The sequence below is a fragment of the Lottia gigantea genome, assembly GCF_000327385.1.
Source record: "Lottia gigantea unplaced genomic scaffold LOTGIsca_77, whole genome shotgun sequence".
NCBI lineage: Eukaryota > Metazoa > Mollusca > Gastropoda > Lottiidae > Lottia > Lottia gigantea.
The window spans coordinates 868,215-924,006 of NW_008710566.1; the positions used below are offsets into that span (position 1 = coordinate 868,215).

Here is a 55,792-nt window from a genome sequence, read left to right on the forward strand (position 1 = left end):
ATGGAGCTTTACATCCTACTGTTCTGCACATAAAAAGCTTTATTTCCCATTTGTCACACTTGTCAATGAATGATATTCAACAGACTCTGTTAAGGTCCTAGTAAAGAGACAATATACAGAGAACATCTTTAGCCCTTCCTTTTCCTCATGCCTGTCAATGAAATGAGTTTTATTTAAACAAACTGTGACAGTTTATAAGAATAGGGGCTTATTTGTCTGGGTCAATTGAAATAGAAGATAGGTATAATTTAATAAGGTATGCAGAAAGGATATCATCTTAAGCCCTACCTATTTTCCGTATTTGTCAATGTAATGAGTTTAACTTTCCTAACAATATCTGACAGTTTACAAGATTAAGGGCATATTTGCCTTAGGTTATTACATCCTCTCAAAGTCTCAGTATTAGAATTATCATGATTGTCATCATTAGGCACTTTACATGTATCTTGGAAGATTTTGATTGCTAGCAAATACAGTCAAAGGGAGCCTCATCAGCAAGACTATAATATATACGGCCTAGGATGTAATTGACGTTTCTGATTCACTGTATTAATCTACTGGTGTAAATCCTATTGAGATTGAGAACATTGGTGAAAGCTCATTAAGGTAAGCTACATCTTAAGCCCTACCTATTTCTCATTTGTCAATGAACTTGAAGAATTAAAATCTTAAATCTGTATCAATAAACTAAATTGAACCTTAACCTTAGAACATATTACAAGTAAAAGCAATAAGGTAAACACCAAGGAGAACATTTGAAGCCCTACCTATTTCTCACACATGCCAATGAACTTGAAGAAATAAAACCCTTTCTCTCTATGACAGTTTACAAGAATAAGGGATAAGGTATAGAGCAAGGCTACTATATTAAGCCTTACCTATTTCCCACACATGTCAATGAAATGAGTGATAACCTACACTAACTCACTATGACAGGTTATATCAGCAAGGGGGCTATTGTTTACATACATCTTTCAGGTAAAAAATTGTCATCTTACGTTTAAAAATCGAGGTAAACATTCTTTACATGTGTTTCAGTGTCCTTTGTAGATTATGTTGGACACAGCAATGTACTGACTGTCTTAACCAGAAATAGTAGATAAACAATATAAGCATTGTGAACTCTCTGAAAGGGGTGTCGAGTTGAAGACCGAAAAACAAAAAGGTGTTTTAAAGGTATCCATTCAATCATGAAGTTGCAGTGTTTCAGAAGAGTGAACATTTCCTGCCCCACTTGCCAAAAACCCCATTGTAGTTGTTGCTGTGAAGCTCGGATGGTATGAATATTCAAAAGGACCTGTACCTTGAGGAGGTCAAAAACATCAGAACATACTTTGCGCGCGAAGCAGAATAGGCTCACTCTTTTCGAAACACCTGATTGTACTTCTCTTTGGAGAAGTCCAATACCACACAACTTTTACTCTCGATTTAGCCATACTTTGGATGAGATTTTGATTAACGGAATTGTCTTTCTTGTTCGGATTTTTTAACCCTAGCTTTAAGAATTCTAGAAAGGATGGATGAATGACATAGAGTCATTAGGTACTGTTGGAAGGCAAAAGGGGTCCACCTTGATGTGGACTCAAACCACATCATTGATTTCTCTAAAAGTGACAATTCAACAAAACATAGTCAAACTGTAGGAAAAAGGCATGATGAAAGGAGTTCACCTTGACGACTCAAAACCACAGCATCTATTTCCCTAACAGTAACAATGACATCAAGGATGGGAGACTATTACAAAGTCTTTGGTTACTGTTGGAAAGGAAAGGTAATAGCAGTTCACCTTTAAAGATGGGTTCCCTTATTTCACATGTCCATAATTAATCCATAATTACCTCAACTGGAAGAGAATTACCACCAGAATTCCAATGAGTGACCGATCAAGAAAGGTCAAAAGTCTTTTTTTGTTTATCCAGACTGTACATTCACAGACATTTATGATTGGTTAAAACTCTTAATCATATGCAATAATAACATTAAGAATACATGCTAATTCATTAGAAATAGTTTGCTTAATTTGACACTAAAAATAAGGAAAACCATCTTTAAGAGGACTAAAACCCACAAGGATGGAAGATGACATATAATATAAACATTAGTTACTGTGGGAAATAGGCAAGGTGATAATAGTTCACCCTGTTTCATCCCAACTTAATAATAAAAAATAAATCAGTTGTAGGTAATGGACCACAAAACCTTTTCAAAGTAGAAATTAATGGGGTTCAATCAATTTATGTGACGCAGTAGTATTTTGTTAAAAAAAATATTTGTTAAAAATGGAGTAGATTTAGAAAAAAATATAGGTTTACAGTAATAATGAAACAGATATCAATAAAATCTTTGCTTTTATCCATTACGGGTTCTTGTTATTTTGGATAAAATACTTTTTATCAGTGAATCAAGGACATAAAGACAGTAAACTTTTTATGTGATATTTACAAAGTGGAGCAATTAACTTACTTAAAATACTCAACACAAATTTTCTATGCTTTTTCCATTACTTTGTATTCTAAGTACATTACTGCGCAAATTCAAGTACAATTGACAGCCTTTTTCAAAATTAGGCAATATTTTATTTCATTGATAATGTATTGGTTTCATGTTCAACAATAATGCGTTTTAAATTATATTTTTGTACTAAGATAATAAAGCACATTGCAAACACAAACACAAGCAGTTCATTTAGGCAATTATTCAATTCAGAATATACCATAGGTTCAGTCCTCTTCAAGACCAGAAAAATTCTGATGCCACAGCCAGCACTTCCATGAGTCAATCTTTGAATTCCTTTCAACTCAACTCTTAAATGTAACAAATTCTAATAATCAAATGGACGCACAATAATAATCATGACGGGAGTTACTTTGTGCAATGAGGGAAACTTGCCAGATTATGATATTAAATGAATCAAGTTAGGTGGGATTGGCTGCACTAATCAACAAAAACACAAAAATAAAAACTGGTAGTAGAAAGTTATGATAGAAAAAAATCTTAGTATGTTTGAATCATCAATGAGAAAACAAGAAATCAAAAGATTTGCCAAAATGATAGCTTTAAAGATGGGTTTCCTTATTTTTTAGTGTTAAATTAAGCAAACTATTTGATTAATTGGTGTTTCTAATGAATTATCATGTATTCTTAATCATATCATTATTTTCTTTTATTGCATATAATTACGAGTTTTAACCAATCATAAATGTCCATGTATGTACAGTCTGGATAATCAAAAAAAGACTTTTTGACCTTTCTTGATCAGTCACTCATTGGAATTCTGCTGGTATTTCTCTTCTAATTTAGCTAATTATGAATTAATTATGGACATGTGAGACAAACTGTTTTCCAAGTCATTAGAACACCTCTACTTTCTATTCATAGAAGTATTAGCATTTTCATTTTCATAAATTAAAATAAGGGAACCCATCTTTAAGAATAGTTGGTTTTTGATTAATATGCACACCTGAATCAGTTATTATGTAGGTGTATTGAAGATAATTATGAAATTGGTGATAAAACAACATCAATAACTTCAGAACCCCCGATGCCACTCTGCAGTTAGTTTATTAATCCCAAATCCTTTCAGAGAATCAACATAGCTCATGGTGTTAAATGGTATTTGGGGATGCCAAATCAACATTCTTTTAGAGAGTTCACAAAGCTAATAATTTGAATTGGTATTAAGGTTTTCAACTAATACTTTCCTTTCAGAGAGTCCACAAAGCTAATAATGTATATTTGGTATTCCAGTTCGTCAATTGGGCATTCAGAGAGTTCACTAATTTGTTAATTGGGTATTTAGGTTTCTAAAGCTCCCTTTAAGAATTCACAAAGCCAAATCTTGGCCTTATCGTTCAAGTTGAATTCCACTGAAGCAGGGTATGCTTACCCCTCTGATGCCATTTTGTTACTGGGTCTACAACTCTGCATTCCTTTCATAGAGTTCACAAAGCCAAATTTTGGCCTTATCGTTCAAGTTGAATTCCACTGAAGCAGGGTATGCTTACCCCTCTGATGCCATTTTGTTACTGGGTCTACAACTCTTTATTCCTTTCATAGAGTTCACATAGTCGTTTTTTGTTACCAAAATCAAATTCTAGGTTGTTACCAAAATCAAGATATAAACAACATTGGCATAATCACAAAGACAGGGCACATAAGAATTTTAGAACACCTGAACCCTACAACTGGGTTTACATGGTGCAGAAAAGTAGGATGTAAAACTCCATTCATTTCATTTCATTTACAACTGGGTTTATCATGCTCATTCTTCAGTAGGATATAGGTTTATTTAGATTGATTAAAGAAACCAGTACAACCAGGTTGAACTAGTTCAATATGATTTATAATTATACTCCTGTTATTAATATAGTTATTGTCAATTTGATCTCCACTCAATAACTCTCAATAGAGATATACAATATATATATACCTATTGATGACTTATTTCTTTGAGATATGAAAAAGAGGTTGGGTTTCAACTATGAATCACACTTTCACTGATTAAACTGATATGGTCATGCAATTTTGATAACAACCTAAAATTTGATTTTGATAAAAACCTAGTATTTGCTTTTGATAACAACCTAGGATTTGTGAGACAAACTGGTATTTTTCCAAGTCATTAGAACACCTCTACTTTCTATTCATATAAGTATTAATAGCATTTTCATTTTCATAAATAAAAATAAGGGAACCCATCTTTAATGAAGTTGCCATTACAGTATGCAAAACACAAATCAAATGACAATTCAAATCTTTCTCACCTTGCAGAGTTACCAAACTTTTGGCACCCAATTGTCTAGCAGACAACAATTAGACTAAAAAACATTGACCGAGTAATTCCTTAAATTTCTGATTTCAATGTAATGCTCAAAATGTGAAGCAGACAACAATCTAACAATCAATCTTAAAAATTCTGAAATTTATGTTTAAGTGACACTACATCTTAGAATGAACATAAAATTTGAGGTTTGAGTATATATTCATCAGTGAACTTACCTGGTGTCATAAAGTTACAACAGAATCCCTGTAAAATCTAGAAAATTGGAAAATTCATAAAACTAAATCATTATTGAAAATCGCTTAATCATGATATTAAGCGTTTTTCAATAGTTTATTGCATTTTTATTAAGTTTTTTGGATTTATCGGATTATATAAGGATCCTGTTATGTTATTTATGATACCAGGTATATCTACTGATGAATATATGCTCTTATTGGCCAAGTTTAAAATTTTATGTTTATTCTAAGACGTAGTATCATTTTAAAACATGACTAACATTATATTGCTTCTTAATAAGCATAATAAATTTTCATATATACTCACAAAAATAATGACACAATATAGAAATTCTTCATCAAAACCTGTAGCCATTTTCAATTTACTTAATTTGTCACATTCCGAAAGAAAATTCCAATAAAAAATCCCTTGAGTCTATTGAAAAATCAATAAAGCAACACCATGGCGAGCTGACCTCTCACAAGTCTTTGTGTGCATGTGAAGGAATCCTGAAGCATGTGCATTGACTGTGGTCACACGTGGGTGAATGTTAAGCCTGTGCGTGTGTGTGCGCTAGCCTATCCATCCACAGCAGATCATTAATTAACAGAATGGGTCTTGTCCTGTCGCGTCCTGCCAGTAATATATGAATCATGCCTCTGTGACAGGCTGCACCATTATTCATTATTCAATACAGATCAATATTTCTAGAGTTTATGTCACTGCTGCATGTTTCTAGCAAGCAATGACAGTTTGTCGTATCGTTTGTCGAGTGGGAAGTTGTTGCATTCATTCATTCCAGTTGATCATTTTATTCCTCTCTTATTCATTCTGTCTATTAGTTCATTCATTCATCCTGCTGTTATCATTCATTTATATTTTCACTCTATCGATTTTATTCATGTTTATCTATTCATTCATTCATCCTTTTACTCATCAATTCATCTATTCATTCATTCATCCTTTTACTCATCAATTCATCTATTCATTCATTCATCCTTTAATTCATCTATTCATTCATCCTTTTACTCATAAGTTTATCTATTCATTCATTCATCCTTTTACTCATAAGTTTATCTATTCATTCATTCATCCTTTTACTCATCAATTCATCTATTCATTCATTCATCCTTTTACTCATAAGTTTATCTATTCATTCATTCATTCACCCTTTTACTCATAAGTTTATCTATTCATTCATCCTTTTACTCAACAGTTATCTATTCATTCATTCATCCTTTTACTCAACAGTTATCTATTCATTCATTCATCCTTTTACTCAACAGTTTATCTATTCATTCATTCATTCATACATTTATTAATCTTCTTTCTCTCATTTTCATTCATTCATGTACTCTTTCATTCATCCAATCTATTTACATGGACTGATGAAAGATAAAGGTTAGGCTGAGAGATATTTATATAGGAAAAGGTAGAGCCATTAAATTTGACACATGTTAAGGTCAGTTTCAGGTCAAAGTTCAGCCTTGTTATTTATAAATTAGGCTAATTAAGATATTTCTCTATCTGTTTCTGTTTATTTATCTGGCCTAGAAAACAGGATGAACTCTTCAATTGGAAGGTACAAAAATCAAAGCGAAATCCCATATATGTGATGGGGTGTAAAGCTCCTGATTCATTTTATGTTATCAATTTGCTGTAGCCAGGAGCAGGGGCACAGATCCGGGGGGGACTAGTGGCGTACACAGGATTTATTCAAAAGGGGTCGGACCGTAGGTGTGCTCCTTCGTACTGACGCTTCTGTGAGTGGAGATGGGTCCAAAAACGAACGAATGGTCTTCATGTCACTCGACCATAAATTGTTCGAATAGTGAGTCACAGGCGCAAAATTTCTGCACTTTGATGTTCTCGGATGCCAAAAAGTGCCTATTTTACGTCCATTACAGACAAACTACTAAACCAAGCTTGACCATTTGTGGGGGGGGGCACAGGATATCATGTCACCCCCAGGTTTTCTGACGTGATCTGTGCCCATGGCCAGGAGACGTATGTTATGTGAATAAGTAATTAATGTTATATCATATCATAATAGAAGAATAACAACATGTAATATTTAGTGAGTCAATAACTGAGAGATACTGATCAACATTGTTACCACATATATAATCACAGCTATAGTCAACTCTGGTTCAGTTTCCAGTAACCCTGGTTTCAGGGACATTCTCAAAAAACCTCTTGAATTATTCCTATGCCAATACCCTAAGACAAGAACCCATTGAATTCAGTGGGTTTTCTACATGGGGCTAGAGAGGGAGGAGTAGGAGCGTGGCTCTCAAGAAAAGAAACTGGCCCGGGTTTGCTGCCCCTCCCCCCCACCACTTTCAAATTGTTTATCATTTTACATAGCGAAAGAATGGCCTATGGCCTCCCTGGACCATTTTCAGGCCCCAGCTTGCACCCTTCACCGATTGTTTCCCCGAGCCTTGGTCTAATGTACCATAATCTGGGAGTGCACCAAATAATTACGATTTTCCAAAATTACTTTTAACTTTCTTACCTAAAAACTTTAACAAAAGGAAAAAATTAAATCCAATATTGCCACTTTAGGAAAGATTAACAAAGCACAACCACCTCTAGCCAGTGTGTATATTAAACTGAGATTGTATAGTCACTAAATCCTGGATATAGCTCAGCCTGTTATCTTATCTTCCACAAGGTCACTGGGGTCAAACACTATACACTAGTGTACCCTCTTTACTATATATATTTATATACTTTCTTGTGATATATATATAGACATCATATTAATAGGTGAAAGAGATTGAAAGTCAATATTGGGATTCATTGGGATGTCTGTCAAAGCAGTGGCATTGGACCCACAGTACCACACCTAATCTCTTAGCAGACGACAATCCATCATTCTAGATGGTTTATGGTTTATTGGAAAAGGGACAATATTCTTTTTAGAAATTACGTTTACACAAGTTGTGTTGAAACAGTTAGTGAATTTTACGAAACGGGTAATCGTAGGCAATAACCGTTTCTTACCCGGTTAATAACTAAAGATTATAAAAGGAGTCAAAAACCACATTTGCGGTGGTAACTCACTGTTAACTAAACTAGAGTAAATGTAAATAAATACCCAGGAAGATTTTGGATAGTTCCCCGCGAATTGTGGGTACAAATCGACAGATACCAAACAACCCATTTATGCTCTGCTTCCATGTAAGATTACGAGCGGGCCTGACAGAGTTCAGATGGACTGGCGCCATTGTCACTCATTGCTACAGTCTCTACCAGATCTAGCTGTAATTTCTCATCGAAGTACATTTTAATATCATTTCAATATAATCTTTATTACTCAAATTGCTAATTGATGTACAATGTTCTTGGCCAGTGCTTCTATAGAAAAGTACCTTCGATAACACCTAATACAAGAAATAATGCAGTACAACAAACATGCAAAATGTAAACCACATTGTAACCTAATTCATTCAAGACTGGTTAGGACAAGAGATCAACAATCCTGTTTACCCTACCAATAAAATAATTCCAATCAATTATTGATCTAGTTTGATCTTTAACCCTGTAGAATTATGTGTATTTAATGATTATTATGGATTAACAGAATATAAAACAAAGGGGTTAACTATAAACTGGACACAAAGCTAATCTACTTAACCTTATTTCTATAGGTGAACTGACCATCAAAATATTATTGTTTTCTGAGGTGAAACACAAGCCTGGCATCTTAAATGCAATCTGGTCTCAGAGTGAACAATGAAAATAAGTGTGAATAAGCCCCCAAACCTATCTGCTTTCAGGACAGAGTCCAAAAACTTTCTTTAATGTGAACGCAACTAAAAAAAAGACTGTGACAAGTGTTGCTAAAAAAGCAGGGTATGCTCAACTTCCAGAACACCTAATGCCACTGTGCACCTGGGTTTGTCAACTAAAAATCGCTTGTGCAGAGTCCATAATATGGCTAATAAAAGTTTATTTGGTATATCTATGAATCAAAATATCATGATATTGCACAATTTGCTTAGATATCTAATAAACGGATATCAGTAAGCAAATGAAAAACGGAAGCAAAGGCCCTGGAATAACCATATTGAAACATAGCTGGAACTCACTAGTGAAAGAGAATTTAAATCCTTATTAGTTACCACCTTAACTAACTTTACGCTTAATAAAATATCATATTGGGATCTTAATCTTCACAGAAAGCATTGACCCTGGCATAAAAAATGTAATTTGCAATAGAGATGAAATAAACTTAATTGACAAATCTTAAATGTTATTAGCCCTGTAATATGCACATCACAAGCAGTCAATTCAAAAAGCTTGTCAAGTTAAGTCGATTATGCGCATAAATTATCATATATTTACATTGATGACTGCCTCTAAACACTTAAAAGTCTTTCAGTTTTATGGCCAGACTGTATTATCTAAAGATACAACTAAGATCACACCTTAGACCTTCAGGCTCAGTTCTCTCATAATGTGAAAAAAAAAAGACTAATGGTCAGGGAGTCAGATGGCTAACATATCCTACAAACTATTAAAGATGGGTTCCCTTATTTTTTTGTGTCAAATTATGCAAACTATTTGATTAATTGGTGTTTCTAATGAATTATAATGTATTCTTAATCATATCATTTTGTTCTTATTGCATATAATTAAGAGTTTTAACAAATCATAAATGTCCATGTATTTACAGTCTGCATAATTAAAAAAGACTTTCTTGATCAGTCACTCATTGGAATTCTGCTGGTAATTCTCTTCTAATTTAGCTAATTATGAATTAATTATGGATATGTGAGACAAACTGGTATTTTTCCAAGTCATTGGAACATCTCTACTTTCTATTCATAGAAGTATTAGCATGTTCATTTTCATCAATGAAAATAAGGGAACCCATCTTTAACTATATCAAAATATAGTAGGTACCTCAACCAGATGCCAGGCCTGCCTGTTAATCTAATATCAGTGCCAGACCCTGGTCAGAAAGCTAACTAGAATAAACACTATCAGGAACTAAAACCAATTATTTTTCAATCAAGAAAAGATCTTAGATTTCTCTCAAGGTGGCAGAGTGCAAAAAACTATTTCGCGATTCTTGTGTTTATTTTTGTTCTATTCATTTCAATTTGAATGTCTACTGATTCTAAATTGTGCCTGACTGGTTTTTTTTGCACTTTCAATCATTGAATATTGTGGGTGACTGCTTGAAACCTGGATGGTCATTTTGACTTTTTGGTACCGTTCGAAAGCTTGTAAAAGCGTGGATCTTGTGATCAAAACCTCGTATTCTTAGCTTGATTGTAAATAACCCAAAAAGCACTAATTAAAAAACACGTATATAAACAGTCAGATTTAAAACCTTGTAAAATATATTATTATACGAGGTTCAATGTTCCTTTTCTGCAGATGCAAATGAAAAATCTCGCATTCTGTATTATTATACAAAGTTATTGGTTGAATAGGTCGGAATACTAAAATTGAAATACGAGGTTTAAATTTTCAAAGAATGACACGATATGCATATTTGTAAAATATTTGAAATTCTTTTTGTTGGAAGATACAGGATCATTTTTCAAAAATTTCCCTCATCACACACAGCATAGTATTTAAATTTTAATACTCCAAGAAAAAGCAGAACATTTTAAATTTGCAATTCTTCTGTTCTGGCTATAGTATTTCTCTATGATTTTCAAAACAGCTTCAACACCCTCCACCAGTTGGGGGTCTGTGGGGGTCTGGCCCCAGCAAGTGAAAGTTAAGCCCCAGCAAAATCTTCTTCAGTTTAACAGAGATTGATTCATTTACCGTGTCACAAAAAGACAAATTTTGATACGTTTTTTTGGCACCTCAAAGTAGATGGAAATAAGTTCTGAGTCTTAAAATTCCTCAAATTTACTGAGTACAAAATCTGAGCCCAAGCACCAATTCATTTTGAGCCTTAAAATTCCTCAAATCTACTGAGTACAAAATCTGAGCCCAAGCACCAATTCATTCTGAGCCTTAAAATTCCTCAAATTTACTGAGTACAAAATCTGAACCCAAGCACCAATTCATTCTGAGCCTTAAAATTCCTCAAATTTACTGAGTACAAAATCTGAGCCCAAGCACCAATTCATTTTGAGCCTTAAAATTCCTCAAATTTACTGAGTACAAAATCTGAGCCCAAGCACCAATTCATTCTGAGCCTTAAAATTCCTCAAATTTACTGAGTACAAAATCTGAGACCATGCAATTCATTCCTGACAACGGGGCTGTATATGTCTGGGGCATTTGTCATGTCAAACCAAGTTATACAGATACCAAGTTTTAACTTGTTTGAAGTTTCTAATGAAAACAAATTTCAAGCTCTGCAAAAAATTTCAATCTTCTTTTTTAACCTTTAGACGTTTAGTTAATTACGTTTACTCATTTCAAAATTTTTCTTTCGTCAAAGTTTTGCCAACAGACAATTATACAATCCCTGTAATTTATCTATTACCAGTCATATTCTACAAATAGTTTGCGATATCAGCATTAACGTTAACTTGTCATCCTACCTACCTACCTACCAACCATTTTCTACAGGTTTATAGATGTAAGAGGGGTATTAATAAAGATTTGTAGGAAGAATGGGGTGATAGAAGATTTATATGAAATGAAATGAATAGAGTTTTACGTCCTACTTTTCTGCACCATGTGGGCTAATAAAGACGGACAACGCCATGCAGGGTGCAATGAGGGAAGTTTTGCCAGGACACGGCATTAGCCTGCTCTTTTTCGATTTCCAACTGTCGGGGGATCTTTAAAGTGCACAGCCTGTAGCACACAGGGCCTTGGTTTATTGTCCCATCCGAACGACTAGACACTTTTTCCATGTCAGCCCCTCTTACCTGCATCACTGACAGGGGGAAACCGAATTGAAAAATCCGAAGGTATTATCTCAACCTATGCCAGGATTGAACCCTGGACCTTCAGGTAAGCGAGCAAGCCTCTAACTCACTGAGCCACTGCGGCTCCCAAAGATCTATAGGAGGAAAGGGGGTGATATAGTAAGGGATGTTTAGGGGAGAACTGAAATTGACCAATGATCTTGAAAAGGGGTAATGGAAAGAAAAAGGTTGAAACCTTGATCTAACTGGCCCAGAACTGAATCCATAACCAATTAAATTAATTGCCGACAATGAACCCCTGTTATCAAGGGTTACAGGAAGATAAAACTCCTCACATTTGATAACTCAAGATGTCCTCACTCATACAAAAAATCAGAATAACAGAAATTTTCACACAAAAAATTTCGCAGACAACTTTGAGAAATTTTGACCAAGTGAAAGTCAATTTGAATAGAGATTACCAGTTTAACTGCACACAATTTTAAACCAGTAAGATCGTCTAGCCTTGTTACAAAAATTTACGAACAACTCAATGTTAATGCATAAACAAATTTTAGTTTAAAGATGGGTTCCCTTATTTTCATTGATGAAAATGAAAATGCTAATACTTATATGAATAGAAAGTAGAGGTGTTCTTATTATGTTCTTAAATATCAGTTTGTCTCACATGTCCATAATTAATTCATAATTAGCTAAATTAGAAGAGAATTACCAGCAGAATTCCAATGAGTGACCGATCAAGAAAGGTCAAAAAGTCTTTTTTTGTTTATCCAGACTGTACATACATGAACATTTATGATTAGTTAAAACTCTTAATTATATGCAATAAGAACATAATGATATGATTAAGAATACATGATAATTCATTAGAAACACCAATTCATCAAAGAGTTTGACAATTAAAAATGAGGAAACCCATCTTTAAATGTAGATCAAGATTTTCAAGTAAAATAAACGAACAATGGCCTCCTTCTTCTTCAAATAATTTTTTCTATGAACAGGAAATTACATAATTTCAACCAAATGTTTATCAAACCAGGTCGCTAGCATAAAATTTGAAAACCAGAAATATGAAAAGTGTTAAACTGTTTTAACAGATAGAGTGTGAAAAAATTTGAAAACGAATTTTTGCCATCTGTGAATGTTTAAACTAAGAAGAACTCACTGAACAGGAAAGGCATAAGAGTTTCCTTAAAGCTGCAGATTCTCGACACAATTATTTCGGAAATGCAGACAACTTAGCATTATTAAAGGGACAGATGTGCCATTGTGCCATTTTTTTAATGGTACCTTAGTTTCAGAAATTTTTTAACCAAGTCAATTAGTAATAGTGTTCACAGCTCACCATCAGAATTTGAGCCTCCAGAATTATCCGCGTTTAAAAGTTAAAGTGATACTACGTCTTAGAATGAACATAAAATTTAATTCTCAAGAATGGTCAATATGAGTATATATTCATCAGTGAACTTACCTGGTGTCATAAAGTTACAACAGAATCCCTGTAAAATCTAGAAAATTGGAAAATTCATAAAACTAAGTAATTATTGAAAAATGCTTAATCATAATATTAAGCGTTTTTCAATAGTTAATTGCATTTTTATTAAGTTTTTAAGATTTATCGGATTATATAAGGATCCTGTTATGTTATTTATGACACCAGGTATATCTACTGATGAAAATATACTCTTATTGGCCAAGTCTAAATTTTAAAAATTTTATGTTTATTCTAAGACGTAGTATCCCTTTAAAAAGACGAGTCATCTTTTCTGGAGACATTGCCATATAGAAAATACATCTAAAGAAACAGGAAAAAAAAATTCCTAGTTTGAGATATTTTTGAAGGTTTATGCATTTTTCGTATATTTCTAGTACTTCTGAAGACTATTTACATATATTCAAGACTCATATCAACCCCTGAAAATAAGTCAATATAAGTGAAATATAAGAACTGGTTTATATCTGTTATATAGATTTATAACTTAGAAAAGACACTCACAGAAACCATATTGATCTGAACTGTAAATTATTCCAAAGATTCTTTTTTATTCCAATTTGGAAACTACCTTGGTATATCAGTCTGAAAAATTAAAATTTTCAAAGAAAAAAAAAATATTTAAGCTTACCTGTTGTAAAGCCATATTTCATTTTTCTGTCTCCCTATATTACTGTCATCTTTTATTTCTGGTTAGTTTCAACAGAGTTATTCCCCTTGTTTAAAATCTGAAATATCCAAAAAATTAACTGCTATCAGATAGTTAACTGTTGAAGTATATAGGTCCTCTGTTTTCCCTAATGTAAGCTGTGCTGCCACCTACGTCACTGGGTAGAAAAATTTGTATTAAGCCAGGGTTAACTTTAAGCATCGCCTTTGTAATTTTTCATTCAAAATGATTCCCTCTGCATCCAATATATCGTTTGATTAGCCAAAATTTAAAATTCATCGTGGCAATCTGCAAATAGTATTGAAGGTTTACTACCCAGACCGGAACATAATAAATGGCTATTGAATTTGATGAGCCAAAACTAAAAGTTGGTGTGACAAATTGCTAATCCCTGATATCAAAGTTTAAATGATACACCTGATTCTGATCTCAAATCTCAAAAAAATTGGGTCCTTTCCCAGTATACTGAGCTGGCATTTCCCCTTTTCAAATATATGTTTATTTTGTGCAAGGGTTTTACTTTTCTTCCTTAACATATTAGACAAGGGATTAGAATTTGTTCTATTTGATTTTCTACAGAAAAGATTGTAAAGTAAACTGTTCATGGTTCAGTGCAGATGTCATTGAAAATGATTATGTTATAAATGGCCTCTAGTTTATTCAATCAGTGTCTGACGCAATTTAAGGGCCAAATAATATTACAATTGATTATATACTACAGGGCAGGTCCTGTGTCATAGCTTTAAAGATGGGTTCCCTTATTTTTATTCATGAAAATGAAAATGCTAATACTTATATAGAATAGAATAGAAAGTAGAGGTGTTCTAATGACTTGGAAAAATACCAGTTTGTCTCACATGTCCATAATTAATTCATAATTAGCTAAATTAGAAGAGAATTACTACCAGAATTCCAATGAGTGACCGATCAAGAAAGGTCAAAAAGTCTTTTTTTGTTTATCCAGACTGCACATACATGGACATTTATGATAGGTTAAAACTCTTAACTATATGTAATAAAAACATAATGATATGATTAAGAATACATGATAATTCATTAGAAACAGCAATAAAGCAAATAGTTTACTTAATTTGACACTAAAAAATAAGGAAACCCATCTTTAACTAATTATTCAAATCATATGAATGATATTTTAAGTGGAAACGTTTAGGCTAATGAAGACATACTATGTGATGCAATGTACAAAGTTTTGAAAAGACAGCAGATTGGTCATGTTTTTAGATTTTCAACTGTTTTTGGAACAAGCACGTGAAGCAGTGATATTTTGTAAAATCTGAACGATTTGCTCCTTTTCTATTCAGCATCATTGGCAAGGGGAAAACTGGACTGAAAACCAGAAGGTGGTTTGCTATAATTAATAACCAGCTGCTCTGAAGAAAATTTTACATCAAATGTGTCATGCTATGCAAGAAATTCAGACCCATTTCAAAACCAGCTATCCTGATGATAGGAGACGTATCCAAAACGTGTCAACAACATGAGATTAGGCTCTGTCATTTTCAAATAAAAAGCAAGTAGCAGAAAAATAGAATGCTTAAAGGGATACTACGTCTTAGAATAAACATAAAATTTAAGAATTTTAAACTTGACCAATAAGAGCCAGTAGATATACCTGGTGTCATAAATAATATAACAGGATCCTTATATAATCCAATAAATCCAAAAAACTTAGTAATTATCCATAAATATGCAATTAACTATTGAAAAACGTTTAATATTATGATTAAGCGTTTTTCAATGATTACTTAGTTTTATGAATTTTCCAATTTTCCAGGGATTCTGTTGTAACTTTATGACACCAGGTAAGTTCACTGATGAATATATACTCATATTGACCATTCTTAAGAATTAAATTTTATGTTCATTCTTAGATGTAATATCACTTTAATACTTAAATGTGCAAAATACTAAAAAAACATTTTTAGCAAATTTCAAACACAGCTAATTTGAAAAATTAAGATAAACTTTCAGTTGAGTACATACCACTAATCTTTCAACACTTCTTCCTGTACACCCTTATCAAACTAACATTAAGTAGGTCCTATTCAGGCTTTATAGGACAAGGGCTGAGGATTACAAGGAAATATTTTTTGGCTATCCACATAACATAAATACTGTACTTTTCTTTTACCACCTGACCTCTTTATATCCCCATTAAAATAGCACGCTGGAATATTTTTAGAGCAATTCACTCTATCTTTGTGTCCTTTTATATTACAGGCCCTATTCAAGCTTTATAGGACAAGGGCTGAGGATTACAAGGAAATAGTTTTTGGCTATCCACATGACATAAATACTGTACTTTTCTTTTACCACCTGACCTCTTTATATCCCCATTAAAATAGCACGCTGGAATATTTTTAGAGCAATTCACTCTATCTTTGTGTCCTTTTATATTACAAATTCTATTAATTTCCCTTTAAAGACGGGTTTCCTTATTTTTTAGACTAGAATTAAATAAATGAAGTGAATGGAGCTTTATGTCCTACTTTTCTGCACCATGTGGGCTAATTAGGACGGGCAACGCCATGCAGGGTGCGATGAGGGACATTTTGCCAGGACAGCGGCATTAGCCTGCTCTTTTCGATTTTCAACTGTCAATGGATCTTTAACGTGCACAGTCTGTCGCACACAGGGCCTCGGTTTATTGTCCCATTCCATGTCAGCCATATCACTGACAGGGGGGAACCCAGTTGAAAATCTGAAGGTATTATCTCAACCTATGCCAGGATTGAGGTTAGCAAGCAAGCGAAAATGAGGGAACCCATCTTTAAAGGACTACGGTAATGATTCATGTAACAGGATTTTCAAGCCACACTATCAAACATTCTTGCACGAAGCCGTTTTACATTTTATTTGCATAAAAACTTACATTGGAGCAAAACTTGTGAATATGAAAAAATTATCAAACACGTTTGATTTCAATTTTACATAAATTTACCCGCACACAGAAGCTATCGACTTAAAGAGAAGTGCACGAATGAATTCTGTCTGAGCTGATAGCTCGTGTGTGTGCTTGACATAAGGTAAAGAGACAGGTTTGCCATCTAATTGACCGATCGTACCTCGGTCTCAGAACAGGAATTTTTTGGCTAAACCAGTCTGTAACAGTGTTCAAAGCTCACCGTAAAAAATTTACAGCTTCAAATGCATGTGTGTCCAGAATTCTTATTCGCGTTTGAAAATTATAAGATATTCTATATACTACTAGTTCAGAATATGAAATTCCTAGTTTGAGGTGTTTTTGAAGGAATAAGACGATTTTTGTACAATGCCAGTATTTTTGAACCACACCCCAATTGGTCATACTTCCTCATGGCCATGGTAACACAAGTGAAAAAAATTACGTGTTCCTAGCTAAATAATTATTGTCCAATCAAAATTGGCCCTACTGTATTGGTAGCGAATTTCTGTCAATCAAAACAAATCACCCGTTACGACGTTTTGTTTATGTCAGTGAAGCAACGTGCCATGAAATATTTTGATGGATATGTAGCCTACGGTACAGAATTGAGTAAGATTTTCGTTAAAGAATTGAAACCTTACTTTGGAATATTTATTCTTATCTTTTCAAATGGACGGCAGCAACATGTTTACATAATTGGTTCATTTCTGTTCTACCAATCTGATTAGTCAGATTTCCACGCCCCCAAAAATGAAGTGTAGTGGGCTTAGTTTAATAAGGGTTAATAAGATCATTACAAAACCCGATTTTGTGATATGATGTTCTGAAGGCTCATATAATCAAGACCCAAACCCTCGAAAATAACAAATCTGTCCTTTTCATACAACCCAGGTCAAATAATAACAGTCTAATAATAACAGTCTTGTAAAAACTTATTTGGATAATGAGAACCATAGACACCTTTCTTGATGGATGAGGGTTTAAACAACGATGCCCCCTACCTAACAAGTTGAAATTGTGAAAACTATATTGAATCTTTATGTAGATGCAAAACTATGCTCTCTTTGTTAAAAAAAAAAAGGTAAAAAATTCATTGACCTGGTCTCTGATTGTGTACTTTTATAACAGAATACAGAAAAAAAAGGGGAAATTTATTCAATCTATTCACAAATTTGAAAACCTGCATAAATTACAAAATATATGACCAAGATGAGAGAGGTTGTAAAAGATACAACTGAAATTCAAAAAAAGCATGGACCGAGGAGGAATTCTTTGACTATCATTATATGCAAGAGAAATACATAAATTAATAATAAGGAGGATGTGTTATATGAAATTTACAACTTTGCACCCAGGAAGTTTTTTGATTTTTTGTACGGACAGATAAAATTTGTTAGGTATGAGGAAATATTTTTCAACTTGTCCTTGAAAAGAAACACAGACATGTGATAGGTAAGGTCACATGAGAATGATTGCTTTCTGAAAATCTGCACCCCATTCTATTGGTTATTCATGACTGTCAAGAGGTGGTCTAGCTAAAATTGTATCTCTTACCACAGTCAAAAAACAATCTACTCTCTATCTATAAAGCACAGAATTGAATTTTGACAATCATTTGAAACGGTACCAGAATAAAATATCAACTTCAAATTACTGAGAGTCTTTGGGCTTGATTCAAGTGATACTACGTCTTAGAATGAACATTAAATTTAAGTTCTCGAAATGGTCAATATCGTATGGTATATATTCATCAGTGAACTTACCTGGTGTCATAAAGTTACAACAGAATCCCTGTAAAATCTAGAAAAATTGGAAAATTCATAAAACTAAGTAATTATTGAAAAACGCTGAATCATAATATTAAGCGTTTTTCAATAGTTAATTGCATTTTTATTAAGTTTTTTAGATTTTTCAGATTATATAAGGATCCTGTTATGTTATTTATGACACCAGGTATATCTACTGGCTCTTAATGGCCGGTTTAAAATGTTTAAATTTTGTGTTAATTCTAAGACGTATTATCACTTTAAACTGTCAACCACAGGAAAGATTACAAAAAGGGACAAATGTCGCAGTGAACTTTCTTGGAAGGAAGTGTGTTTAATCAAAAATGCAAAATCACTGAATCTTATGTTTTATGGGCCAAAAGAAACTCATGACAAATGTATATTTGGAAAAATAATTTCTTGTATCTTACAGACATTGAGGTAGAGATAATATGATATGCATAAGCAGGGGGTGAAACCAGGGAGTGGCAGGAGATTTGGGAGATTGAACTTAACATATACCTGTAGATTATAATTTAGAAACTAATTGCCTACAATTATTATATATTGCAGTAAACATAAGGAAGCTAGGATGAAAATTTGTTAAAGAATACATCATTCCACTCTCTGGAAATCTAAACTATAAAGAAAGACATAGATCCGCCCATAATTCAAAATTTGAAGACTGAATCATTCCGTAGCGTAGGCCTAGCATGCGTTGAAATTGGATAAAATGTTTACAAAATCCATGGCGAAAAAATCGGGACAAATGTTGACAGCAAATTTCATATCACGTAAATAAATGTTTATCGAAGAACTCACCTAAAAACAAAGATTACTTCATCAATTAATTTAAGACATTTTCCGATTTCTACTTAAGGTAGCATTTCCGGTTTGTACGACTATGCGCACAACTTGTTTGTTACTGAACAGGTGCTCGTTGTGTGACGAGATTGTCGTGTCGGTAGTCAATTTTTAAAAAATTCCCAAAAATGCATAAATTTACATTAGCCTATATTGCAATTTAGGGGCATATTTAGAAAATGCCGGTGAGGGGTGGGGAGGGGTAATAGGTGTCTATCAGAAGCGAATACTGAAGGGCCGAATCCCCTTGAGACCGGTATCTAGGGGCTGTTACCCCACCACACCTCTTTGAAACCAAAGGATTTCAGATAGCCTGAGATTAATTTTGAGCATTATGAGAGGCTTAATATTCACTTGAAAAATTGGCCTGAGGGGTATTGGATTTAATGTCTCTCCCCTTAATTGCTTTTGCCCCATTTGAACCCAGTTTTAGACCATAGCAAGAGGGATACAACCATTCAAGCCCCTGTAACCAATTTGTTTCGAGAAGACGCACAACGAGCTAGGCCTATCCCTGGATGATCTGAAAAAAAAGCTAACCGTCATATTTAACCCAACCACTAACAATAACCTAACAAACAATCGACGGGTCTAAAAAAAATCAATCAAAGTTTCGTCAATTTCGAATGTTGACAAGGCTAATAACTCGAATTCCGAAACATCCTGAAGCATAGTGTCTTTCTTTATTCTTTATGTTGAGGACACAAGAGCAGTCTTGGTTGACAATTTTTGTCACCGACTAGAATCTTGAGTAAATCTCACGTGTGCCCTAGCTTCCATGACAAGAGTAACTCGTTGCCGACAGGATTTTTAATATCAAACCAGTTTGGTATTTGCCTTCGATAAGTATAACTTACAATATATTTGTTATTCCTTGTAAGACATTTAGAAGTATCACAGCACATTAAGAAACACCAGTTTTTATGGATATAGACTTCTATTTATTATTGAAACACAATGTTTCATTACACATACAGGTTATCACTTGATAACGTTACCTGTGTGTGTCATGAAACGTTGTGTTCAATAATAAATAGAAGTCTATATCCATAAAAACTGTTGTTTCTTACATATATTTGTTGTTACTGTATTAAACAAATGAGATAAACATTAATACGTATTATCGGAGGCCGTATGGACAGGTCATCGTCGCTTACTAGTCAAAGGGAGGTAATCCGTTTTAATAATAAAAGAAAATGCTCAGGCTTAAGGACACAAATATTGTATAACAATATTAAGTTCTTTTACTCGTCAAGAGCTAGCTTGTACCCAGTGGTTCAACCACCATAGGGACTCTTAAGTGGCCCACTTCTCCCTTCTTCCCGAGGGAGGGGCACCAACACCGCAGGTCTTTTTACTCATCTAGTTGAGATATCAATACCTTTATGATGAAAACCATGACATATCAGGTGGGCGGTTATTGTCGTGTATTGCCTTGTACTAGATAACTTTATCAAGGTTATGTTAGTCCGAAGCTTTCTGACCCTAAATACATGTGACAATGCTGTCGATGATGTGCTTTTAAATGAAATACAATCCATAGTCAAACTTGGAAGCACAACATCAACCCAAAGCGCAATCCATAAGTACAATTAACATATAGACATCCATCACACAGTTCATGTCAAAGTTTCATTTACAAGGAGCAAGCGAGTCTATCAATATTGCTATGCCCTAAGTCAAAGTCTAAACCACAAAGGAGAAAACTTACATATAAACCTATCCAAAACGGAAGTCGTAAGTTTAAGGCCATACCAACAACAAGGATTATATCTAACTAAATTGATGTAAACCCTTAGTATCTCATCCGGCCTCATCACAAAAAACAAACGGCCACATTATACCTATCCAAACTGGAATCCGTATGTCTAAGTACAAACCGTACAGGAGAAAACCTATCCAAAACGGAAGTCGTAAGTTTAAGGCCATACCAACAACAAGGATTATATCTAACTAAATTGATGTATATCCTAAGTATCTCATCCGGCCTCATCACAAAAAACAAACGGCCACATTATACCTATCCAAACTGGAATCCTTATGTCTAAGTACAAACCGTACAGGAGAAAACCTATCCAAAACGGAAGTCGTAAGTTTAAGGCCATACCAACAACAAGGATTATATCTAACTAAATTGATGTATATCCTAAGTATCTCATCCGGCCTCATCACAAAAAACAAACGGCCACATTATACCTATCCAAACTGGAATCCTTATGTCTAAGTACAAACCGTACAGGAGAAAACCTATCCAAAACGGAAGTCGTAAGTTTAAGGCCATACCAACAACAAGGATTATATCTAACTAAATTGATGTATATCCTTAGTATCTCATCCGGCCTCATCACAAAAAACAAACGGCCACATTATACCTATCCAAACTGGAATCCGTATGTCTAAGTACAAACCGTACAGGAGAAAACCTATCCAAAACGGAAGTCGTAAGTTTAAGGCCAAACCAACTACCAGGAGTATACCTATATAAATTCATGTATACCCTTAGTATTTCATCCGTCCTCATCACAAAAAACAAACGATCACATTATACATATCCAAACTGCAATCCTTATGTCCATGTACAAACTACAAAGGAGAAAACTTACATATACCTATCCAAAATGGAAGTCGTAAGTCCAAGACCGTACCAACAACAAGGAGTATATCTAACTAAATCGTAATATCAATTCATCATACAGCCCTACTCCTAATCAGGATGTGCATACGGCCACATACCTCTCCAAATTGCAATCTTTAATTCAAAGTACAAACCCAAAATACAAATCCCGAATATTATATCTATCCAAAACGGAAGTACCTAAGTCCAAGGTCATGGCAACAACATGGATTATACCTATCTGCATCGTAGTCCATAAGTCCATTTGGCATAAAACCGTCGACCACAAGGTCCCAATCACATACCATGCCTGTGCATTCGTAGCATTATTGTCAATGCAATATTACATCCTTTATTCCCAATCACAAGGAGCAAAGGGCATTATTACGGAAGCGTATTAGGGCCATTCTTTTTTATTTAATTTTCAAGTTAGTATGTTGAATTTAACTTGAAAATTCAAGACACTAACACATACTAACTTGAAAATTCAAGTTACTAAATTCAACACACTAACTTGAAAATTCAACATACTAACTCAAGATACCAACAACATACTAACTTGAAAATTCAACATACTAACTTGAAAATTCAACATACTAGCTTGAAAATTCAACATACTAGCTTGAAAATTAAACATACTAACTTGAAAATTCAAGTTACTAAATTCAACATACCAACTTGAAAATTCAACATACTAACTCAAGATACTAACACATACTAATTTGAAAATTCATGTTACTAACTTGAAAATTCAAGTTACTAAATTCAACATACTAACTTGAAAATTCAACATACTAACTTGAAAATTCAACATACTAGCTTGAAAATTAAACATACTAGTTTGAAAATTAAACATACCAACTTGAAAATTCAACATACTAACTCAAGATACTAACACATACTAACTTGAAAATTCATGTTACTAACTTGAAAATTCAAGTTACTAAATTCAACATACTAACTTGAAAATTCATGTTACTAACTCAAGATACCAACAACATACTAACTTGAAAATTCAACATACTAACTTGAAAATTCAACATACTAGCTTGAAAATTCAACATACTAGCTTGAAAATTAAACATACTAACTTGAAAATTCAAGTTACTAAATTCAACATACCAACTTGAAAATTCAACATACTAACTCAAGATACTAACACATACTAATTTGAAAATTCATGTTACTAACTTGAAAATTCAAGTTACTAAATTCAACATACTAACTTGAAAATTCAACCTACTAACTTGAAAATTCAACATACTAGCTTGAAAATTAAACATACTAGCTTGAAAATTAAACATACCAACTTGAAAATTCAACATACTAACTCAAGATACTAACACATACTAACTTGAAAATTCATGTTACTAACTTGAAAATTCAAGTTACTAAATTCAACATACTAACTTGAAAATTCAACATACTAACTCAAGATACTAACACATACTTACTTGAAAATTAGACATACTAGCTTGAAAATTCAACATACTTACTTGAAAATTAAACATACTAGCTTGAAAATTCAACATACTTACTTGAAAATTAAACATACTAACTTGAAAATTCAACATACTAACTCAAGATACTAACACATACTTACTTGAAAATTAAACATACTAGCTTGAAAATTCAACATACTTACTTGAAAATTAAACATACTAGCTTGAAAATTCAACATACTTACTTGAAAATTAAACATACTAACTTGAAAATTCAACATACTAACTCAAGATACTAACACATACTTACTTGAAAATTAAACATACTAGCTTGAAAATTCAACATACTTACTTGAAAATTAAACATACTAGCTTGAAAATTCAACATACTTACTTGAAAATTAAACATACTAACTTGAAAATTCAACATACTAACTCAAGATACTAACACATACTTACTTGAAAATTAAACATACTAGCTTGAAAATTCAACATACTTACTTGAAAATTAAACATACTAACTTGAAAATTCAACATACTAACTCAAGATACTAACACATACTAGCTTGAAAATTAAACATACTAGCTTGAAAATTAAACATACTAACTTGAAAATTCAAGTTACTAAATTCAACATACCAACTTGAAAATTCAACATACTAACTCAAGATACTAACACATGCTTACTTGAAAATTCATGTTACTAACTTGAAAATTCAAGTTACTAAATTCAACATACTAACTTGAAAATTCAACATACTAACTTGAAAATTCAACATACTAACTCAAGATACTAACACATACTTACTTGAAAATTCATGTTACTAACTTGAAAATTCAAGTTACTAAATTCAACATACTAGCTTGAAAATTCAACATACCAACTTGAAAATTCAACATACTAACTCAAGATACTAACACATACTTACTTGAAAATTCATGTTACTAACTTGAAAATTCAAGTTACTAAATTCAACATACTAACTTGAAAATTCAACATACTAACTTGAAAATTAAACATACAAACTTAAAACAAAATTAAATTAAAAAAATAAAATTAATGGCCAAATGGAAATCCTTAAGTCAAAGTCATGAAGAAAAAGTCTGTAATAATTATTATAATGATACAAACAATGATAAAAAGACTCCCAAAAAACCCTCAAAGCCAAAAAAACCTGGCTAACAAATTGTTTACTTGGTAAAGTACCAATCATTCATTAATAACCTGAAGTTTAAAAAAACATTCATGAATATTAAGTGGAATCTTTCTGAAATCTCATTTCAAATCAGAAGCATGACCATGTACTTCATTATGTAGCCTAGCAGTTTAATTACTTAATTAACTTTGCAATCACAACTTTTTCTATATAAACCCAGCGAAAAAACAGAGAGTCATACAAGCTCTCTGTACTTGGGTAAGTTATGCTTCTTATAATACTAGTTATTTTTTTTTATATTATTCTAATGTAAAAACAACTATTGATAGTTTTTTCGTTAATGATTTTATTTATTTTGATAATGGCATTGAAACAGTCAAAAGTTCTAAATTTCATATCGGCTATGTTCTATGTTCTTGATACAAATACCAGTGCTAAAAATCTAAAAGAATAGACATTTAAAGTGATACTACGTCTTAGAATGAACATAAAATTTAAGTTCTCGAAATGGTCAATATGAGTATATATTCATCAGTGAACTTACCTGGTGTCATAAAGTTACAACAGAATCCCTGTAAAATCTAGAAAATTGGAAAATTCATAAAACTAAGTAATTATTGAAAAACGCCTAATCATAATATTAAGCGTTTTTCAATAGTTAATTGCATTTTTATTAAGTTTTTTTGGATTTATCGTATTATATAAGGATCCTGTTATGTTATTTATGACACCAGGTATATCTACTGATGAATATATGGTCTTATTGGCCAAGTTTAAAATTCTATGTTTATTCTAAGACGTAGTATCCCTTTAAGAACGACAGTCAAAAAATTTCAATATGTAGACAACTTATATCTAGATTGTTACCTAATCGTACGTTGAGTTAACTATAGTCTAATTAAAATTGTTTTTATTAGCTTTTAACTGTAATATAGCCACTTCAGTTAGGGTCTAACGACAACCCTCTTAAACGTTCGCCACATTAACTTTTGACCTGCTTCAACCAATCAAATTTCTACCCTCTCCAGCGCTAGCATTTTGTGACGCAGTGTTAATCAGGTTAGGTAAAGAGGTTGATTTGACGAACGTTCAAGAGGGCTGTCGTTAGATCCCAACTGAAGTGACCATATAAAAAATTAAAAAAACAAAAATAAAATGGAAAGAAAGTTCGGTCTATTTTAAGTTAGACTGAGATAACAACTCATATTTCGAACAATCGTGGTTACTAAAAAGCCAAAACTTATTTGTTTCCAGATTCTTTGAACTCTCTTCATTTACTTGTAACTTTTCGAAAAAGCAGTCAGATTTTCGAAGTATTTTCACGATAATATTCAGTCCTTGTTTTAGATATTGAAAAAGACCACACAAACTCCCTCTTTAAAGGGATTGTTAAGAGGTTTTCGTCAGACTGAAAATTGGAATGGTGTAAAATGATGCTACCAATTCATAATACTAATTTGATCATATTTGATTTCAGATGAGTTTAATGTACACTATGGCTTATCCAAACCGCTTCTACATCGGCTTGTTGCTGATATGGGCAGTCGCGTCATCAACGTATGCAGAATTCAAGACGTGTTTGATATCGTCTGGTTCATCCGTTTCAGACAATGAACTCATGAACGCTTTGTACCTGGCAGACCCTAATGCTGAAACCGGTTACCTGGACCTGACAGTCTATGGTGACAATGTCAGTGCTATGTTGGTGAAGAACACATTGAGCTACGACTCCTGGTTAGCAAGAGAACACGATGCTCGAGTTGACCTGGTCAACCTATGGTCCTACCTCAACTATATCACTGTGTCGGATATGTTCGAGCTCTACTCCCATTACAAAGTTGTCAATCAAGGGGGCAGCAAACCAAGAGGAATAATCGACTTGGACTCCATTGCTAATTCATTCGCAGATGCGTGTTGGAGTTGGGACAATGTAAAAGACACATGGCCTTACAGCTGCATGGATTCCGCCTTCTTCTGTAACATGCAGTATGGTCTTGATGCAATGAAGCAGTTGATCGTAGAAACCAATTGGCAATACGATAATGGTCGATGGGTACAAGAAGTGTCCATCAAATCCTTATCAACCATTAACGCAAAGTCAAAGCTAGGTGTAGATTCAGCCTCACGATCCGTCGTAATTGAAACCCTTTTCCACCAAGATATATTGGAGTTTATTCCCGAATCTGTACAGGACAACGTCTTTTATCATTCACGACTCATGTGGGAATCTCTTGAAGAGCTTATGAAAGGAAAGTCTTCGTTCGACAAGTGGATACGTAATTGGCAATATGTTGGATTTGAGGCAGTTGAAGATCAAGTCCAAAGAAAGTGTTCAGACAGGTCAGGGCAACCAGTCGCCCAAAAATACTATTGCAAAGCTAAAGACTTCGCCGCAAAAATCCGAACCTGCGCTGGTCTATCGGACGTCACTCCATGCGTGTACGACAACGCCGTTCAAGAATATTTTGTCAGAGGTCGATTTGCAGACAACGACGAACTGAGCCTTATCAATTCTGTTATTTCTACAACTCAAACTGTCTTGACGGAGTTCAAGGATAAAGTCGTAGCTAACGATCGCAATGGTCTCAACTCGCTATACAACACATACAATCCTTATATTACCGTAGACGACTCCATGTGCCACATAGATTGGCCCAGCGCATTCGACTGTACTAACAACATCGGATGTAATTCCGTCGTCAGTTCGCACGGATTTGACTGTAATGGTGGATACACCTGTAGAATCAACATGATGTACAGATTTGACTGTTTGCTGAAGTTCGTTCTTAAACAGACAAAACAGCTCGTGGACGTTGCAGCCAGTGGAAACTGGGGGAGATCTGAAGTTATCAAAGCTAAGAATGACTTAATGATATGGCTATCATATATACCAATGGCTCGCTACACAAGTTTAGCTGGCAACGAAATCAACGATGTCATCATAGATACACAGAACACAATCAGAGGATACGTTACTAGCTACGACACTCAGGGACTCGAGACTTTCGTCACCAATTTGCCCCACATGAGCTTTGTTCCTCAGTGGGCAAAGGATGCGGCTTGTCAGCAAGCTTCCGTCCCTTCAGAGTATACAATATTCTGCAACCTGGATCCTTTGTTAAATAGTGTTTTCCTTTTCATCCAGGCCTTTGAAAATAGCAAGCAGTCGACGACGAAGATTCTGAACCCAACTATAGACTATCGAACCCTTCTAGATCAGCTCCAACTTGATAGAGCAGCCCACCTGATCAATGTACAGACAGAAACAATCTCCAACCAGTTCAGAGGTGAGGTACAAACAAACTTTCAAGAGCTGTCCAGCTATTTTTCATCTCTAGCGGACTACGATAAAACCAAGGCCGATGCAGATATTGCCTACATTGATGGTCAACTTGAGGTATTCAAGGCCAAAATTACATCTGTTTCTAATTCAGTTGAACATAAGTTCACTACAATCCTTAACTTAGCCATTGGAATCAATGTAGCGGAGCTACTTCAGAAAACTGTTAAGGTCGGAGTGGCATTGGCATCAATGGCAAATCCGATTGGTAAGATTATTGGTGATTCAAGTGTCCTTGATTTCATGGACGCACTAAATGACTTAGCCCAAGCAGGAGTGACGACAGCAGTTATTGCTCGGTTGAGCGACCAAGAGTTTCCAGATCTAATACAGCAAGCAATTGATCTAGGAACAAAATTTGCCGATAATGAAGATCAGTTGGGGGATGCAAGAATATTTATTGATAAAATGAAAGATGGGGAAGACGCCGTAGATACAGCAAACGATTTTCTCGGAAAATACAACGATTACACGCCTAAAGTCTTATTGGCTGATATTACTTCTTTTGGGGCAAAATGGGAGACAGTCGCTGAAGACCTCTGTGAAGCTGCCTTTTCGGCCGAATCAGCCGGAAGTGCATTGATAGAAATCGGATTAGCTAGTACTGGTGACTGTGTTAATGTCGGAAATGAGATTGAAGAATTGATAACCTACTATGAAGAGCTTTACGAGTACCAATTTGATTTCATGGACTCTTTGTCAGACGCTGCTAGAGCCTACCTCGCCTACAAGAAAGCCTACGACCTGAAGTCTGCCTACACCAATACCAATAGCTTGAACCAAGCTTTCTTGAAACAAACCGCTGTAAATGCATTTATGGTATCAACACTGAATGTTTGGGAAGTTGTTACTGAATACTGCGATGCTCTTACCTACACAAGAGGCGGAGCAATACCTGATAAATGTGAAACAGCTTTGAGGGCTCCGTCCCACGACGCCGTAGCACAAGTCATGAGCTACACACCGGACCCTCTCTGTCATACCAACAATGAAATTACCGACTTCCGAGACATTCCCACGACACCGACCAATGCTAATGATCAAGGTTACATAGATCTTAATGCTCTTTACGCTCGAGAAACCGTTACATTCAGGATACCCAATTTTCAATGGTTGAGAGACAATGGTTGGTTTGGTCCACATGACCTTGAGAAGGCCGTATACATTAAACGCTTTGAGGTATTCCTTCCGCCATTGTCTGGTCAAGAAGAGCATCTAGTAGAAGTTGAAGCTCAACCTGATATGGCCAACTACCTTCGACCTGATGGAACCAAGTATCTACTTCCTGTCACTGGTTACACAGCTCGATACACCGAGAATGGTTTTAACTGCTATAATACTAGACTTGACAATCCTTATGCTTTGTGCAACGATGATGATTTGGTTGAACTTTGCGTCACATCTAATGGTTATGTAAATAGAACCATACAACCCTCAATATATACTGAATGGAAGATAAAGGCTACTTCTTTACCAAATGGTCAAACCGCTCCGCAACCAGCAACAAACTTCAAAATCCAGGCTGGAATCACCATGTGCGTTGTTAACTTGTCTTCATCGGCAACAAAACGACAAATACCAACTCTAAACAGTATCTTGAAGAGAAGGGCAATACACAGGACACGGAGAGCTGAACATCACTGCTGTGCATCGAACGAATACTGGACGGGCTCGCAATGTTCTACTTGTCCCTCTGGTTCTAGTCAACAGCTACTTGGCTATTATTGTCAGTAAACAAATTAATATTAATTCAGTTCAAAAAACTTTTCTTCATTATTAAAATTAGTCAGTGTTGATTTTTTTTTAATGTCGAGTTTTACCCCATGTTGCTGTCATCTCCCTTAATACGGGAACATTGGCAATCCATTTTCGCGCGAAGACTGAAGAACATGGAATACTCAACATTTTACGATGCCTCTGTACCCCACCCGGTACAATACATTCGAGGGATAGACTTAAAGCTTAACTTAAAGTGATACTACGTCTTAGAATAAACATAAAATTTAAAAAATTTTAAACTTGGCGAATAAGCGCCAGTTGATATACCTGGTGTCATAAATAACATAACAGGATCCTTATATAATCCGATAAATCCAAAAAACTTAGTAATTATCCATAAATATGCAATTAACTATTGAAAAACGCTTAATATCAAATTTTCAATAATTACTTAGTTTTATGAATTTTCCAATTTTCTAGATTCTGTTGTAACTTTATGACACCAGGTAAGTTCACTGATGAATATAGACTTATATTGACCTTTTCGTGAACTTAAATTTTATGTTCATTTTAAGACGTAGTATCACTCTAAGGAGTTGAAGGAAGGGAAAGTCATACTCTTGGCTGTATTGTGGTGAGGGGAACGGGGACATTGTAGAATATTGGTAATGTCTTGGTGAACTCATTCATTGTTCAGATTTGCAAAATTTGAAAATTCGCCATCCAACAATGGATAGAAGCAACATTTTATGTCCGGTCCTAAACGTGTCCGTATAACACGCTCAGGCGTTGAGGATGATCTGAAAGGGTCATTTTTGAAAAATATAATTGATTTGGTCCATTCTGGCACATATTTCGGAGCAAAAAACTTTAAAGATGGGTTCCCTTATTTTCATTTATGAAAATGAAAATGCTAATACTTATATGAATAGAAATAGAGGTGTCGTAATGACTCGGAAAAATACCACTTTGTCTCACATGTCCATAATATTAATTCATAATAAGCTAAATAAGAAGAGAATTACCAGCAGAATTTCAATGAGTGACCGATCAAGAAAGGTCAAAAAGTCTTTTTTTGTTTATCCAGTACATATATGGACATTTATGATTGGTTAAAACTCTTAATTGTAGGCAATATGATTAAGAATAGATGATAATTCATTAGAAACACCAATTAAACTAATAGTTTGCTTTATTTGACACTAAAAAATAAGGAAACTCATCTTTAAATATCATATTTAAAAATTTGTTAGAAGTGGAGGTGCAAATGAGTTGCAAACCATATTTTCTGGTCCCCTACTGACGCCACCAGTGGCAAATATAGTCGATGAATTTTAAACACCTAGGACACAAGTTATTATTTATATATTTGGAGCCAGCTGTTTTTAGAGAATAAGTCATCTATTCCCTTCGAGTCCACGTAGCCGAAGGCGCCCTCTTGAGAGCAACAAAGGCGCCCCAGTCGAGGTAAAAGCGGCCTTTCCACAAAAAATACGTGTCCTCAAAGTCCCCACCACTGAGAAAAGTGGCGAGGACCTGTCCCTGTGTACCGCCATCTCCGCCCATGCACACTCGACAATCGTCGGCAGTTCTCGTAAAGCTGAATCGGGCTCGGTAATGAATGGTAGATTTTGTGTCTTACTTCCGGCGTTTCACAATTATTTGTCAAGTGATAGTAATATTGCGACATGAATATAGTTCCTAACTCATGAGTCTTTAGATAGGGGATAATTCTGACACTTATTTATTTACCAAATGGTACATTTTATAATCATTTTGGATTCAAATCTCGTTGTTTTTTTGTGTTGCAAATCGTAATCGATTTTTTACGATGGCCTGTACTCAACGGGAACGTCTCCAGCACAATCTGAAACTGGTGAAGTATTTCAGCTGTGTAAACCAGGATCAACCTGTTAGAAGTTGCGTCCCCTGATTCGATATCTTCTAGTAAAAACTGAACGATTCCTGCAGATGGAAAAATAAGTAACCAACAGACAGTAGAAAATCATAAGAATGTCATTCGGATCAACTTTCGCTAATGTTTGTTAGTTTCCGCGAGTTGAACATTGATTCGGTTATTAAAGTCTGACATATTTCCAGGTAAATTGGGAAGGGCACATAACTCTGTCTGAAGATTGATTTTGAATGGTGAGAATAGCGTTGTGATTTGCACGTAGTCAAATTAGCAAGACGGAATACATACCGTTGTCATGGCAACTAATGTATTCTTGAAGTTTTTATAAGGTACAGTGCAGGCCCGTAGCCAGTCGCATTTGCATAGATAGAGACTGATTTCAGCTTCAATAGATCTTATTCACGCGTCGGCCATATTGAATCCAGAACGAGGCTCATAAGTCACTGCAGTAAAATCACCAAATGGCTTCCCCAATCCCACTGACTCAAAACTAATAATATTTTACATCTTACCTCCACACATTTTGGGAAATGACAGTTTTAAGCCAATTTGCTCGCTGATCAGTGGCGAGCCAAAGGTGGGCAGAGGGGTCCTGAAGACATGTTTTTCGTGCAAAAATCTCATAACTAGGTTAGAAATAAGGGCAACCTCAGATATTTCGCCCCATTGCAATGGGTTCCAGGGTTGGGGCACTGCCCCACCCCCTTTTACATGCCTGATAGTAACCTAAGTCATATCCCGGAAATTGGGCCATTTGTTTAGTTTCTAATAATGACTGGGTAGCTTGAAAGACTGATGGGAATTCATGGGTCATTGACACAATTAGTATTTACACATGTTCCATTGGTGTTGAATGCGACATTTTATTTTCATTTTTTGTATCAAAAATGTATATAATTTTAATAAAATTTACAAAGTTATTTTAGTTGCTGCGACTTATGCTTGCTGAACCAAAAAGATTATGAATTAGAATTTATTTAAGAATTTTTTAAGACTCTCGTTTGAACGAGATTACACGCATGCATTCGGCCATATTTGTTTAGATTCTTGACGTGACCAACTCGTGTGTGACTGTATCAAATATTTATACAGTTTATGCACAATCCAACCAGTGATGGCCTCGACAAATTACAAAATCGCAAGCTTCGTGCGTTTGTTTGTAGTGCTGGTAAGTCTATGCATTCATTGGAATGTCTATTTTGCGAATTTTGGGGGAATTTCTGTTCCAATTCCTGTTTGTTTTGAGTTTGACAGCCGGCAGCCGTTCATTCGTCAAGAAGTTATCTTCTCGATTACCAAGCCTGAAAGCTTATAGTTTTGCATTTGCTTGTGGATTTCAAATAAATTCATAGATAAATTTTCATAGATCTAGAACATATTTCTAGAAGCAACATTGCATTGACTGATGTGGTGGCAAGTCACAGATGCAGTCGTTGCCTTCTATCTAGGCTTGGATGGAAATTGCCATGAGGATTCATGTCTTGTTTCAAATGCAAATTGGCATGTTATGAATTGAGCATCCCAATGCAGACATTGTCCTTCAATATTTAGTTAAATGTCCAGTGCAATTTCTTATGAGCATGACAATCTGTCTGCTGCAAAATGTATGAAAATTGTTTTTTCTTGTATGGTGATAGTGAAATTATCAGCTCTTATGATCATTGGTATTGCTCACATAAGTCGGGAGCTTGTTTCTTGGCTTTGTCCGAATTCTCCTTGGGAGAAAAAAAAATCTTTTCTAAGTAAGATTACACACGGGAAATACTATATAAATATGCAGAAACCCTCTGAAAATATGCTTCACCATTTTGAGCCCGAAACAGTTTCTTTTTCTTACATCACAAAATATATAAGTGCTGTGTTTTTTTTAAGGTTTTGAGTGCTCTACAAACCGTAAACAGTGAAACAATACAACTTAATGATGCCAATATTAACAATGTATTAGGTAAGAACTTATTTACAGGCTACATTCTGTTTGAATACATTTGCCTTTGCAGGTGTTTTATGTATTTTATATTCAAATCTTATGACTAACATCAAGTTAATCACTTTTCATTCACAGAAATTTATTGATCGAGGGCGCAATAGGAACTGAAAAGTAATTTGCGCAATATAAGTGAACTATTACTATTATTGTCAAAGTATCTGGATCTTCGAGAACAAAACTTTCAATGTTCTTGGATTTTCTTGGATTTTCTTGACCCAAATTTTTATCATATACCAGTATATTGCTGTATTTTGTGTTGTTGAACAGCTAATAGGAATGGTTGTCAAACAAAACATTGATACCGGTACTTAAATGTAAAACAACTGAATCTTGAAATGCTATAAATGGATTCTCTTAGTTTTGAATTGTTGTCATGCTCAATGGGTCAAAATAAAAATGCACTGGCCTGAAACTTAATGGGTACCCTATGTAAAGACTTTGCTGCATTTTGACATGGCCTAGATAGTTTGGTATGGCTTAAACTTTAGTTTTAAGCTGAAAAAGGGTAATGAAGACATGTTATTCGGGCAAAAATCTCATAACTAGGTTAGAAATTCGGGCAATCTCAGATATTTCTCCCCATTGCAAGGGGTCCCAGGGTTGGAGCACTGCCCCATCCCCTTTTATTTACAGGCCTGATAGTGACCTATGTCATTTACATATCCCGGAAATTGAGCCATGAAGTTTATTGTGCCTTAGGGATGTAGTTTATCAATAACCTGCATCATAATTATCCCCCTGGGCTCCCTGTTTAAAGTAGAAACTATTTTAAGATAAAAATACTAGCTGCTTATTGTGTATTGTTTTACATAGAATATATAGGCCATAGGGTATATGGTGGTATATGGTGGGTGTACATGCTAAATATAGTAGGCTTATGTTGCTGTCTGACAAAATTTCCCTTATGGCATACTCCATGGCATTGCCTGGTTTTTTATTTAATATTGTATTAAACAGCAAAATTTCATTTCATTAAGAAAAGTGAAAACCTGGTTTTGTTCTGTTTAAAAAATTATAAAGGAATGTGTTTTATTTTGTAGCTGGTCATGATATTGTTTTTGTCAATTTCTATGCAGATTGGTGAGTGATCATTTTAGTAGATGAGTTTATTAATTTATAGATTAAAGATGGGTTTCCTTATTTTTTAGTGTCAACTTAAGCAAACTATTCGATTGATTGGTGTTTCTAATGAATTATCATGTATTCTTTATCATATCATTATGTTCTTATTGCACATAATTTAAGTTTTAACCAATCATAAATGTCCATGTATGAACAGACTGGATAAACAAAAAAAGACTTTTTGATCTTTCTTGATCGGCCACTCATTGGAATTCTGGTGGTAATTCTCTTCTAATTTAGCTAATTATGAATTAATTATGGACATGTGAGACAAACTGGTATTTTTCCAAGTCATTAGAACACCTCTACTTTCTATTAATATAAGTATTTGAATTTCATTTTCATAAATACCATTGATAAAGAATGTATCTAATATCATATTGTGAAAAGATGAAATGGTAAAGCTAATATTTGACAGCTAATACTCGAAATTGAAACTGGTTGAAATTGTTAACATGATATAAAATTTATCATTAGTCTGATACATTAGGGTTAATATTTATACTGTCTCTAAGTTTAATATATTAATAGGTCCAATGTCAATATACAGTGTCATTAGTAGTCAATGGGTTAACTCTTTGTTGACTTTTTCTTCCTTGTGTTAAACTTTGATAGTGGTTTATGATAATCTAGAAGAGCAAAAATGAATTTTATGTTGATATAAATGCTCAAAATATATTTTGATCTTTAAGTGTCAGTTTTTTATATGCCCACACATTAATATAGCCGTCACCGCCTGTCTGTCCACAATTGTTTGTGGACACGATAGAGAGCTGGATTCTTGATGGATTTTGACGAAACTTGGTGTGAGTGTTTGTAATCACCCAAGGATGAACCCTATTGAAAATCAGATGAATTGAAAAATATTTACTTTGAGTTATTGTCCTTGTTCTTGAATTGTTTGTGGACACGATGGAAAGCTAGTTTCTTGATGGATTTTGACGAAACTTGGTGTGAGTGTTTGTAATCACCCAAGGATGAACCCTATTAAAAATCAGATGAATTGAAAAATATTTACTTTGAGTTATTGCCCTTGTTCTTGAATTGTTTGTGGACACGATGGAAAGCTAGTTTCTTGATGGATTTTGACGAAACTTGGTGTGAGTGTTTGTAATCACCCAAGGATGAACCCTATTGAAAATCAGACGAATCGAAAAATATTTACCGGTACTATAAGTTATTGCCCTTGTTCTTGAATTGTAAGCTGTAAACAAAACCCATGAAATAAGAAAATTTCACTCTCAGAAACATTCATTTACTGATAACTCTTGTCAACCTCCCGGACAAATTAGCTGCCATTACAAATGTGGGCGTATTACGATGGAATCGCTATTTTTTTTATTTCTTTAAGAAATATATAACTTTCAGTTTGATTTTCACTATTTGACATTAAATTTATTTTGTATTTGAATTCAATGATTTCTTTTGGACATATTATCTTGATTTCTCAAAGGTGTGAGAGTCAGTTTCACCACAAACCCTTTGTTAGGAAGCTGATATTAAGGTTTAGTTCTTTCAAACTTCATGATCAAGGACTATATACTGACAATCAGGTATAGATTATAGAACAGCAAAATTCAATCTCACATTTTTTCATCGTCTAAATCCAAATGTTTTACAAATTTTTCTAGGTGTCGATTCAGTCAAATCCTTGCACCAATATTTGAAGAAGCTTCGAACAAAATTCGTCTAGAAGTGCCAGTAAGTTACTCTCTGTTCCTTTTTTTATCATTAAATATAATTTAACTACCTGTACCCCTTTTTAGAATGGAGTTTTGTTGATATGACTAGACTATTTTATTTCAAACTTAGTTTGGTTCATCTTTTCAATGATGCAGACTTGAAACTAGTCCAGTAGATAAATAAAGGCCATGTAGGTTACAGGCTGTGCATTGAACATACAGTTAAAAATATAAAAAAAGTAGGTTAAAGCTAAGATTCCATATACGCATCATGCGTCATGCGGACATAAATGGCCCTTGCGGATCCGTCATGCGTCAAATATGATTCTATATGTGCGTTAAACGTATGCGTTATCTTTCTTTTGACACACAGACTTCTAGACAGATGGATGCTTTGGTGCATAAAAAAGACAGGAAATCCCCACAAAATACGTCACATTTGGGAGATCTCCGCGTGGAAAGGCGTCCGGATGCGTCAAAAATCGCTATACCCAGGATTTTTTTATTGACGCATGACGGAGACCATTTGACGGATACCGCTTCCGCATATATGGAATCATACCCTCTTAAACCAACCATTTCCATTTTTAACGCATGATGGATCCGCATGACGGAAGCGCATGACGCGTATATGGAATCTTAGCTTAATGTTGCTATACTAGCATTTCTCATTGAACACTGCATGGCATGGGTGGTGTTTGTCCCCATGTTAAGTAGCATGTAAACCACATTTGATTTTTCATCGTGTGATTATGATATTTGTGTTTTCTAGGAAGGAGGTCGAGTGGCGTTTGGTAAAGTTGATTGTGACAGAGAAGGTTAGTTGAAAATTCTCATTTTTATACGCCCACATGAAATTGCTCGTAAACACTCTACAAGACACAATTCTTGACAGATTTTGACAAAACTTGGTATGAATGTTCAGAAGAATCAAAATATATTTAGTATAAGTTATTGCCCATGTTCTTAAAGACGCGTTCAATTTTTAGCTCGTAATCACTCTAGAAGGCACAATTCTTGAGGGATTTTGATGAAACTTGGTGTGAATGTTAGTAACCATCCAAGGATAAACCCTATTGAAAATCAGAAGAATCGAAAAATATTTACTATGAGTTATTGCCCTTGTTCTTGAAAATGGTTTCAAATTTAGCTCTAAAACCCCAAAAGGCATGATTGTTGCTGGATTTTGACAAAACGTGGTTTTATTATTCAGTCCGGCGCTGAAGATTGAATATTTGCCTTCTAGAGTGTTCACGAGCTAAAAATTGAACACGTTTTCAAGAACAAGGGCAATAACTCATACTCAATATTATTCAGTATCGCCCTAAAGAATTCAAAAGAAGTGTATGACTGAAGGTTGAATATTTCATACTGGTGATTGTTACTGTACTGCTAAATATTTTTATTCAAAATAAAGCTGCCAGTGGGCGTATATTACCTTGTCTGGCAAAGTTATCTTTATCAAACAAGGTTCTCATTTATCCACATTTTGATGGTGGTATCAGTTATTATTGAATGTTCAAATTACTTTATATTCCTGGAAGGGAAATAGATCAAAGGAAGTCCAAAGGGTTTTTTGTATTGAATTGTTGCCCCTCCCAAAAAACTGCGAAAAAATATTGATTTCTGGTGGAAAAATATCAGAATTCGTATGAATCAAGTTAGTTTTCTTGTGTATGTTGTAATAAATTTCTTTACCAATTCTCTTTTTATTTTTCAGTGAACATTGGTACACAGTATCGTATCAATAAATATCCAACCTTAAAATTATTCCGAAATGGTCAAGTGGTCAAGAAAGAATTCCGAGGTCAAAGGTCAGTGGATTCCATCGCCAACTTTATTCGAGATCAGTTGAAAGAGAATGTGGTTGAACACAATAATATAGATGATCTGGATGAACTAGATGTAAGTTAGTCTTTATATTACCATAGATATTTAGTTTCATTTATTTTCTGTGGGCTTCTTCACTCAATTTAGTTCTGACTACATCCTTCTCTAAATCAAGTTGAAGTAGGTCTTTAGATAGAGCTGTAGGAGAATGGGAATGACACAAAAAGAGAAATGGAGACCTCTTTTTCTATGCCCACATCTCTATGTGGACGTATATTGTCGGCACCCCTGTCCGTCGGTCCGTCAACATTTACTTGTAAATGCTCTAAAAACTAGATTGAAATCCGGTATGTGTATACATATTCATAAAAGGAAGATCAAGTCTGAATTTGAGCTATTTTCGACTGTTACAAGCAGAGTTATTGCCCTTGCCCCAAAATCTTGAATATGCTATTACTCTCATAGTTTTCAACCGATTTTGATGAAACTTAAAAGGATGTTTCGTTTTTACCATCCGCATGCCGTGGTGGGCATATATGGCTGTGGTCCACTATCTTTGATAAAGGTTGTTCTCACTAGAGATCTCTTGATAGTTGAAATTAAAAGTTGACTGATTGACCTATTGCTTATTTCCCTCATTGCAAACTGCATAGCATTGAAGCTGGGCAAGAAAACATTGGGAATCAAAATGTTACATTTTGTATTAATAATCTCCTCATTGCACACTGCTTAGTGTTTCTAATGCTATCTGGTGTCAAATCTTTTCCTCTCAATTAGGAAAATTTCCTTCGCAAACACATTTCATAAAGTAACTTGGTTATTTTCAGACTAAGAAACGCCATGTGATAGGTTATTTTGAGAACAAGAATTCTGATAATTATAAAACATTTTCTAAAACTGCCAGTGTACTGAGAGATGACTGTTTGTTTCATGCTGCTATAGGGTAAGTACCGTTTGGTCTTTGACTGCGATTAAAACCCAGGCTGTGTAATCTCCAAACACTGTAAGTGGTAGGATGTCCGAGGATTATAACTTCTAACATTGTTTCGAGGATATCCTAGCGCTATGATAGTTTGGAGACTACGTGGTTGGGATCTCCATTTGTTTGACAGAAGCAAGCAAATGATGTCATGGAAAGTTTCTGCCTTTTGGATGCATTTTCAAAGAAAATATATTGAAACTAATATCCTTTGAAATGGATGAAATTTCTCATGTAATTTTGTTTATGATATTGTAGGACTGTGTCTGCTAATGAAAGATCAGGGGGAGATAATATAGTATTCAGACCACCAAATGTAAGTTTTATTGGTATTTGTATATTATTTCTGCTATTAAAGCAATATAGTTATTAATGTCCTACAGGCCCGTAGCTAGGCGGAGCCAGGCCCCCCTAAAAAAGTTTTTGGCCCCTCCTGAAAAATTTAGACGACTTTCATGACTTTTTGAGTCAAGCTGATATAGTTATATACTTATTAACTTTATCGGCTGATAGAGCTCAATTTAAGATATCTGAATAGTTATATACTTCTTTACTTTACCAGGTGATAGAGCTCAATTTAAGATATCTGTATAGTTATAGAGTAATTTACTTTATCAGCTGATAGAGCTCAATTTAAGATGTCTGAATAGTTATATACTTCTTTACTTTACCAGCTGATAAAGCTCAATTTAAGATATCTGTATAGTTATAGAGTAATTTACTTTATCAGCTGATAGAGCTCAATTTAAGATGTCTGAATATTTGTCTTCATATTTACTATACCAGCTGATAAAGCTCAATTTAAGATATCTGTATAGTTATAGAGTAATTTACTTTATCAGCTGATAGAGCTCAATTTAAGATGTCTGAATATTTGTCTTCATATTTACTATACCAGCTGATAGAGCTCAATTTAAGATATCTGAGTATTTGTCTTCATATTTACTATACCAGCTGATAAAGCTCAATTTAAGATATCTGAAAAGTTATATACTTATTTACTTTACCAGCTGATAAAGCTCAATTTAAGATATCTGAATAGTTATATACTTATTTACTTTACAAGCTGATAAAGCTCAATTTAAGATATCTGTATAGTTATATACTTATTTACTTTATCAGCTGATAGAGCTCAATTTAAAATATCTGAATAGTTGTCTTCATATTTACTTTACCAGCTGATTTTAGCTATATGTATCCCTTTTCAAAAAGAAAATTGTATCTGGTTTGTCTGCAATTAAAGGAAACCTTTGTTTGTTTTAGACCAGACGACAAGATGTTCATTACCAAGGCTCACTAACCAATCTGGAAACAGTTAAAGAATGGACAAGAGAAAATTGCGTTCCCTTGGTTCGAGAAATTACATTTGAAAATGCAGAGGTAAGAATTGAAGTGAAATGTTCTTTATCATTTGGGCTTTACTCATCAAATTATTCCATTTAATAGCTGATAAGAGTTCACTTATAGCCATCCGTATTACTTTTCAGAATATAAATACAACATCTGGTTTGTATTAAATTTCTAACGATTGGCAAACATGGTGCATAATGACTATTGTCAATTCTTTTTGTTTGCAACAACCTACAAAACTAATCAGAATTAATGGCCATTTTTTCTACATTTTCTGTGCCAAATTCTCAGATCTAATGGCAGTTCTGTCTATTTGCAGGAACTGACAGAAGAAGGGATACCGTTCTTGATATTATTCCACAAATTAGATGATGCAGATATTGTTAGAAAATATAACACAGAAGTTGTGCGTCATTTATCACATGAAAAAAGTAAGTTGTTAACCAATTTGATATCCACGTATAGATGTTTGTCTCATGTCTTTTCTGTGGGTAACTACATCATGAATGGCAAACACATACAAAATGGTACAACCTTGGTAAGACAGTGCTTTTGCACTGTAATCTGGCAGGTGAATAGTTTAATAAAAGCATAGGTCAAGATGATACCTTCCCAGGTTTCAACCCGGTTTCCCCCTGTCAATGATGCAAGTTGGTGGGACTGACATTGAAAGTGTGCCTAGCCATTCTGATTGGATAATAACACAGAGGTTTTGCGTGCTACAGACTAGACAAGAGAAATACATTTTTGATGTTTACGTTTCAGATAATATAAATTTCCTCACAGCAGATGGGGCAAAATTTACACATCCACTACATCATCTAGGAAAAAGTGTAAACGATCTTCCAGTTTTAGCCATTGACAGTTTCAGACATATGTATGTCTTTCCTGGCAATGTGGCTGAAGACATGGGGTAGGTGATTTTATCGATTGCTCTTCACTGATCAGTAAGCGTATTGAGATTCTGAACTCTTAGCAGAGTCTAAGCTAATTCTATATCTAAAGCATGGCTGGCATTGTTCAAACATGAAATCTTTGGTCAAAATTATTTGGAAAATACTTTTTTGATAAAGCTTTCTTAACCAAATCATTTTCAAAAAAGGTAAACTTGACCTCAGGGTCACTTGAAAAGTAATCTCCCAATCAGAAGATCTTTTTATTATGTACTATTTAGTTATCTCCCCTAGCAACAAATTAACCAAAAATTAAATAACCTTATTTCTTAACTATCTATTTGGTGTTCCTTACAAATTTGTTTTTTTTTCTCAATTTTCAAACTATCCAAAACCAATATTACTCAAGGTATGTTGTCTAAGTGGATGGAAATTTAGATTTTTAAAGTATTGAGCCTTTTCTACCAAATGACTTTCCTATAATTTGGGCTACTATTATATACGCCCACATATGGACGTATATTGTCGGCACCGCTGTCTGTCGGTCCGTCAACATTTGCTTGTGAACGCTCTAAAAACTAGATTTTTTGATGGAATCAAATGAAATTCGGTATGTGTATACATATTCATAAAACGAAGATCAAGTTCGAATTTGAGCTATTTTCGACCGTTAGAAGCAGAGTTATTGCCCTTGCCCCAAAATCTTGAATATGCTATTACTCTCTTAGTTTTAAAGATGTTTCGTTTTTACCACCCGCATGCCGCGGTGGGCGTATATGGCTGTGGTCCACTATCTTTATATTTGTAGCTGTGCAATTTTCTGTATGAAAAGTTGATTTTGTTCAAATTTGAAGACTTATAAATGCACAGGAAGCCGTTTCAAAAATGATTTTGGAAGTCAAATGATGCACTGGTATCCCCTGAACATTTTAAAAATGTTAAATTTTTCATATTTGTAGCAAACCAGGAGTGTTGAAAGCTTTTATAGATGATTTACATTCTGGAAAATTACACCGTGAATTTCATCATGGGCCTGATGCAACTCCTCCTCCACAACCTCATCTCCCAGTAAGTACTGAATTACTACTATCTTCTCCCTTTTCCCCCAACGTATCTGGTTAAATATTGACAACCTAAGCATCAATCCCTGGCAAGTACAGAGGAGCCTTGTTTATCAGCTTATTACCGATTCCTGAATGGGATCATTAGATTAACAGGTAAATACCTTTATCATTCAATGATGTGTCGATTTTGGCGCTGTTGACGTTCGAAGGAATGACATCGACGCCATGTAGTGGCCACGTCAATCAGACTCAATGATAAAAGTAGTCCGTTTACGGGCGGAGCTTATATTTTCCTTCCGTTTTATACAGATATAAACCGAATGCACGTGATCGCTGTTATCCAATCAAATTGTGTGATACCATGTAAATGGAATCGAGATTTAAGTATTTATGGTTATTCACATTATGGATCCCTTGACAGTTGCAAAGATAAAGAAAGTAAAACAAAATATCCATTGTCTGATTTAGCATGTAAGCCTAATGAGATGCTGAAAAGTGGGAAAAAAAGCCCCGTTTATTTTCTTGAGTTCACATTTTCATGTCATTTTCAGGGTCAACAGGGAGATCAAGAAGTATCAAAAGAACCAAATCACATTCCAAAAGATAGCAGTGACAACGGGCACGATTTACGTGAGCAGCCCACATCACCCCCAGAATCAGCGTTCAGAAAACTTGGTCCGTCCCGAAATCGATACACGATATTACGGGACGAGCTTTAAGTTTAAAATTTATCTGTTTTTTTATCAGATCTTATATTTAATTTAAAAATATTTTATATCAAACAGGGCTACTGATTTCGTTATATACGCCAGTCACATTTGTCTTAAGCATCAATATATTTGCCAGTCTTGTAAGGTTTATGCTGGTGTGTCTGCTAGTCTCGTCTGGCCAAAATTCAAGCTTTTATTAGCAAGTCATGTCCTGTGTTTGACTAGAGCCCTAAATTAATGAAATCAGCAGCCCTGGTGATGTGATATTTAGTTTATGTTTTGCTTACATCAAAACTGCTCATGATACCACTTTGTGATTCATCAACCCAGCAAACCTTAAAAAAGAGTCCTGAAAGGTAATAAGTTGGTATTTGAATATGTCAATTCGGGATTCCTTTGGAAAAGTAGAGAGAGGTGTTCGTATTTCGTGTAAAATTGTGAATACCAAATATCTGGGTTGAAAGTTTTGCAATGTAAACAAGGCACAAACAGTAAATATGCATGCGCACAAGTTAAAAGCCAGGGCCATTTTCTTGAAAACTTAACGCTAAAATCATCAGTTTTCAAGAAATTGGGCCCAGGGTTTTGTGCAATTAAATCTGTTTTGTATATATTGTATGTATTTGGAGGGTAGGGGTTTTGTGCAAGAAAAACAACATTTTTGAAATGGGTAAGGGAGTATCTGTTTGTATGTATCTATTGGTCCCACTGACTCAGTGTAGAAACCCTGCTCACGAGTAACATTTACTCTTCTTGCCAATTATGTTTGAAGCTCACATTATTTAACTAAGCAATTTTAGTAATCCAAAATTAAATTAAGACCGAACTTTCGGTCATTTTTGTATTAACTTTTTTTTTAATATAGCAACTTTGGATGAGGTCTAAAGACGGTTTTCTTGAACATTCATCTGTTTGATAAAACCGCCAGCCAATCATTTGTCTACCCTCTCAAACCCTGGAATTTTGTGACACGAACAAAATGTGTATTCTGAAAAACATTAGACACTAAATACACTGTTTGTTCATGTAGCAAAATCCCAACGTTGGAGAATACAGATATTTGATTGGCTGGGGTTAATGTTCAAGAAGGCCATCTTCAGACCCTAACTGAAGTGGTTAAATTAAAAATAAAAGCTGATAAAAAAGGGAACGAAAGTTTGGTCTCATCCAAAAAATCTTAAGATCAAAATTTGTGATGTACTTTTACTTAGGGAATACATAGAAAATAATGCTTATTGGAATATTTTGCTTGTAAAAAAAGCTTATCCCAAAATTTTGTAGCTATGGCATCATCTTTTTTCCTTTTGTTTATATTCAAAATTTTAATAAAATATCATGCATAATTTAGAATTTCCTAAATAACAATTTAAAAAGGTATGTCCACTAGGGCTGTAACGATTCTTGAAGTTGCCATTCGATACACTATACGATACTCATCCAACGATACGATTTATTGTGATATCGTGATTCATTTACTAAAGAAGGAAGGGGGAAAATAGTAGAAATTTTAAAAAAAAATTAAAGTCAGACATAAATTATCGCTGTTCATCGATTCATCGGTGTATCGTTGCAGCCCTAATGTCCAGTCCTTCATATGTCATATTGTGGTCAAGTTTTTCTGGAGCTACAGGAACTACTGATAGAAAAATCAGAATGGTATACATAGAAGTTGAAAATGTCATTCATATACATAAGAAGTGAAGCAAATTTCTTGAACTCCTTTCATTGTAAATTGCATAATAATGCTATCTTTGTCATTTTTCAGAAAGGAACATTTAAGACGTCTGCATTGAAAATTTAACCGCGCCTTTATATCGTGGGTGACCTCTTGAAACCCCGTATAATGATATATGACGCAAAATTACTTTTCTGAGAAAAACTATTTGTACGCGTATTTTGTTAAAATCTTTTTTATTATTTTTTTTACTGCTATACGTGGTTTTCATTCTTTGAAAATATAAACCTTGTATAACAATTTGAGATCACTGGCCTATTGAACCAACGAGGTTTTTCGTTTTCATCCCAGAAAAAAGAACATTGAACCTGGTATAATAATATATTTTACGAGGTTTTATATCTGACTGTTTATATACGTGTTATTTAATTAGAGCTTTTTGAGTTATTTACAATCAAGCTAAGAATACGAGGTTTTGATCACAAGATCCACGCTTTTAGGAGCTTTTGAAAAGTCAAAATGACCAAATATGGCTTATACAAGGTTTCAAGCGGTCACCCACAATATCCAAGTTAACTTTTCAGTGTCTTTCAAATGACTAGATTTTGAATTCTTGAACCAAGGATATGAGCCAATCTAGCAAACTCACTGATCAGGAGCAAAGAGAGTGAATTATTTATTAAAGTTAAATCAAGATTATGTTTGTATTTTAGAAATGAAATTTTGTTAACTATATTTAGAAGTTGCTATTTTTAATTGTGTGTATGCAAGAGCTTTATTGTATGTCATCTTGATGTACCAAGGGTGCATGAGTCACATAATATCTTTCCCTTGACCTGACAAGCTGATAATTTTTTTTTTTTTGCTCATGATAATAAAATTGTGGTTGAAATATTAGATTATTACATCAAGGGTAAAATCTAGAAGACTCGTATTCCACTTGTGGCATCAAAAATTTGTATGTTAGTTTTTAAAATTGTGGTTGAAATATTAGATTATTACATCAAGGGTAAGATCTAGAAGACTCGTATTCCACTTGTGACATCGAGAATTTGTACGTTAGTTTTTTTTATAAATGTTTTGTATGAAGAATTAGTTGTTGGTGTTAGGGAATTTTTAATATTGTTATATTCTTTAAGTTTAGTGCGTTCTGTAAGGGGAGGTTATTCTGTTTACTTGAGAGTTGTATATGGACTCACTCCATTAATTCATTTGCCATCTCCTCCCATGTTATAACACGAAATTCAACCTTCTATAACTTTTTCCAGAAATCTCGTTGAAAGCTTTCCAATATGTCGAATGAAAGCCTGACCAATTCTCAATGTCTCCTAAAAAATTCAATATATGATGACCATGAAAATTTTGAGCTACTAAAATTGAAAGTAGACTACTACCGGTTATACTCATCCGCTAGAGTTTGGCACTTCACAAAACATCTATTTTTAGAATTAGCCTTCCGCCTTTAAGTCTCTCATCATCTCACCAAATCTTAAAGATAATGCAATTTCAGACATCAAATTCCAAATCTAGACCAAAAATAGGCATGCAAAAACTCCAAAAGGGAGAGAGAAAGAAGATTTCTAAAAAAAAGCCCGGACTACATTAGTATACAATCATTTGCATAAAATGTTTTAGTGGAGTGAGTCCAATATATCAGCTACTTCAAATCTAGGTTGAGCTGATTGAACCATGTGAATCCTTTTTGAAAAGGGCTAAGGGATATAGTTCAAGTGAATATCACAATATTAAGCATAAAAATATCACTATATGGGTATTTGGAACAAATTTTAGATGTAAGAAAAAAAAAGAACCCAACCCAATCTTTAATATCATGAAAAAAAACCACCTGTTTTGAATATTAAGTTACTTATTAAAATTATGTAGATGATCTTATCTGGACAAAAATTTGACGATATATTCGTTGATAACTACCATATATCACGATATGACGATATTTCTGTATTTTTTATCAGGTGATATTACTCATGATATATGGTATATCGCCCAGCCCTTATGCATCATATGAATCTGCATCCCCATTATTCAGATATAATAATAATGAAATAAGCATGGCCCATTTAAAAACCTAGCCCAACATTTAACCAAAACACATCACCTTTAGCTTGAATACACAACTTTTACATTGCACTGTGTTTTTGTGTCGATACATTGAATAGTTGTTTTCTCAGGCAGATTTGTATCTGATACACATACGAAGACTAGAAAATCAGAATGATGTAAATAGAAGCTATAAGTGTCTCTGATACACATACAAAGACTAGAAAATCAGAATGATGTAAATAGAAGCTATAAGTGTCTCTGATACACATACAAAGACTAGAAAATCAGAATGGTGTAAATAGAAGCTATAAGTGTCTCTGATACACATACAAAGACTAGAAAATCAGAATGATGTAAATAGAAGCTATAAGTGTTCCTGATACACATATAAAGACTAGAAAATCAGAATGGTGTAAGTAGAAGCTATAAGTGTTCCTGATACACATAAAGACTAGAAAATCAGAATGGTGTAAATAGAAGTTATAAGTGTCTCTGATACACATACAAAGACTAGAAAATCAGAATGGTGTAAATAGAAGCTAAAAGTGTCCCCAATACACATATAAAAACCAGAAAACCTCTTGAAATGTTTGTTTTGTCTTCATTGGTTTTTTGTTATATATATTCTTTTCATATTTTATCAGTTTCCATGGTTACGATGTTTTTATATTTTAAGAATTATTCGACTTATACTTGTCAAAAGTGGAGTTGCCCAAACTCTTACTTGATACAAGATGGCTATAGATATGTAACTTTCACAAGCAATTCTATGAAATTTGTTTTCAAGTTTGCTGTCTGTAGTTGGATTGTAGAGTTAAACTGAAATCTTTTGTTTGTTCAAAAAATATTCATGCACATCCAGGGGACAATTCAAAACATAAACATTCAACTTTGTTTTGAGGTAATTTATTAATCAGAGGACCAGTCTTATCTATTTACTTTCTAGAAATCTGATTGGTTAATATTACCATTACAATAACACCAACCAATCATCTTTAAAGCGATTGTGAGGAAGTTTTCTAAATTTTCTGTGTATATCAGGGTCACTGATAGATAGCATCAATTTGTCCCATCCCAATTTTCAATCAGATCTGTGATTTTGAAAATTTTACTAAAATTAAGTGTTTGATGACGTCACTAATCCCAAATCTGCTTTATTACATAAGGCCCTTCGCGCATAGTGACGTTATAAAACGTTTAGTTTTAGAGGAATTGAGGGAACCACAGCTGTCCGATTGAAAATTGGAATGGGACAAATTGATGCGTTCAGTGTCTTCAATACACATAAAAACTTTAGGAAACCTCTTTACAAGTATAGTTTCAATATCCATTTATTTAACTTCAACCCAATTAGATTGTGTTTATGTTTGAAGAGTCCTTAGATGTGCACAAATTTCTTTGCTCTATGACTATGATGGTATCTTTGGTACTTTTTCAAAATGTCTGAATTTCATGCTGAATAAAAAAAAAAAAAAGAAAATAAATCATACATTGTTTTCTTTTACTAGTCTTAAAGCAGTTTGACCTATAGCCATTGAGCCAGCAGACCAATATTCCAGTCAAAGATTTAATGAACAGATTTTCTTTTTTTTTTTCAATCAACTAATTGGTTAAACTGAATATTGAAGTAATTATTGAACGTTTTTTTGAAAGGGGCTTTCTACCTGCTGTCCGAAGGATTCCAGCTTCATTAGCACAATAACAAGTTTTGGGATAACAACAACAACAGTTTTGGTCGGTGATTTTTGTTGCCGACTAGAGTCTTGTCAAGAGTTTCAACATGGCTGCGAGCCACAAGGAGAGAAAAATCTTGTCCGGAAAGCAGAGGCACACGTGAGATTTTACTCAATATTCGAATCAGCGACAAAAATCATCAACCAAGACTGTGCCTGCATTTTAACTATATCATTGTTTCACTGTCATTAATAAAACTATAGATACCTGTGATTTTTCTTAAGCTCTTTTAATACTAAACTTTCTGTTAAAGTGATATTACGTCTTAGAATTAACATAAACTTAAGAATTTTAAACTTGGCCAATAAGAGCCAGTAGATGTACCTGGTGTCATAAATAACATAATGTCAGGATCCTTATATAATCCGATAAATCCAAAAAAACTTAGTAATTATCCATAAATATGCAATTAACTATTGAAAAACGCTTAATATCAAGATTTTTCAATAATTACTTAGTTTTATGAATTTTCCAATTTTCTAGATTTTACAGGGATTCTGTTGTAACTTTATGACACCAGGTAAGTTCACTGATGAATATATACTCATATTGACCATTCTTGAGAATTAAATTTTATGTTCATTCTAAGACGTAGTATCACTTTTAAGTAGAATATGGCACATTAGTGTAAACAATATAAACAGCCTATTGACATAACTGTCTATCCCAGCCAGGGCTTGCTAACAGGGTCCCATGTTATACCAGCATCCTCATATGAGTTCTACAATAGAAAAGTTCTACAATAGAAATTATCATATCATACTCTCTGATAAGAAATAGGGAGCCACGGTGGCTCAGTGAGTTAAGACGCTTGCTCGCTAACCTGAAGGTCCAGGGTTCAATTCCGGCATAGGACGAGATAATACCTTCGGATTTTTCAACCTGGTTTCCCCCTGTCAGTGATGCAGGTAAGAGGGGCTGACATGGAAAAAAACATCTAGTCGTTAGGACAATAAACTGAGGCGCCGTGTGCTACAGACTTTTGATGTCTTCTACAAACATGTTATACAAATCCAGTAAAAACTGACTGGTCTTGGTCAAAAATGAGGTCAACTGATAAATCTAATATTTGGACCAATAAAATGAGCTCTATCAGCTGATAAATCTAATATTTGGATCAATAAAATGAGCTCTATCAACTGATAAATCTAATATTTGGACCACTAAAATAAGCTCTATCAGCTGATAAATCTAATATTTGGACCACTAAAATTAGCTCTATCAGCTGATAAATATAATATTTGGATCAATAAAATGAGCTCTATCAGCTGATAAGTCTAATATTTGGATCAATAAAATGAGCTCTATCAACTGATAAATCTAATATTTGGACCACTAAAATAAGCTCTATCAGCTGATAAATCTAATATTTGGATCAATAAAATGAGCTCTATCAGCTGATAAATCTAATATTTGAATCAATAAATTGAACTCTATCATCTGATAAATCTAATATTTGGACCACTAAAGTGAGCTTTATCAGCTGGTGTAGTAAATATGAAGACGACTATACCAATAGTTGGAAATACAGCTCTATCAGCTGATAAATCTAATATTTGGACCAATAAAATGAGCACTAACAGCTGATAAATCTAATATTTGGATCGATAAAATGAGCTCTATCAGCTGATAAATCTAATATTTGGACCACTAAAATGAACTTTTATCAGCTGGTATAGTAAATATTAAGATGACTATACCAATAGCTGAAATTAAGCTCTATCAGCTGTTATAGTAAATAATTAGACTACTATACCAATAGCTGAAATTAAGCTCTATCAGCTGTTATAGTAAATAATTAGACTACTATACCAATAGTTGGAAATTAAGCTCTATCAGCTGTTAAAGTAAATATTTAGACTACTATATCAATAGTTGGAAATTAAGCTCTATCAGCTGTTAAAGTAAATATTTAGACTACTATATCAATAGTTGGAAATTAAGCTCTATCAGCTGTTAAAGTAAATATGTAGACTACTATATCAATAGTTGGAAATTGAGCTCAATCAGCTGGTATAGTAAATATTTAGACTACTATATCAATAGTTGGAAATTGAGCTCTATCAGCTGTTAAAGTAAATATTTAGACTACTATATCAATAGTTGAAAATTGAGCTCTATCAGCTATTAAAGTAAATATTTAGTCTACTATATCAATAGCTGAAATTAAGCTCTATCAGCTGTTAAAGTAAATATTTAGACTACTATATCAATAGTTGGAAATTGAGCTCTATCAGCTGTTAAAGGAAATATTTAGACTACTATACCAATAGCTGAAATTAAGCTCTATCAGCTGTTAAAGTAAATATTTAGACTACTATATCAATAGTTGGCAATTAAGCTCTATCAGCTGTTAAAGTAAATATTTAGTCTACTATATCAATAGTTGGAAATTGAGCTCTATCAGCTGGTATAGTAAATATTTAGACTACTATATCAATAGTTGGAAATTGAGCTCTATCAGCCGTTAAAGTAAATATTTAGACTACTATATCAATAGTTGGAAATTGAGCTCTATCAGCCGTTAAAGTAAATATTTAGACTACTATATCAATAGTTGGAAATTGAGCTCTATCAGCTGGTATAGTAAATATTTAGACCACTAAACAGATAGCTGAAATTGAGCTCTATCAGCCGTTAAAGTAAATATTTAGACTACTATATCAATAGTTGGAAATTGAGCTCTATCAGCTGGTATAGTAAATATTTAGACTACTATATCAATAGTAGGAAATTGAGCTCTATCAGCCGTTAAAGTAAATATTTAGACTACTATATCAATAGTTGGAAATTGAGCTCTATCAGCCGTTAAAGTAAATATTTAGACTACTATATCAATAGTTGGAAATTAAGCTCTATCAGCTGTTAAAGTAAATATTTAGTCTACTATATCAATAGTTGGAAATTGAGCTCTATCAGCTGGTATAGTAAATATTTAGACTACTATATCATTAGTTGGAAATTGAGCTCTATCAGCAGTTAAAGTAAATAATTGGACTACTATATCAATAGTTGGATATTGAGCTCTATCAGTTGTTAAAGTAAATATTTAGACTACTATATCAATAGTTGGAAATTGAGCTCTATCAGCTGGTATAGTAAATATTTAGACTACTATATCAATAGTTGGATATTGAGCTCTATCAGTTGTTAAAGTAAATATTTAGACTACTATATCAATAGTTGGAAATTGAGCTCTATCAGCTGGTATAGTAAATATTTAGACTACTATATCAATAGTTGGAAATTGAGCTCTATCAGCTGTTAAAATAAATATTTAGAGTACTATATCCCTTAAAAAACAAAATCTGTTTGGAGAATTACACTTACCAAAACATCCATGCTCTCTTGTGGAATTTCCCAGTCAAAGACTTCGCTATTTTCCTTGATGCGTTGTGGCTTTCCAGACTTAGGTATGGTGATGACTCCACTTTGAACACTGTATCTTATTAATATTTGGGCAGGAGTTTTGTTTAACCTGAAAAAAAGACGGACATCACGAGACATAGGTCATTTTGGTGAATAATGATCAAGGAACTTGGACTGTTCTCAAGTCTGCCCATATAGTTTTCCTTTGAAAATAAACCTGATTTTGAATTCTATTCTGAAAAAGGGTACAGAGATATAAAAATAATTCCCAAAGAAGTCAAATTGCTCAGAATATAATTAGTAGCAACCGTCAAAATTAAGCAAATTTTTCATTAATTGGTGTTTCTAATGAATTATCATGTATTCTTAATCATATCATTATGTTCTTATTACATATAATTAAGAGTTTTAACTAATCATGTAATCCATGTAAGTACAGTCTGGATAAACAAAAAAAGACTTTTTGACCTTTTTTGATTGGTCACTCATTGAAATTCTGCTGGTTATTCTCTTCTAATTTAGCTAATTATGAATTAATTATGGACATGTGAGACAAACTGGTCATTAGAACACCTCTACTTTCTATTCATATAAGTATTAGCATTTTCATTTTCATAAATAAAAATAAGGGAACCCATCTTTAATTCTGGGCAAAATTCACAAAATATTGAGTTCCTAAAAGTAACAAATTTCACATTATTGCCATTTTAAATATTCTCAAATGCAAAAAACTTACATTTTGGACAGTTTCACAATCTCCGGGTCATCAAATTTTTGTCCGCGTACTATAGGACAATAGCCTACAACAACGATGCCCTTATCTTTACAATATTTCACCAATTCAGGCCGCTTAAACCATGGGTGAAACTCGATCTGGTTGACACTTGGCGTGGGTAGCCCTGCTTCCTCTAATCCTTTCAGATGCTGAACTCCAAAATTAGACACACCTACAGACCTTGAGAAAAATAGAAAGAAATGCAATATATTTAACAATGTGATTGTACAGCGCATCTGAGCACATATTGTGAAAGATGGCGCTCTATAAGTGTCTTAATGATAATAATAATATCATGAATACAGGTTTTAACATGGTCTTATTAACCCATATTAAACTAAGCCCACTACACTTCATTTTGGGGGCGTGGAAATGAGATTGGTGCCATTTGAATCTAACCAATCATATCAGTAGAACAGAAATGAGGTCATATAAACAAAACACAAACTCTATTTGTCGTTTGAAGAGATAAGTATTAGTGTTGAAACGGTTAATGAATTTTACAAAACCAGGTAATCGTCGGCAATAACCGTTTGTTACCCGGTTAATCCCGGTTAATAACTAAAGATTATAAAAGGAGTCAAAAACCACATTTGCGGTGGTAACTCACTGTTAACTAAACTAGAGTAAGTGTAAATAAATACCCAGGAAGATTTTGGATAGTTCCCCGCGAATTGTCGGTACAAATCGACAGATACCAAACAACCCGCGTCTACTTCAATGTAAGATTACGAGCGGGCATGACAGAGTTCAGACAGACTGGCGGCATTGTCACTCATTGCTACAGTCTCTAACAGATCAAAGGTTTTTATACCAGTTGTGGGGTCAGTGTAATGAGTGTATTTCATTGAAGTCACCGCGAATCAGTGTACTGGTTCCACAACTGGTATAAAACTAATAGTTTTTACTTCTTATAAAATTGACGGTTAACCGATTATCTAAAATCAGACCTGGTTACCCGTGAAATACTACCCGAAATCGGTTAACTGATTAACCGTTCAACACTAATAAGAACTTTCTTTCCACGTAAATATTCTAATGCAAGGTTTGATTTTCTCTCGCCTTCACTTCTTTACCGAAAATCTTACTCAATTCTGTACTGTCCATTACTTTCTTTTTGTTTACTTTCGCAAACAAGCTTCATCAAGAGTGATTTGATTGGCTGAGATTTCCTAGAAATATTCCAGGGACAATTCTGATTGGACAACATTTATCTAAGAGTATGTTATTTCCCTCACTTGTAATACCACAGTCTTTAGAGTTTAGATGGTATGACGAATGGGGACCTTGTTTGGACACAATGTGTACCTTATTGACTAACAATCTAGTATGGGTACTCACCTTACCAAGCCTTCTTTCTTGAATTCTAACAAAGATTTATATGTCTCTACATTTCTTCCTCCATCTGGTGAATGAATTAACACTTGATCCACATACCCACTGTCTAATCTATCATAGGATGAATGAATGAATGAATTAACACTTGATCCACATACCCACTGTCTAATCTATCATAGGATGAATGAATGAATTAACACTTGATCCACATACCCACTGTCTAATCTATCATAGGATGAATGGATGAATGAATTAACACTTGATCCACAATACCCACTGTCTAATCTATCATAGGATGAATGAATGAATGAATGAATTAACACTTGATCCACATACCCACTGTCTAATCTATCATAGGATGAATGGATGAATGAATTAACACTTGATCCACAATACCCACTGTCTAATCTATCATAGGATGAATGAATGAATGAATGAATTAACACTTGATCCACATACCCACTGTCTAATCTATCATAGGATGAATGAATGAATGAATGAATTAACACTTGATCCACATACCCACTGTCTAATCTATCATAGGATGAATGAATGAATGAATGAATTAACACTTGATCCACATACCCACTGTCTAATCTATCATTGGATGAATGAATGAATGAATGAATTAACACTTGATCCACATACCTACTGTCTAATCTATCATAGGATGAATGAATGAATTAACACTTGATCCACATACCCACTGTCTAATCTATCATAGGATGAATGAATGAATGAATTAACACTTGATCCACATACCCACTGTCTAATCTATCATAGGATGAATGAATGAATTAACACTTGATCCAAATACCCACTGTCTAATCTATCATAGGATGAATGAATGAATTACGCTTGATCCACAATACCCACTGTCTAATCTATCATAGGCTGAATGAATGAATGAATTAACACTTGATCCATATACCCATTGCCTAATCTATCATTGGATGAATGAATGAATGAATGAATTAACACTTGATCCACATACCCACTGTCTAATCTATCATAGGATGAATGAATGAATGAATGAATTAACACTTGATCCACATACCCACTGTCTAATCTATCATAGGATGAATGAATGAATTACACTTGATCCACATACCCACTGTCTAATCTATCATTGGATGAATGAATGAATGAATGAATTAACACTTGATCCACATACCCACTGTCTAATCTATCATTGGATGAATGAATGAATGAATGAATGAATTAACACTTGATCCACATACCCACTGTCTAATCTATCATAGGATGAATGAATGAATGAATTAACACTTGATCCACATACCCACTGTCTAATCTATCATAGGATGAATGAATGAATTAAAACTCAATCCACATACTCACTGTCTAATCTATCATTGGATGAATGAATGAATGAATTAACACTTGATCCACATACCCAGTTTAATCTATCATAGAATGAATGAATGAATGAACACTTGATCCA

General features: G+C 33.9%; 3 protein-coding genes across 3 annotated transcripts; 1 reads left to right on the forward strand and 2 right to left on the reverse strand.

Moving 5' to 3' along the window:
- Positions 1-22,939: 22,939 nt before the first annotated feature.
- LOTGIDRAFT_131991 (hypothetical protein) lies at positions 22,940-24,170 on the reverse strand (the record flags this gene model as incomplete). The annotated part of the gene is given in 6 exon segments (XM_009066527.1): positions 22,940-23,066; positions 23,185-23,278; positions 23,633-23,746; positions 23,788-23,916; positions 23,931-24,061; positions 24,082-24,170. Coding segments are annotated over 6 exon segments (684 nt in total), but the record flags the coding sequence as incomplete, so codon positions are not given.
- A 10,599-nt stretch (positions 24,171-34,769) lies between these two features.
- On the forward strand, positions 34,770-43,387 carry LOTGIDRAFT_131935 (hypothetical protein; the record flags this gene model as incomplete). Its single annotated transcript, XM_009066528.1, has 11 exons — positions 34,770-34,828; positions 36,502-36,571; positions 37,325-37,370; positions 38,273-38,457; positions 39,210-39,325; positions 39,620-39,677; positions 40,625-40,741; positions 41,031-41,142; positions 41,477-41,624; positions 42,564-42,672; positions 43,307-43,387. Coding segments are annotated over 11 exons (1,101 nt in total), but the record flags the coding sequence as incomplete, so codon positions are not given.
- Positions 43,388-52,178: 8,791 nt separating this feature from the next.
- LOTGIDRAFT_75076 (hypothetical protein) lies at positions 52,179-54,476 on the reverse strand (the record flags this gene model as incomplete). Its single annotated transcript, XM_009066464.1, has 3 exons — positions 52,179-52,326; positions 52,954-53,172; positions 54,334-54,476. Coding segments are annotated over 3 exons (510 nt in total), but the record flags the coding sequence as incomplete, so codon positions are not given.
- Positions 54,477-55,792: the final 1,316 nt, after the last annotated feature.